Source organism: Protomyctophum bolini (genome assembly GCF_963924005.1).
Source record: "Protomyctophum bolini genome assembly, chromosome: 7".
NCBI classification, from domain to species: domain Eukaryota; kingdom Metazoa; phylum Chordata; class Actinopteri; order Myctophiformes; family Myctophidae; genus Protomyctophum; species Protomyctophum bolini.
Window position 1 is genome coordinate 14,824,208 of NC_137868.1, and position 72,089 is coordinate 14,896,296.

The window sequence follows — 72,089 nt, forward strand, 5'->3', positions numbered from 1 at the left end:
TTGCTTGGAATTTATACAATGACAGCCCAGTAAGAGTGTGAAGATTTAGATTTACCCGAGCATTCGTCCCGAGTTACCCAGGTATTTGTTGTTGCTCATTATCCAACCAAGGCCTGGCATATCAGTCCAAGTCTGATGCAGCTGTGCTCGAGGATGGATACTGAGGGCAACAAAACCATGAATAAGCAGTTTAATATTACCATCAACTTGGAACTGCTCCTGTGAATGAACCTTTTTTTTCCTCTGCGATGAGTTGACTGTGCAGCCATTCTTTGAACTGTCAAAGGTCACTGTTTTCTGTTTTGGTTCCTTCATCATAGAAGCATCCATATAAACAGCCAGTCTCCACAGCTGTGAATTTTAATAAACCACCTGCAGCAACCGTGCTTGGCAGCCAAGTGTCGTCAATGTTTATACAATTTAGGCATTTAGCGGTTGCTCTTAACCAGAGGTACCAAGTGCCAAGAAAACAATTAACTTCTACAAAGCAAATAGGATAACAGGTAAACCTCAAACTTACAGTATATTCAGGTTATAAGTAAGGTGGGGGGGTTGTCATTCCAGAGCTAATTGTATGATGCGTGTCGCACACTGTAAATAGCTGACCTACAAGCCCACAACACGTCACGGCATGATGTGTGGTAAGCTTGTAGGCCTGCTATTTTTATGTGAGACACCTGCATGCAGTTCACCCCCAGCAGCAGAACATAGGCTATGAGTGTTTCGGCCCACACTCCCACAGGCCTTCCTCGCCGTGAAAAACACCTGCATGCAAGCCTGACTGCGACACTTGAGCTTGTGCTGATTGCACGGATGCTACACTCACGCACACAAAAAGGTTTTTCCTTGCGGCATTGAAAAATACATATAGGAGCAAGGATGACCACATGGCCTGGTTTGGACCAGGTTTAAGCCTGCATGCGTATAATAAATATGTGGGGACGCTTTTTTATTTTGGTGGGTTCAGTGCGTTAGGAATAATACAGCCTTAGTTTACACTGATTGGTCACTTACTGTCTTATCCCTAGAGGGCTGATACGGCATCTGACCAATTATGATGCATGACCATAGTTATTAACCTCTCAATTCCTTTATCACATCCTCACCCAGGACAAATAATGGCTGAGATGTGATGAATAATATTACATTATTAATGTGAGATATTTTTTGGGAAAGATAGTTTATTTAAGTTTCAACCAGAGATTGCAAGATCTTGAACAACGAATGCAATGTTACTCTCCTCATAATTTCACAATATTCTGTATTTCTCAAATCCCACTACCCTTTCTGATCTGTTTGTTTATAGGCCTATACTGTGCAGAATAGAATAATTAAATCATGTCAGAATGTATAATATGCCCAAAATGATCATTATTGTTTTAAAACCTTCTTGTCAAAAATACATTTTGTGGTTAATGGTAAATAATAATAAATCTAAAATTCTGTCAATAATAAACTAATTCTCAGCTTTTGTATTCACATGCAATCAACTGCTCCAACCTACCTCCCTCCCTCCTATCCCCTCTCAGACACACACACACACACACACACACACACACACACACACACACACACACACACACACACACACACACACACACACACACTCTCTCTCTCTCTCTTGAGGGGTCCCCAACCCCCATGTTCTTCAGCCACCACTTTTCCATTCCAGTTGCAGTGACAGGTGGCTCTTGGGGTTTTTGCTAACAGGACTCAACAGCTGCACAAAAGAACCCAACTGGGGTCTTTTTGGGGGGACGGGATGTCCCTTCTCAAGCGTGCCGATTAGCCCCCACCCCCTCTCCTCCTAGCAGATGCTGTCGGAGATCCACAGGTGGTAGATGGTATATCACTTGCAGTTCAAATATTATGTAACTTTAAGTATAATAATACATTTTATTTGTGACACACTCAAATCTATACAAGTACAACCAATGCAGTGTTAATTTAACTCCCAGGTTTGTACAAATGGATTTACAAATGGTTAAATGAACAACTTTGCTGTGTGTATCTCTCCATTTCTTCTTCCTTCTTTTACATCGAATCCTTGTAAATCACTTCATGACATTTGGAATAATAACTTTATCCCAACTCTATAAACATTTATATAGTTAATTTAGTACAATCTGGTACATCAGTGAAACCAATGCTGAAACACAGGTGAAAACAGGCTGACATGAAACCACATATACAGTAGTTTTCTATATAGCTTGCAATTACATGCAGATCATTCAGATCATTATTTACCCAAGGCAATTGTTCAATTTAAGTGTGCCTCAACTTAATAAAAAAAACACAGAGGTGTCATAGGCCATAAGTAGTAGGTACCAGTACCAGTGTACCACCATCCTGCACACCTTTTAGTCCTATGAGCAGCCATGTGTGTTTAGACATTTTGATGATAATCCTATTCCTAATTAAAAGAGATGATGCTGGGCCCATGTCTTCCCCCCCATCTATATCCCCCTTTGCTGTCATAATACTGTAAAAATCTATAAAAAAAAAGCCAAAATCTAAAAATATCTAAAAGAGATGATGCATTGTCCAAGGTTAGGGTTTCTTTATTGCATCTGTCTGTCTGTCTGTCTGTCTGTCTGTCTGTGACTGTCTGTCTGTCTACTAGTGTCTAGTCAAAAACTTTAGACTACACTCGTGTGAACTGTGAAATGAGCATTGTATTTTTCAAGGCGAATGGACCAAATGGTGAATTATGTGGTTATTTTATTGGGTGGGTGAATATTAATACTTCATATTTTATACATTTTTCATGTAGCTGTGAGCTGCTGTCAAATATACAGCCTGACGGGATGTAACGGCTACACATGACACCGCCACATGAAACATAAATATTATGATCAGAGAGAGGATAGTCCACAATAACAGTAACAACACCCCCGTGCCCTGTAATGGTACAGTCCGATTCAGAGGCCGGCGAGGGACCATACGTGAGCGTTGCGCGCCGCCCGGTGCCGCGCTCCGGAAACAGCCGATCTACAAGCTCACACAGCACCGCAAGAGTGGCTCCGTGTGAGCTTGTAGATCGGCTATTTTCGGGCGCGCGACGACGATGCAGGCGTTCAGCATCAGCTGTTGTGTGTGCCGGAGTGTAAGTTCATCCACTCAGTCACTCACAGTCACTCCTCCCCCACGATTCCCCAAATTCCCTCTCACACCATTCTCCCGACTTCTTTGAGGAATTGACGCAACAACGGGCGGGTTCGTTCACTAGTAGTACTGGTTGTTTAAATTGTCTTTTTTTTTTGTCGTCGATTTTTGTAGAAGTCCACTCCACGGTGACTTTGCAGTGGGACGGGTGGTGCGTTTGGGGCAGGTCAGCGAGCGGAGGAACGAGAAGTTTTCCCCTCCTGCCTGAGGAATGAGAGGACTGTCGCCCAGCAGAACCGCATGATTGAATGAGCAACAATGGAAAGCAATAATAAGGATATCATCGGTACTGGCGTGGAAGACAAGGCTGGACCCGAAGCAACATGTAAGTCTTTTGATCAATTGATTTACAACCAGCATTACTTGAAGACCTGTCGTTTTTTACAAGTTATTGTTCGAGTCGCTGTCTTTAGTGTAAACTTATGACCTTTTTTCATGTAAGCGTTGCAAAATGCAACCATTTAACATAATTACTATCTCTAGTAATTCAAATTTAGTGGATGGGTTTCATAAGCAATGTTGCAATCCAAGTTTTTTTCCACATTGGGCAAAATATGACCATTTCGGGTTTAGAAGCTGATTTGAGTTTAGCCAAAACACGAATAGATAGATCATTGAAGAAGTGCGATATATTGTTCCATAGAAGCAGTCGTAGACGTTACCAGATGTTGTCCATAAGCTCTTTCATCATCCACTGGGTCAAATTTTAATCCACATGACAAAGACGACTTGTCAATATTTGCAGCCTTAGCATGACAATGCCATTGACAATTATTACGTTGATTAGTGCTTATTGTTGCCTACTACACGGTTCTCATTTGTCTCGGAGAATCATTTACTGAACCATTAGCATGGTGATAAAACACACATCGCTAGGTGAGGTAATCTGATTGATCCCATCCCCCTCGTCATGGTTAACCTATGATGACTAACGCTATGCATTCATTCACACCAGCGGTTTCCTGAACGACGGACTGTACATGCGTCAAACGACTGATGCATGATAATGATTCACCCCAAACCCGTTTCCCAAATGCAGACTGATTTTCCTATAGCCACAGGTGCCATTGGCTTCTTGAAACTGGTGCAGAGATGCACCAGTGGCAGTGAAACGAGACGCTCACAACTGGGCATGCATCAAGGGAAATTCACATGCATTTGCAAACTGCATGTGTGATTGATCATACTAGCATCTTCAATTCTTCATCTTGGAACCCAATGATGATTTTAAGCCTGCAGTGCTCATTGAAATGATGAAATCCATGATATTTTAGTAGGGATGGTCTCCATAGGACTATAGGAGACATTTTCTTATTTATGATAATTTTGAAGAGATGGTCCCCATAGAGAAAAAGGAATTTACGTATGATAATTTTAAAGAGATCGTCTCTGTGAGAATAATGTACGGTAAGCTGCTCTGCTAGACGGACATGTTTGAACATCTATGCCTCCCTACCATTGTTCATTGATACACTGTCCGGTACTGGAAATAGAAGGACGGCAACGCGACGGTCACACGCAATGTGATGTCCTCTCTTGGGGACAACAGAAAACTTCCTTCCTGCTGACAGGGGGTTTAGGGGTGGGCTGCTGGCTCCATGTCAAAGGGGAGGACAACAGAGCTCCTTCCAACCCTATAGTTATGGGAACATTGTTCACTGAGACTGACTTAAATCTGCTCTCTACTGTATGAAGCACACTGTGTGTGTGTGTGTGTGTGTGTGTGTGTACACACTGTCATGGTCATGGGTCTAGGAGCCAGGTGTCATCAATCTCATGGTCTATGACTAATGACAGAAGAACTATTCTAAGGAATCTGTTTGTCTTGTTTGAAGTATGTCTGTCACTTACAGCTGACTATGATGACATGGTGGTAACCAGTGCTAAAAATAATAATAAAAAAAAGATGTTGCAACCAGACCTCGACAAAGGATGCCACACTCAATCTCTGTTGCATAACATGAGCATGTTGAGTGACATTATTGTCTATGTTGATGTCACTGTGCCATTACATGCAGGTCTTTCTTTTCTTTACTGTATGTCTCTGAACAAAATTACAGAAAAGATGTCATGTGAAGTGAAGGCTTTATAGCTCTGCAGTTAACAACTGCAAAGGAACTTACTTTATGGCCCATTTCCTACTTTCCTATTGTGTCCCTCCTTGGCGTCCATGTCTGCTGAAGTGCTGAAATACGAGATTTGTAAGTGTGAGAGTTATAAGTTAGATGTGACTGTCAATATTAATTATATAATCTCCCAAATGCACACCTTATTTACCTTATCTGTTAGGCCACCAACCATCATAGCAGCAGCTAGCAGGTATACAGGTTAGTCTAGATAAGGCACACAAAGTAGCAGCACAACGGACATGAGAAGAAGGTAGTCCACATAAGGCAGAAACTTCACAGGTAAAAAGCAAGTTTTAATTCTCTTTGCTTTCTCATGCATATTATATTACAAATTAAAGTTATGAAACTGTTGTGCTATATCGTGAAATATTGGCACTAGGGCCTCAGAATTCTCTCTGTGGTAATATCTCACAGTTTACTGTAGCATGATGTTGAGTGTAGGCAGGCATGCAAACTTTTGAATCTAAAATCGGTCAAGGGACAGGACATACTGTTAGACCCCTGTCAGGCCTTGCTCCTGCTCTGGAATCCTTCTCTCCTTTTTTCTACTACCTAGTTTGCATGTTTAAATGTAAAACTACATTTCAAATTAATTTTTTTCTTTAAAAAAAAAAATATATTTTGGGGCTTTTGTCAGTTTTGTGCCTTTTTATTGATAGTACAGACTACAGAGTATAGAGAGGGGTGACACGCAGCAAAGGTAGTCGGGCTCGGAAATCAAACCCACAACACACTGTCAGGCTTTAGAGCCTACTATATGTGGTATGCGCCTTAACCGCTCGGCCAGCGGTCCCCCGATTTTAATAATTTCTTCCATTTCAAAACACATAAGCACCTACCTCACCATTGTACTTTTCTGTGGTTCTGGATCACATAGAGCTACTGTACACTACTACTGTAACAGTTTGGTTGGATCTGTCCTTGTCGAACCAGAGGCCCTTAGAGTGGAGCTGAAGAAAGTCTGGCTGGGCATTGTGGAATTCTGCCCCGTCAGGACTTTTGAAGACCATGTTCTAATCCTCCTTTTCTTTAAATTTGCATTCAGGCATTCTCCTCTCTGAGCTCTCCGTTCCGCTACTCATCCTGTGTGTGTCCTTGCTGTCGGGACTCTACTCTTTCATCTGCTCTGTTAACCTGATAATCTGAGGCCAGCCCTCTCGGATGAACAAAGTATAATTTTGCCTGTATGGATGGCCATTTGTCTGGCAAACTCTCAGTGAAATATAGTTGGTAAGGTAATCTGTCTAAAATGAAGGATGCACAGATGCAATGGAACATATTGGCTTAATGCTGATTGCTGATTGTACAAATTGTACAAAGTCCTTTCACTGTGTACCATATAGCCAATTTGGCTATATGTTACACAGTGAAAGGACTTTGTACAATTTGTACAATCAGCATTACATTTACAATCAGCATTAAATTAACACCATGGACCTAGCTGTATAGGCTATTCCCCTTCTCAAGATTTTTTCAGTGTGACCTGAACAGGATGAATACAAGTGAATATGACAGGTGACTGGTTAATGTGACAGTTGGTAAGGTACAGTGTTTACACATGCATGGGTTTGGTCTATACATATTGTCTTGAGTAAATGTCACTTGCATTGCTCCATCTTCAGTGTTTCATTAGCCTCTTGTCTTGTAGTGAAGCTATGCTTCAAAACACATCTTACTTTGTTGAATACCATAAGCTTTTTTGAAGCAACAGAATTCTTACCTGACTGTTTATTCTTCTTAATGGCAGTAAGCTATTAAAGTCATTATATTAATTGAAATCATCATTTTCTTCTTTATGCGGCCTAAGTGTCTTTAGTAAGCCAATGCAAGCTGCTTCACCCTGGCTTGTGCAGGCATAGACACATTGAGCATTTAAGAGCTTAAGCAGACTGACGGGTCGTCTTCTATTTAGTAACACAGGGAGAAACCACCAGCCCAGACTGCCAAGCATGCAGTGAATGGGATCAGCCAGCTACTCTTGAGCCCCTGGAGCTCTCGCATAATTGTTGGAGATGTGCACCGGTGTACCCCTTTTTTGGGGGACAAAGTTGCATGGTGTCTTTACAAATTGGTAGTGGGCAGAAACTCAGAGTCCTCCTCGATTAATTGGCTTATTACAGGCACAGTTGTCTACTCGGCTGTAGAAAACAATGTTTTGTGTAGCATGTATTATATTATCCATCTATGGTGTGATTCAAGGCTTATTGGGTTCGGCATGAAATATGTAGGCTGAATTTAAATACAGTATTCCCATGCCTGCTTTCAAGATCAAAGCAGCTGCCCCAGAAATGTACACTTGGGCTGAGCTTGCAGCAGTACAAAATAGGTACATTTACAAGTGCAAAATTAATTTCACTGCAAATGTACTGAAGAAAGAGTGAGGCAGGAAAGTGATTATTTAGAAATAAAATCAATCATTTCCCCTCAATGTTCAGGTTGATTTTCTTTTGGCACAGTGAATAGTATTATTTATATTCATTACATTACTACACATGATGCAGAGAGAATACCTCCTACATCTAGGCTACATGCCTTAAAGGCCCGCTGACACGCCCCTCGGGAGCTAAGAACTGCTATCAAACAATGCTATCATGATTCTGACGTCAGAGTGGCGAGGGGCTTTCCCCAACGACTTCTATGCGGGCTCGCCGGGCTTGGTGGCCGTGGTAGCATAGCAACTTATGCTACTATTTTGGTGTCACATTTAGCTTGAATACTGGGTGAAAGTCTCATTAAAAAAATTATTTTTTCGCAACATTGTTCAGGTGAACTGTGTGTTTATGCTTGTTCATTGTAATAATCAATATCGCTATGATTATTTTATTTATCGCCGCGTCGCTCCGCATGACAACATACAGTCTAGCCCGTCTCAGATGCAGGCTGCACACACACGGATGGACGGACGGACGGACGGACGTATAGTCTCTGGTCAGGTCCCCGCATTGAACTGGGCATGTGTGTACGCACACACACACACACACACACACACAACTTTTAGCCGTGCATGACAGCGGGGAAGAGAGCTAAAGACGACGAGGCAGATTCCGTGCCATTGCATGTGTGTGTGTGTGTGTGTGTGTGTGTGTGTGTGTGTGTGTGTACACACATGCCCAGTCCCCCGTAGAGGCTCATGATCTCGTCCGCAAGACTATGCCTCGGCATAGCGATATTTATTATTACAATGAATACAAACATAAACACACTATAGTTCACTTGAACAATGTTGTGGTAACTAACTACGGTATTACAGAGTGAGAGCGAGGGTGTACATGTCAGCCTGCGGCTGAGAGGGGAAAAGAACAGTAGTCGCGCTGCGGGGCTGCTCTCACAGCGGCCAGACAACAGCAGACCGTCCGTAGTCGCGACTGTCGCGCTGCGGGGCTGAGAGGTCTCAGAGCGGGCAGACAGGGGTGTTGGCGACCGGAGGAACATGGGACTAGAGTCCAAAATTTGCGCTTGTGCTGCAGTTCCCCTAAAAAAACCCACGCCAACCTCAATTGCATTCAAACTAAGCATTTCTGGCGAAAAAATATTTTTTTCAATTACATTTATAGCCAATATGACGCTAAATGTACCGTCAAAAACGCTAGCCTGACCTATAGCCACTTGTTGCTAGCGCCGTAGCCCCGTTTCAAACTGTTTCAAACTGTTTTCAGTCAGACCACGTGATGTGTTGTACCACCCATATTAATTTCGGGGCGTGTCAGCGGACCTTTAAGCATGTTAATCCTTTTAGAAGAATTTGGGAATTGCATGCTTGACCAAAGGGATTATTAGACAATTCCCAAATCCTCCAAAAAACATTAGAATAGGCCTAAATAGCAATACTGTAACTGGAGATATTAATACTTTGCCACCCCCTTTTTCAAAATGTAATTATAGTGTGCAGACTGCAGATGAAGCTACTATACTACAGATGCTTGTATTTTGTGACTGTTGTTTAATTATTAGCTCATGCTAATGAAATGGGATGATTCTCATTTGCCTCATGTTCAGAGATGTTCAGATGTTCAAAGCCCACATGCAGAACATTTATATCGTGGGAAGTGAGTTGGACAGGAAATAAAAGTGGGAAAGCTATAAGTCAATTCACACAAGTGACAGAAGTCATGCCAGCAACGCTGTGCTGTTTGAAGACTAGACTATGGTGTTGAGACTGCAGTGGTCTTGCGGTAGTAACAATGAGTGGGAATACTTTATTGTGGCATAGGGGGGCCTTGTGCTGTGCCTGTATACAGTATGTGTGTGGGTGTGTGTGGACAATGCTCATATGTATGGGCCAGGGAGAGTGTTTATTTTTGTACTCTTATCTTCCTCTCAGTGGAAGAGATTAAAGGACAGTACCGGTATCAATACAGACCATTGTCTATTCACAACTTTGGTAGCCTGGCGTCCACCTATGCTTTCTATGGCATTAATTAGAGCAACAGAGAGAAAGAGGAGTGTGTGTGTACACGTGTGTGCGTCAATTTAACAAAGGTGCAGACGATAAGAAATCAGCAGAGAGTGATCAACGTTTGCGCTACTCTATGCCGAATTGAAGTGGACTCGGTCCCAGACCTTTTTTTTCCTCCCTGGAAATAAAAACCGAGGCTACAACTTTGGCAATATATTGTGCATACTGCATACTGCATTAGATCTCATCCTGCATGCTGATACTGTTGACTTGTGTAGCTGTAGCCCAAATGCCATTAGTAATATGCTGTTGTGTGGACATGATAATCACGTCCTTAGTCGTGATTCAAGGTGACGGACTGACGGTCCACTCCACTGCGGTGGACACAAAAATCGTAATCATTCACACAACTCTGTCACAGAACAGAAGTGTTGCGTGGCACAGACTTGTTTGGCCTCAGAACTGTTGTGGGCTATTGGAAGCCGTGCTAGGAGTGAGGATGACGTCAACAGTACCCAGCTGCTGTAAATCACTTATCTCTCACTAGGGAAACAGAGGATGCTCTCCAGTCTCCGTCTCCAGTACTCTGGAAATACAAATAGTGGGAAAAGCCTGTCCCAACGAGCACTCAAAAGCAGTCTGTCTGCAGTAATTTCCCTGGTTCAATAGCTGCAGTTGAACACTATGTGAATGTGTTGCTATTTGTTTTTGAGGGTCGCTAGCCCCTCTATTATTCAGCTTAGTGTAAATTTCCATCTTACACAAACTTCCTATTGACAATGAATGGAGAATTTACGTCATATGTGTCTGAGCAAATCTGTATTTTTGTCCTTCGACAAAGGTTGGTGGAACATCTTGTCAGGGCTGCACAGGAGTTGAAATGCAATGGGGTGGTGAAAATCTGACTAAATACAGTATATAGCAAAGCCACAAGCTGTCTCACAAATCACCCTTCACTTTCAAAACATGGGAGTATGAGACCCCTTATAACATTCATTTAGAAAGCTTCAACTCTGCCTTGGCTTGACCTGTATGCCCTTGATTGTTTCCACCAGGCCGATGGCATGGGGAGAGAGTATGTTTTGTGTCCGTCCATCCGTCCGTCCGTCCGTCTGTGTACAGCTAATCTCCGGGACTGTTAACCCGGTCGATGCACACACACTCCCTAGATGCCAAGATGAACCTCTGCCCCAAAATTTCCAGAACGGCCTGTTATAGCGCCACCAGGTGGCTGACTTTTGAAAAACACTTTTTTATATTACTCCTCCAGATCCAAAAATCCCGCAAATCATTACACACTATCTCTATAGTCATGTGTTCAAGATGGATCTGTCTGATATTTCATATTCCATCCTAATTGGCTAACATTGGCTTTCAAAGTTTGCAGCCAGGATTGGCCCGTTTTAACCAAAAGCCTCAAATCATGAATGTAATTTATGTGAAATCTTTCACAGACTTTCCTACTAGGCTGAGGAATATATCCCCATTTTCACATTGGCCTGTTATATTGCCAACAACAGGTGGATTTTCGCAAAACACATTTTTGTAACAAAATGCCTCAAATCAATTGCCATCCAAGGCTTAAGAAGAAATGTCACCCTTTTCACATTGGCCTATTATAGCGCCATCAGGAGACCACAACCTGACCTGCCCTGGTGGAGACCTGTGCCCCGAGGGGCACTTTTTCTAGTTGTCTTTCTTTTAGCCCTCCTGGGCTGAGGGCTCATGCTGTAGTGGTGTGCCCTAATTTCATTACCAAACGACTGTGGTGCCCTTTCTGCCTGGGACGCCATGGCAGTAAGGACACAGGGAGGGAACAGGGAACTCTTGCTTACAACACCGTGACTGCTTCCTGCCACCTCCACTGAGTCTGTAAATATCCCCAGTCTGGTCCTCCTGCAAAACTCGGTCACGACTCATTTGCTAATATTAGACATAGACCCCGTTCAGCTAAGGGCACAGTTTCGTTCACACCTTGACCTGCCAGCCAGTGCTCTCCTTGCAAAAGAGTCCATCTATATCCAATAGCATTTTGACAACTCTTGTGGTTAAAGGGCCTGTCCACATAAATTCTCAGAACAATCTTCTCTGGTCAATAAATGTACAGGTTAATAATATTTATCCATGTTTCTCCGTTATCGCTAAATGAGCTTTACAGGACATTTCGTCCATATCCAATAAATTATGCATACATTTGAGTCTCCAGAATATACTGTAGATGTTCCAAGGGTATGCACGCAAAACACGCCACCACCAAAACAAGCCAGTGACTCCTTTGTTGGCGGGATGGGCAATGGTTTTGGCTTATGGCAGACTCGGTAGATCCAATCAACGTCCCTGCATATTTCATCATTTATTTAGTGAGGCTCTGATTGGCATTTTGTATGTGATGTCGTGTCGCACCTCTGAATGCTAGTCTGAAGGTGTAAAATGGAGATATGCAGACATATGGGTATTTAAGGATCAAGCCATTATTTCACATTTAATAGATGCTAGATTTCCTCCTGTTGTTTCTGTTGTTGTCAGGTGTTGCAAAGGAGTTTGAAATTAAACATTTGCCTAACCTTGTGGTTAGTTGTGTTCTTGTGGAACATACAATTGGATCTCAAGCCAGCAGAAAAGATTACACCTAAATGTGGGGTGAAGACATTCAGAACCTAAACACGTAGGGGTGTTTTATGCTTAGTATTGCACACAGAAAATAGCCAATCTACAAGCTCACATGTTGCAGTGCACAACCAAGTATAATGAGGGCTGTTGGACTTAATGGCATGGTGAATGTTCACAAGATTGGTACTGAGAGCTGATGTTTGCTCAAAGCAATGGTTCTGAAAATGACTACTGTACAGTGTACACTGGAATTAAGCAACCTCATGTAGCGTGCGCACACACACACACACACACACACACACACACACACACACACACACACACACACATACACATACACATACACATACACACACACACACACACACACACACACACACAAACGACAACGGTCTCCATGTATGTATCCTCGGAATGGAAAGGGGGAAATGATCACTGTTGCGCAGGAGATATACAGAGGTGTGTGGGGGGGCTTGCTGAGATTTTCAATGAAATGGATATCGAATCATATCTAATTTGTACATGAGACCTACATATATCAACCTCATCACAATTCTGTTTCCTTTTCCCTCATGTCACATTCTCTTCCCACTCGCAGAACTAGAGCTAAGTTCACGAGTCACAACGCGACGTAGTGTGAGCTTAGCTTATACATCGGGTATTTTTTAAAATATACTAGTTAAATGTTCTCAAGTGGAAACATCAATAAAATCTATGTTTTTCAAATTCATATAAGATGTGCATTGTTTAATACAATTGCATTAAAAACATCAGTAATCAGTGGTCCAGGACTCGGTTGGTATCGACCTCAGGAATCTGGCATCGGTTGGGCTCTTCACAGACCCGTCTGAGGATAGGGCTAGTCAATAGAATCCATTAGAGATGGAGATACATCTTGAAAACATTGCCTGTGTGAGAACTGAGAAGATCCATTAGATATTGATCTTTCAAGCCAGGGAGTTCCTGATATAATCAATGCCTCTCGAGTGGGTGACAGACAGTGTAGCAAAACTTTGGGCTGTCCAAAACCCATTATCAATAGTACATTCTCCTTTATAGCCACATTTTATTGGACCCTCCCATGCTGTGACAGTGGACCAGGCACACGAACCCTCCCCTACTGACCACCAGGGAGGATTATTAGACCACAGTCACTCCCAACCCCCAAGGGGGATGTGGAACAGGTTGCCAGGGGCAACAGCTCGGCATGCTGGTCATTGCTGCAGCTTGTCCAGCTATGATATCTGTACTGCTACATTATGTAGTGTGGGAGTGTGTACAGTGTGTGAAATTAATTTGTGGATTCAGCTAAAGAACAAAAAATGTGTGTGTGCGCGCAGCCTTTGGTGTATTTGCTAGTTTGTCAGTGGTACAAACACTACTCCCAGGGATCACTGCTGTTTCAGATAGGCAGGGCATTTCATCCCCATGATGTCTTTGAGAAGGATGCAGGGCATTTCATCCCCATGATGTCTTTGAGAAGGACGCCGGCACTTGGGAGGAAAGCGGCAGCTAAATGCCATGCATTGTCCCAAGGTCTGGGCCAGGTGACAGGAATGAGAGCTGTGGCAGTCACCAACAGAGACATTACTATTCACTGGCCAATTGGTATGCAACGTAGGAATGCTGTCTTCAGGCCCATGGTTGGTATGCAAAAATATTCTTTATTATGAGAATGAGATCAACTGTAGCCATGCAAATCAATGACCATTGTGTCACTTTCACTTGTTTTGTCAAAGACGAGGTGTCAGGCTACACATGCCACCACAGTTAAAAAGTAACCAGATATGTCTGTTTTTTTATGCAGGGGACTACACACAATTTAATAGTATTTCTCTCAATGGCCACTGTGAAAATCACACTGCTCTTTTGCCCGGACAGGAAACAGCTGTTCATGAAAAACTTTGCAAGCGCTCCAGTCACACACGTGCGTGCACATCCACATGGGCGGGCTTGGCGCAGAATCAGTGGTTGTTGTTTACACTGCGCTTCCCGTGTGTCTGGGCCCCCTCTGCCTCTTGCGTCACCCCATCCGGGGTGAGAGAGAAGCAGGGCAAATGGGTGAGGGGTTAGGGAGCTGCCGATGAGGTCATTCATTAGTTCCCTGTCCCGCTAGTGTCCCGGCCCGAATGAGAATGAGATGCAGATCCATTCTCTTTTCTGTTTCCCCAAGTCCCCCCTATTCTTTTTTTGGTGCCACCCTTTCCTTTTCCCACTCTTTTGATTTCATGGCCTGCACTCTGTGCTACATCCTAGCGTCTTGTTTGCCTCCTTTACATTTTACAAGAGAATGTGGACTGCATTTCCACCCTGCTTACCATAGTTACCATTTACCAAGTGATCTTTTTTTTTTTGCAAGTTAACAAAAGTCTTTTATATCTATAACAAACTGAATAGGTTTTATGACTAAAATTATAATTCCGATTATTTTTGCTGAATATTGTAGCACTTGATCCAGCCATGCAGAATGATCTATGCAACGGTTAAAATGTAATCTAGATAGACTTGTTATTTAGACTGATTAATCTATTCTTGGTTTACCTGTGATCGGATCCTAGTTTACTGAGGCACTATACTGTCTCTCTGCATTGCATTTTGATATATATATTTACCGTACTTATTGGAAGTCAGTCTATATAAAGAGCCAGTAAATGGCAATGGTATCTGACTGATTTTTATGCAATGATCTGGTTATTAACCATAACCACTTAAAGCTTAAGCCATACATATTTTATATTATGTAAGGCTAATTTAAAATAGACGATATAAGCTCACAGCGACACATTGTGAGCGACACATTGTGAGCTTGAAGATCTGCTATTTATGAACATTTTCGATAATTTGCTAAAATGTTAGCGATTTTTGTTTTAATGTTCACCTGGCATCCCATAATAGGGATGCCAGGTTGAACTTGGTTAACCCTTGTGTAATGTTGAGGAGACGAGGGCACAATGCAACAGCTGACCAAATCAGATTTTTGAATTAATTGCCAACTTAGTTTTCACAATTACATAATGGTGAAACCTAAAATCACGATTCCAATTACTTTTGATTCATTTGCAGCCCTGTAACAGAGACAATCCTTGATTGTTGCCGCTTCATTTGGCAGGGATGTGTTCGAATCGAGAGTGCAGTTTTTCTTAGCTTCATAAATAATCCATGCCTTGTCCTATATTTTCATCCCGTCTAGTACCTTCCTTGGCATTGCATTGGGTGTTGCAGTGATGAATCCATTGTGATTGGACGCTGTCATGTGACCAAGATCATTTTAAACCCAGTACTCATACATTTGCTTTGCACTCTGTGTTCGTGTAATGTGTTTGTGTCAGAGGGAGGGATGTATTGTTTTCCTAGTTTCACATTCCTATGGCATTTCTCGACCAAGACTAAACTGTCATTGTGTAAGTTCTGTAATATTTTGTCATGCTTCGACAGTTCCTTCATAGAGTGCTGTTGTAAACACAGGTGTGGTTCAATCATTGTCTGGAGTCTCTCACTCAGTGGATACAGAAAACCAGTAGAAAAGAAAGCGGCAAGGTTCAATGCTTTGTCTATGGAGAGGATTGAACGCCGCCATAAATGCTGCCTGCTTCAGGAGGCGGAACCAGCAAAAAAGTAGAGCGGCAAAGTTGAGAAAGTTCGACTTAAGACCTTCACACCATGAGATGAATGCAACGATTTTAAAGAAAACACCATAGATGAATGTAATGATAAACAGATGTTAGACATGAATGAAGTAGTACGAATATGTTTGTTTAATAGATTAATACAATTATGCATGGATCAGATCCGTCCAGATCGGATCCTGCCTGATGGAAGGCATGGACTCCGGAGCCCACCCCCCGTAGAGTAGATAAGGCCAACCTGGTGGTGCCTGCTGCTTGATCGGTGTCGGGGAGATGGTGGGTGACCTAAGTTCACCTAACCTTGCGTCCCCAGGCTTTCCACCTCGGAGGAAAGCCTGGTCTGTGTTACAAAATTGCTGTGTGAACCAGTCTGGAACGGATTATATCACTACGTCATGTTGTAGTATTGCTTTGTAGTCATCAGGCAGGATGAATCATCCGGAACTTTTCCCTCAAACCGGAAGAATAACAATAAAATCTCTCGTAGCCTGCAGCTTTTATTGAGAAAAATCGGTTTGAGGAGAAAGGAAGTTCGGGATGACTGACACCGACCGGATCATAAACCCGAAAAGGAATGCTGCCCAAGTGCCCAGGTTATGGGTGACCTGAACAGAGAGCACAAGTGAGACAAGGAAGGAGGAGGAGCCCTTATAAAGGGACTCTGCCGATCAGCACAACTGATCTGAGTTCCCAGGTCTCAGTAGAACTTTCGTATCATTTCATTAAACTAACATTTCTAGATTTATCGATGCGTCGGTGTGGTGAAACAGAGGCCAACCAGAAGCATGTTGTGGTCTGAAATAGGCATGGATTGGCCTAGGTGTATCCACAAAGTTGCATGTCATCTTCGTGGCTGTCTTTCATACATTTTTATTTACACTTCCATTTAGCAGAAAAACGAAATAGGCTCTATGCATAACATCCATATTGGAAATAAATCCTTCCTTTAAGTTAGTTGAGCATTGTGCATCAGCAAGTCTAATGAATCAGATGGTGAAAAACAGGTGTAAGGTAAACCCTACTGGAAACAATATCAGTATTGTTCGATTTGACCATGCAATTACTCAGTAGCTGGATATTGGCCTAAATTTCAATACTGTGCATCCCTAATGGTGTAATATTTCAAGTGTATTCAGTGTCTATTCAGTGTGTACTCATGCACAGCTCGGGCAGTAAGTATATCACAGACAAGCAGGCTTGCATTTCTTGCTAGCTCTGTGTGATCTACAAAAACAATCTTTTGAAAAATTTGATGTTTCATCACATTTTGCATTATTTACATTATTTAGTTATTTACCATTCTAAACGGCTTCTCTGTCCTGTTCACTCATGTTGTTGTCAGCTGAATTGTAACCAATTAACGCACATTTAGTGGAGTGTGCGGTTTGGAAGGAGAGGGCAGTTTGAATACACAAAGAGCTCTTGTGTTCTCTCCTAGCATTTTGAGTTATCGCAGCCCTCTTGATAGTTTCACAAATGGGCTAATACTTTGGACCAACATGACACACAGCCTTCTCCCTCTGACAGAGAAATGGTGCTGAGTCTGAGCTAATTACCTGTGGATTCCCAACCTGCCATTCTGTTGCCACACTGTGCTCGCGTATGGCTGAAATCGCTGCATGCATGCATTTTCATCGGCAGGGGTCCCTTCGCTAAGGTATTTCTGTTGAGTTCTGGACATATCTGTCATTTCAGTAGTCTTTGTTATACACGTGGGACCAATGGAGTGCTTCTGGCTTTGACACCTGCAGCTAGAGAAGGAATGTTGGCCCCATGGGGGGACGAGTGTGTCAATTCAGGGGCCGACCAGGTCAGGGAGTGCAGAGCAGCACTGACGGTGTGATGATGGTCAACATAGTGAACAAGCACAAAAATGCATGCCACAGATTCCTGAAACTCCTCTCTGACCCAATTTCCAGCCCCCTCCCTGCTCGCTCTTGTTTCTGTGGGGCTTTTCCTATAACAAAAACAAATAAGTTGCATAAGGCTGAGAAAGTGTTGGACAGAGAAAGGGACTAAATACTAAGAAATTATAACGGCTCGCATTCGGATTGTGGCGATTTATCTATTGTCTGATAGTTTCAATCTGAGCAACGTTTATTCATTAAGCAGTTGTACGATCAAGTGTGCAGTCTTCTAAAGTCTTAAAGTTACTTATTTTCTATCAATTACAATACACACCCCATAAAGCCTTGAATTCTTGGATTTGTTTTTGTTTTTGTTGCATTCCTAAGCCAATAATTTGATCACCGGGTCATTGGTCAATAGGAGACAGTCTTTAGTCTTTGACTCTTTGAGTCTCCACCGGTCATCAAAATATAATGTTTTGGGTGAACTGAACTACTCCTTTCAAAGAGAATCAATGTGTCATGTCAATGGTATGTGCTTAACATGTCAGAGGAATGGCCCACATAATGTCTGCAGTATCTGTAGACTGCATGTACCGTATTGCTACAGTATCCTTTTTCACTGTTCACTGCCCCTTAATGGACTGTGCCAAAGTAATTTTCCATGTTCAGGGTAGATGCCAGGAGACTTGACCCAGAGAGGTATCTGAGTAGACCGTGAGTGGTATCAGAGTGGATTTGTTGTGGATTGATTAATGTCCATGAATAATGCAAATGGTGAGTGTCATGTCTTGTGCAGGTGGGCTGTTTACTTTGTAGTCGCCCCCCTTAGGAACATGGATTGTAAAGATGGTGAGGGTATGTCCAAAAATCTCACTTCATCCAACTGAGAAGAGATGAGGCAAGACAAATACAAAATGTTCATCTAACCTTGATATAGCCTAGCGAGCCCTTCTGGCTAAATAATAATAATAATTATTATTTTTAATGGTTATTCTTTGGGCTTTTTCTGCCTTCATTGATAGTATACAGTAGAAGATACAGATAGACAGTAAATGGGGAGAGAGAGAAAGTGATACGCAGGAAAGGTCGTCAGGTTTGGGACTGGAACCCACGACACGCTGTCGGGCTGCAACAGGTGCCCGGACCGGTAGGCCATCGGCCCTGGCCGGCATGTTGGTTTTAATGCGAATCAAATTGTCTTCACAGCTCTGCTTTGATTTTGCCTGTAGCGTTGACTTGTTCCTGAACAGATGGCATTTAGAACATGTGCAAATAGCTCTAGGTTTTCGTATTTAAAGTGCTGTATGCTTATGTGTCCCTGTCTTGTTTGATTTGAGGGGTCACTGACCAGAGAGAACTACTGTATAACCAGTATCAGCCACGTCGGTGTACCAGAAAGTCCGGGAATGATCCTGAATTGGCCGCTGTGGCCAGTGTGTGTAGTCTCTAGAACCAGATGTACTCTCTCTGTCCCAATCCACAATTCAGGTTTCCTTTTTAATTCAGTGGTGGAAATAGGCTTCTGACCCGCCTGTGAGAATCTTGGCCCACCTGTGAGAAGGCCAAGTTCTATCTCATGATGGTTTCATTGGGGTTCAATCAATTCCATTTCCTGCTCATTTGTATTTTGTGCATTTTACTGTTCTGGTCCATCAACCTCAACCATTTGTCGATTCCGTCCTCTCCTTTTTTCCTTCAGTTCTGATTCATGTTCAAGAGCATCAGATATCATTGGTATTCAAAATGGTGCTGCCTCAAGGCCAGGGGATCTTACATTGTGCGTCATTGACAATATAGAGATCATGACTGATTGCTTGGGTGACCACCAGTCACCCACGGTCACTGCTAGCTCAGTCTCTGCTTTATGACTTCAATTCCCCACTTTGGGACCCTTACGTGTTCTAATCCCAGTGGGTCACTGCAGTTGTAGTAAAGACAAGAAGGATTGTTTGAGATTTCCCTTTTCTTTTCCTCCTTCCATTACGATATTGGTATATCTTGACTTTGTTCGGATTTTATAAATTGACAAACAGATCTAGGTATGATTAAGTGGAATCGTTTAAAATAAGATACCGTAGAGTACACTACACTATCCTGAGGGGACCAAACTGCTGGACAGACGTCCAGGAGGACATTGCCATACTTTTAACCCCATTAGGTTAAAAATAGCTGTGGCAAAATGTTATTATTCTCTAGGTCACTGTTTCTCAACTAGCGTCCCGCAGATCACTCGTGGAACATTACATAATTACATGTGGTCCTGTCCCATGTGAAAATGTTTTAAATGTTTCAAGACATACTATATTGTACCTTTTGTTAAATGTGTCAAAAACATGTTTCAATAATATTTCATAGAGCTAGAATATAAAATATGCACTGTAACTTGTCGAAATACATTTTCATAATACTTCATTGTCTGTGCAACTCTAGTATAGCTATATGATTAAACATGTATTGCCATTTTCTACATACATAATTGGTCAAGGATCCAAATTGTTAGTGAAATTACACAGCAATAGCAGATTGCAATATGTATTCCCCACTCTCTCGTCTCGCTGTCAACCCCTCCTTTGCCTCTCTGTCATCGCAGTGTTTTGGCTGCAGGCCCGTTGCCTTGTGGAGAGCACAACAATGGATTCTCTCTGTCTGAGAATATCCATGCCGGAGGAATGGTTATTTAACAGCGGCAGGCTTTGACAGAGGGACCACAGTGTCTTGTCTTTCAAGCATGCGCCTTCATAGACTCTGCTCAGCCCATGCAACCAGACCTTCTCCGTTTTTGTCTCTCTCTCACTCACTCTCAACAACTTTCTCCTCTCTGTCCATGATGCCTTGTCCAAGTAAGGGTCATCACAGTAACAGCCCAGCCTTCACTTCCCAGATTGATGACATAGCTTTTTCCATGCCTAGCTGAGGCTAACTTTTCCATGAGCTCTGGTATCTTGCTGTTTGCAGTGGACCAGTAACTACAATAACAGCGAGAAGTTGGCTCCGCTGAACTTTGTTGAACTGTTTGCTGTTCACTGCCACCTTTTGTCTGTTCTGTGTGCCAAAACAATACATGGCTTCTAAGATTTCTAGTCTAGCCAATACCATCCTGTAAGTTTCGCTCACGTGAGAGAAGCTGGCAGAATAAATAAACCACAAGTGCATTGTTTGGTGGAGACATTATAAAGAATGCTGTAACCAATTCTCCATCTCTAAAGTTGCATGGCATTGGCCCAATTCCCTGCCGGCATTCTGCATTGAATAGCACAGCACTTACACAGTAAATCTCATGTTCGGTCACTGTCTTCTGTTCGACGGCCCTCCCACTGTGTTGTTTTTTGCCTATGTCAATGTGTGAATAATTTATAGTGCGTTCGTTGCCCCAGTGTTTCCCCCTCAGACCGTGTGGAAGAAATTGTGCATCCAGAGGACTGCATAGGAACCATGGGTGGGGTATTGGGGACAGTGCTGAGTGGACAAAGCCCAATGCCCCATACCCCCCTCTGCTCCCTATAGAGGGTCTTTGTTAGGCTCCTGCTCTCCAGGCAAAGTTATGTTTGAGCAGGAGATTCAAGCTGTCCTGTGAGTCAGCCTCCTGACAAAGTAGAGAGCCCAACTTTATCAAAACACCCTGTAACATTTCTGGAAATCCAAAATGACTGATGAGAGTAGCTTAACAGTGTTCCTCAGAGACATTCCTCTTAGTGGAATCATCACGAAGCAGAAAAGCAATAATAGTGTTTTGTTCAGGCCATTCCCCTGGTATTTGTTGTCTGTAGTACATCATTCAGAAACACTGGAGAAGTGGTTTTAAGGGTTAGAGCTAGAGGAGGCGAGATATTATGCAGCAGTGCCACCGTCAAAATTGTGTAATCTCATTTTGCATAGTGGATGATATGGCTTCACAGCAGAGGAAAACCTTGTTGGCAGAACAAGACCTTAGTGTGATTCTGTAGCGGCATGTTGGTGATTTTTGTGTATTACTTCTATGAATAATGTAATTTTGTTGTGACTAACAGCGAAGGTCAGTCAGGGAGCCAGATCTCTCCTGCAAAGGAAATGTTTCATCTAACCAGATTAAATTAAATGGTTACAAATCTCTGATTTATCAAGCAGAACCGAGGCATTACTCACCAAAATAAGTACAGTATAGCTGTGTCCTGATAGCCACTAAGACACCACCCTTTACACATGACACATGAAACTCATGTTAACATTTACGTCACCCTGGCGGAGCTGCAAAGACCTTACAGTCAGAAGAGGAATGAAGACAAACGGGTTGAGTTCCGCCTGCATTGATTCTCACCGTGTCATTTTCTCACTTTGTTTTTCCTCTTTCTGTCTCTCCAACCAGGTCCCCTTCCAGCAATTGACACAAACCCCACACGGCCTGACCCGGAGGGGGAGAGTAGTCCCCCGAAGACGGAGCCAACCCAGAGAATGGAGTCCCCTGCAAAGACAGACACGGAGCGGAAAGTGTCAACACCCACAAAACCTGACATCATTTCCAAGTTGCCTGCTTCGTCGAGCCCCAGGTCAAAAAGGGGTAAGCACTCTAATGTTTGATATGAGGATGATACATTTTCATGCTCTGAGTCTGCTGTAAAGTGTTTGTATTTGTAATGTAACTAGTATAGATTTGAGTGGCTCAAAGGTGAACCAGTAATGGAACTTCAATTATAGGGCCTACTGTAGCTGGGCTTTGAAGATCTAAGGCATTGCTCCCTGATAATGGAGCAATTCCTGCACTCCAATGGACTCGGGTCAAATCTCTGGGGGAAAGGAAATGCTTCAATAGCACAATAATAGTGACCACATGCTTTCAGGACTGGCTTTAAATCCAATAGTATAATGTTAGTTAATGTTTGTTGGTTGGCATTAGCACAAGACACAATCTTCCAAGTGAGAACAATGAAGCAAAGCTCGAGCAAAATTGAATGTCTGAAGAAAATATATAATAATATGTGGACATAAAATTTGATCCAATTTGATAAGTGAGCGCTAGTGCTAATCGCTGTCTATCTCCCTTGTGTCTGGGCACTGCGGGGTTAGTAATCACCTCCGGTCCCCAGTGAACTGTGGGCCAACGGAACGGGAATCTGGATCCCATTTCAGTAAGTGATGCCAGGAGGGTGTTTAACCTGACCTGGGATCTTTGCCATGGGTGTTTCCATAATACCACTGCTTGTGTATTGGCAAGGAGTGCAATGCAAATGCTAAGGAACGTGTTTGGGTTTTTTGTGACTGTAAACTGGTCCCTGCAGCGTTTCTCTATCAGTTTTCCGAAAAACGCGTCCAGTGTGCAACCACCTTAAGCCTCTGTTCTTTCTCCCCTTTGTCCATTAATCCACAGCCCTGTTCTTTATGCCCATAGCGTGAGGTGATGGGTGATATCCCAAATAGCTTCTGAAATCATAATGGAACTGTCAGTATAGAAACCTTGTCAGCTTGTTTGTGTCCTGACAGTAGTGGTCATGTCTGGCCTATTTTTTTTAAATAAATGACACACTTTTCCCTTTTGTCCTCTTGAGTTCCTTTTCCACTTAATGTTTATTATCAGTGGAGTTTTGCCCAGAGCTGTAAGAAGAAGGGATTGAGTGGTCAGAGTGGCACTCAACCTTTTTAGTCAAATGAAATGGTGAGGACTGTGGCTCGACGGAGACTAGAGAGAAACTTATTTTGCCCTTGTATTATAGATTAATTGAGGCACATCTCAGCCACCTTTTCCTGTAACAGTGGAGATGGCACATGGCTACTGTCCCTCAAGCCTCCCCTCTGAACATAGTGTCACTGTCGAAAAGGGTCTCATTTCCTCAGTTTAGCTTTTGTTTATATTCAGATGCCTGAAGATGGCTGTAAAAGCACAGGTTATTTGGTCAGATTTTGTGTGCGACAATAGTGAATAGATATTATTTATATATTATATAATATATTTGTCTTTTTTTGTTGTTTTGTCTTTTGCCTACACTACCTGCTATATAACACACAAAGCTGCTGCTTTTACTCTGATTTAACGCATCGCTGTTATTTGGACTAGGTGCCAAAGAGTGCTCAGAATGTGGACCTCTCACTGGGTCATTTTGTTTTTGCCTTGTGTGTTCAACAACAGCAACACATACATAGTTGATCCTACTACACACTATGAGATTTAAAATGCTTAATGGGAGCTTGGGTTCAGCCATTAATGTGTCGATATTGATATGATTATCTATTCTACTTTCCTCTTGGGGAAATTTGTATTTGCATTTGACTCGTTCTTAACTATTTAGGAGCAGTGAACAGTCACAGTGATGCCAGTAACTTGGTCAAAAGTGATGGCACATTGGCAAGAGTATGTGCCTAACACGATGCATGTCTTTTGGTGCAACCACTTCATTACGGAGCTTTGTTTGTCTCTGGCTGCCTGGCTGGGTCTGTCCCTGGCTGCCTTGTCTGTCTGAGCATGAAAATTACATTTGGTTGATTTCAGGTGTGACAGTACAGTACAGTACAGTACAGTACAGTAGAGGGACCCCCACGTGGTAACTCTTGTCATTTCTCAACCGTTTCGAACGTGGGGCGGCTCGCCGGAACCGGCCTGGCCCCCTGGGCGCGTGTTCCTGCGGGTCTGGAAGTTCCAGGGACCCCCCCGGGGACCCCCACACGGAGTTGCACCACATAAGGGTGTGATTTTTATACTGAAATGGCCTACATTTCAGCTCAACTGATAACTGGAGCACAATATATTTCCATTATGCCTAGTTCAGGTACGCTAGCAGTGTGCTGATGATGCTATCCATCGGGTGAAGCCAGATGTTGTCAAGCGACTCACACAACATCTCAATGTTCCAGTGGAAGGCCAAAAGCCGCTGATACTGTACCACCATGTCCAAAGTAGGCCTGGAATAGGTGCATGTTCAGTGGAAAGTTGGAAACACCATAAAAGTAGGTTAGAGATTGCCATTACAGGAGGCTGCATGGCAGATTGGCAGCCCTCCGGTGCAGATTGTTTTCACGTGTGGAATGATTAGCACCTCACTATATTAGAGAACAAGATGCTTTGCCTTTGATGTAGAACATATGTTCTGTTTGGATTGAGGGGGTGATGTTGTGGCAAGAAGGCAAGTTGCTCAGAAATTATCATGAACCTGACCCACATAGAGTCCCCCTGTTAGCTGTTCTAAAAATAGAACATTGCATACGTAATAGAATATGTTTCAAGTATTATGAATGATACAGAGGTTCTGTATTGGCCAGAGCAGTGCATCATGTATGTGACTACATGTGTTATTATGCAGCTATTGAAATAATTGATTTCAATGTAATATACTATTTTCTGGAAATTACACAAAAGCAATTTATGCATTATTGCCTAGTGCCTACTTGCCAAGTCTATGTGGATCAAGGTTTTTTGTGAGGAAGTAGGCCCAGTGTTAATGAAAGATGAGCTTAATTTCCCCTCTGGGATGAATTAAGTTACCAACCTAGAGAATATCCGTTATATCTGCCATAATGGGGATAAACACATTTTTGTGTATTGTGATTTCAAAAGTCTTCCTATCAAACAAATGTCATGCTTGATTACATCAGCACGCACTAACCCAAGGGTTCACAGACTTTTCAGGCCACGACCGCCCAAAATAGGCCTAATCATATTTGAACAGGGGACCCACCTTGACAAGCTCTGTGTACAATACATTTAGTTCGACTCGGTTCCACAGATTAATATTGTGAAAGATGTTTGCCTCTTTCTTTATTTTAATTTTTTCCCCCCACAGTCACAATGACAAAAATCAAAGACGTTTGCCTCTTTCATATGGTATATTTGGCCAATTTGGTAACAAGGTTAACCCATTCTGGACAGGAACCCCTTTTGGTGTTTTAACTAAGCATTATGTTATACTTTAGCTATTGAAAAATAGCAGATCTAAAGCTCATAGCGCACCACCGAGTGGCGCGCTACAAGCTTGTAGGTCTGCTATTTTTGAAAAATTGTGAAAATGCTGCACAAATCTTTTAATATATATTCTTTATATATATATATATATATACTTTATTCAGCGCTACCTTGTTCTTTTACTTCGTGGTTTGACTTTGACGTGATATCCAGGTGGGTTAAGGTACTTGTTAAAGCCCCAAATAAGCACTTAGCCAGTTAAAAGATGCTTCTGTTCCAAGCTTCGGTGTGTGATTGTGATTGATTGTGTCCCGCACAGCTAGGAAATGCGTCACGATATGTAAATTAATAAATACTCATTAAATACTATTTAAAGCTTGCAGTTGGAAATCTTTCATCCTTGGACCATCCTCCTAATAATGACTGAGTCACTGAATAGTTCTGAAAGGCACCGCAACACCGCAAGATGTCACAGAAGGAAGAGATGTGAACACTCACACACACACGTTCATGTGGCAGCTTGAGATGTAGTTGGCCTGCAATATTTATTGCAAGACAAGAGTTTGCATTGCCATTTGTATAGCAGTAGTGTTGAAATATTGACATTGCCATTCCTGTTGGAAGTATTTCTGTGTGGACCTGTAAGATTAAAAAAAAGAACACATGATTAAGAAAAGGATGGTACACTAAATTGTGCATTCTAATTCCAAAATAAGGCCCTTTAACAGACTTACTAGACAGGTGTTTCTGTGTTTTGGTACCTAGTCTTCAATATTTAAGTTGTCCTCATTACTCATTACATCCCAAGGGAAGAACCCAGCCAAGGTGCGACAAACCAATACCAGCTATAGTCTTGGCCACCTTTCCTGTTCATCTGCAGGGTAATGGGCTGTGAATACCACCATGGACTCAATGTGCTCCATGAACAAATATTCCTAATGGGCTTGAGTCAATTAGGCTACATTTAAGAAATAATTTATAGATTTTGTTTTAACCCGGTTGTATTATCAGATGGCTAGAGTGTATTGCATCAGGGAAATTCATAGAAGGTCAGTTATCTAGGTATAGCAATTTGAATTAGTTTGAATACTTTATTTGCATACTTTTTTATGGTTGCGTTGCAATATGTTGTGAGCCTGTAGCTTGCACCCCCACTGTGCGATGAAATGAAGACTATGAATTTAAGGTTAAGAATTATTTCCAAATTATATTTGACCCACCCGCCTGCCAGTTTTCAGAGGGTGTATCTCTACCTGCAGATTTGACTGACATTTTGTCTCTTTTTTTTCTTGTTCTCATCCTAGACATGGTCAAGTCAGAGGACAGGCAGAAGCTTGCCAAGGAGCGAAGGGAAGAGAAGGCCAAATATCTGGGTAAGTTGAGGCAATGATGGTTGGAAGACAAGTCCTTTCCAAAGGGAAAGAGCTCCCCCTAGTGTTAGGGGTGGAAAGGGTTGTTATTTTGGTTCTAAGTTACATATGGCATGCACATTTAGCAGAAACTTTGGGAAAGGATAAAGGAATAATTTTGGCTTAGATATAATTGTGATAAACTGTGATTAATGAAAACCAAGGCCATATTTTGTGGCCAGTGACTGTCAAAAAAAACATTAATCTTTCTGCATGCATGCTCAGCAACTCATTTGCAGTTTCTAAACAATAGCTTCTTGTGTTTTTCTTGACTCACATTTGCTTTACTTGCCTTGGCTTTAAAATGTTACCTTAACCAATATCAAAATGCCTTGATCAGTCGATGCAACATTTCACTAAACCTTTGCACAAAATGTTTGAAATGAAAACAGCAACGGTCTTATTGTGTTGACTTAATTGTTGACTTGTTGTCACTGCACGAGTGTTCATTTATGAAGTCTAAATTACACGTCATTGTGTAACGTGTCGCTTGTCAACAACTGCTTCTCAAGCAGGAAGAAAATAATTTGTCAGTAAGCGACGCGTCATACGATGAATTTTCACTTAGGATTAAGACATGGCTGTCTCACACACTACCCGGCGAAAGTGACAAACCGCTGGCGCACTGCTTTGCATGATTGACAGTTGCCTTTGTCTTCTCTTTCACTCCCCCCCCCATTGCAGAAGAGCTCAGCCAGTTACAAGGTAAGCCTCACCTATGTGTCGTGGTGATGGTGATGGTGGTTATCGTGGTGGTGGTGGTAGACGACTCTTTAACGTTCTTGTTTTCATTTGATGCGTCTAATTCCGAGTGCTTTTTACTTACAAAACATATTTTATTATTTATATACACAGTATACAGTGTAGTATATACTACAAATGTATATGTAATATATTCATGACTATTCAGAAATATCTCTCGGAATTACTTTAAGCCTAAATGTTCCATGTAATTTATGTAGCACCAGGCTGATAAACTTATTTTCTCACGAAATAAATCGTTCCATTTGTTTTCAAGCAGTAGGCTGCAGCAAACACTCGGTTTCAGAATAAGCAAATGTTCATTAAGCTCTAGTTTGAACTTTTCTACTATGCCACTACTATGTATACAGCCACAGAGACCACTGGTCCTCACAGTTCATTACATTTCTTTTTGAAGATAACATATACACCACAAAACCCACTCTGATTACAATCTTCCTGTGGAAATTAGAGGGTTTTGCAAACTTTGGCAGACTGATTTAGCTTGGCTGTGAATTTGCACTTCAACAACTAAAAGAAAAATATGACTGCTACCAACAGTAAAAGGGCTATATTGAGAATGTGAAATGAGTGTGAATTCACTTCCATGGCAAGTGGAATGAGCGTCTCTTTTCAGAGGTCCTTTTCTCGTTTGTATCCGATATGTTGCATATCACACGTTAATGGCAGATCCTCAGACTTCATCATTAATCATTCCTTATTAAACATAAAGCCTTAGCAGCACTAGTGTATCTGTAGATGTCTAGAAATGTGCTTATATAATTTATGTAGAAAAATATAGTATATTTGTAATTATAGCATAATTTGTAGCAGTCTGTCACATTTGACAGACTGCTTATACATAAGCCTATAATTGCAAATGCCGATGGTTGTATTATGCACAACTGAAAACATTTCCAGATGGTACGTATATGGTCCTGATCTAATACCCGCATTCAAATCAGGATAAAACATGAAATATAAGATTCTGCCAAAGCTTGTGTTTACAATCTCAGCTTGAAAGCGATCTCTGTTAGTACAGCCTGGCTTCTGAATGATCAATAGTAGTAGTGGAAGTATTGGCTCATACATTTAACTACAGGAACCTTATTCTGTGGTTAACATTTGACGAGATCTGAAAGCTCATTGAGAACGCATTGAGTTGCAACACCTTGTGAGTTTGTAGATCGGCTGTCGGTAAAGAGATTTGGTTTAGAGGGTTAAAAGGAGGAAAGGAGTATAGACCCCAGGGGGACCCCAATCACAATCAAGTATACTATTTATTGGAACTGACTATTCCTTCTGCAGTATCAGTAGTGAACATGACTAAGGCAAATATGTTGTTGGATATTCCCAGCTGTGTTCAAGACAAGTCACGCTGACTAACGTGTGTCATTCTTCACAAGTTTTGCGAGAGCTGAATCAGAGTTTGGACTGAGGCACCATTCTGGTTGTGGCTGTCTGTGGTGGAGCGGACACAAGACACATGTATACTTAATGAGACCAGGGAGGGAGCAGCCCTGAATTAATGACTATTTAATGGCCTTTACTATAGAAAGCCCAGATGTCAAAACGTTGATAACTGAGGGGAGACTTATTTATAGAACAACCAGGAGGAGGAAGTAGATAATTCTGAACTCTAATGGAAGATCATGCACATTTAAATACTTAAGTTCTCACTGGCTAGACGACTTCTTATGCATTTTCTTTTTAATCTTCTAAGCTTATTATATATCCATTTTACACACACACACACACACACACACACACACACACACACACACACACACACACACACACACACTCACACTTTGCCATGTTTCCCATGCTTTTTCCCATAGGGTTTCCTTTTATGTATTAAATAAGGTATATAGTTGCCAAGCCATGAACCCATGGCGGAGGTATCTTCTGGGTTAGCCAACAAAGATATGTCATCCCTGTACACATACTGTACATGTACAGTAGATTAATATAGGCTATAGAAAGTATAAAGGTTTATGATACAGTGATGTATCTTCAGAGCATATTTGCATCCAAACTCAAGCCAGCCAGTCTTTGCCTAATTCTATTAGCCTGGGCAGCACTTTGTTCAAAAATACAAATATGTACTTATTTACCGGTAAAACTTATCAGTGCTGCACACGGCCACCACATACTAGTGGGAGTCATGGAGGAGAAAGGGGAGGAGCTTTTATGACAGAAACCTGTAGAATTTCTCATATAGAGCCTTGAATGTCGTCACTGTGAGACTGTTTCGTCCTCCCTCTGCCCGTGTTGCAGCCTGTGTAAAGCTGTGAAGTGAACATGATAAATCCAAGGCGTCGTCGTCATCCCCCGCACTCCCCATGCTGACCTCCTTCCAACCCCTTAAAGCTTTGCTCCGCCAGAAGTTAATTGTGTAGCTTTTGTTGAGTCAAACTGCTTTGTCCAAGAACTAACAACCTGAGCTGACATCTGCAGTGCAGCCGATAAGATGGAGTAGGAAAATACTGTGCTTGTCCCCCCTAGCTCGCTGCACCACGGTGGAGCATCACATGAAAAGCCCAGCTGTGTGCCTGTGATAAATCTTAGCATTGCTCCATGATCCAACAGTACCACAACCGCCCCACGCAGAATACTACATAAGCATCTGATAAGCACTAAACAAACCAGTTGCTTCTGTAGCGTCAACTGCAAGAACTAAGCCACGGCTCTTTACAAAAGCTGATTCTTCATGGAGGTTTTAAATCTGTGGCTGCAAAGAAATATGGAGGGCTGTGCATACAGTGAAGCTGCCGCTGAATACTGCATAATACCGTCTTTACACCCACTTTGGATAGCTCTGGGGATGGCGAGATATTACCATATCAAAGCACATGGAAAAGACCTGTACCCGGATTATTGGAGCTTGATACGATTAGCCGGATAACATGTCAGTTTAAGAGTAATGTATCATAGCACAATTCTGTGGAACAGAGCATTCTGTGGAAAAAAGTAATTTAATTTATTTTCTCTCATAAAGAATACTTTATTTATTTAACATTTGAGAAGCAATTTTTGGATAAATTGTGTGTGCATGTGGCAAGAAAGTATTTTTCTTGATCTATAAGTTACTTTTCTCGTGTCCGCACAGCATTACAAAATCATCTAATTGAAAGTGCAAGAGGTGCACTGGACCATGCAGTGGTAATTGTGACACACCATTTAATGGATCGAACCATTAAAAGCACAGAGAGAAAGAGGGAGAGATAGAGAGAGGGAATGAATGAATGTGGGCCCCTCGTTCTGGTACCCCACTACCCGTTACCTGCCCCGTCTGTCCCTCATGCCTCCCTCTACTGTCCCCCTCACCCCCCTAGCCTCTAAGAAGAACCAGTGGTTGGAGAAGGAGGAGAGGGCACGACAGCTCAGAGAGCAGCAGCTGGAGGGACGTCGCAGGAAGCTTGAAGAGCAGCGGATCAAGGCAGAGAAGCGCCGCGCCACCCTGGAAGAGAGGCAGAAACAGAAACTAGAGAAGAACAAGGTATGTAATCATTCAGAATGACCTTTTCTGCTTTTGAGTCCTGTCAGTGTCTTCGTCATGTTTTCTTTTTTAATGGTAGGCTTAACTTGCATACTACCAGGAGTCCCAAGGTGGGGAATTGTGTCTCAATACCCTGTCAACAATACCATAGTCCGGCAGCCGAGGTGGACGGGTGGGAAATTTGGTATATAGTCTTTTTTATTGGCCTAAAATATTGTCTATATACATACATTCGTGAATCCACTTGCTGACGGGCTGATTTCTTTTTTTATAGGGGTTTATTGTGACCCTACCATTGACATCCTATGGCAGGCAAAAATGTCAAACTTTCCATTTGCTTTAAGTAGCATGTGACATGTCAAACTAGGGGTTTTTCATGATTCTGAATCCATTCCAAGCATTAGTTAAAATACACTCCTTGTGCTAAAAACAGCCATAGACATCATGACAAATGTGATGAGGTCAGCCCATTTTGGGCACATGGCTATGGCTGCTTTTAGCCCAAGAAGTGTATTTTGTGCAAAACTAATGCTTGGAATGGATTCAGAATCATAAAAAACCCCTAGTTTGACATTTTGACATTTTTGCCAGCCATAGGATGTCAATGGTAGGGTCACAAGAAACTCCTATAAAAAAGATTGCCCAATACTAACAGCCGGTCAGAAAGTGGATTCATGAATGTATGTATATAGACAATATTTTAGGCCAATAAAAAATACTATATACTAAATTTCCCACTTTAAACAAAAGAAGCCTGTCGGCTGCTGGACTACCAATCCCACCCAGTGCTTTAGACAAAGACTGACATGCACACTCATCGTAACATTGAGTTGGATTATTTATATGAGGTAAAGTTCCAACAATTGTAAAACTGAAGGCCGTTTCAGACGGTGAGCAAGTGAGGCAGGCGTTCTCGCCTGGACCATCTGCTCATGAGGGGCAGGGGACACATGGCGTGAAGAAAAACGTTAAGAAACGTTAACCCTTGTTCAAGTTTGATTTGTCGAAGCGTACCTTGAACTTTTGTTGTTGCACACAGCACATGTCACACATCGATGTACCATTGCCCAGTATACTGTACATGCTGTGCTCTGTAATTGACCGATATTCCTCTTCCTGTCGCCCCTGTCCAGGAGCGCTACGAGGCAGCCATCCAAAGGTCCACCAAGAAGACCTGGGCAGAGATCCGACAGCAGAGGTGGTCCTGGGCCGGGGCCCTCAGCCAAAACTCCAACCAGAGTGAGTATCCTGTTCCAACAATAACCTACTGAATACACATCCTCTTATTGGAGGGGCGTGGGTGCTTTCCTGTCAAGGGATACAAGTTGAGCTCCTGACATTAATGGTAACGCATTTAAGCTCTATAGCTGTCTACTGTATGTACTGCAGTAGATCAATCAACCAGTCAGACAGTCGTGTTTTTTCAGAACCTTGGGGACTCCTTTACCTTTTACCACTGTGCTGGCCTCAATCATCTCCGTACAGCTCACTAAATCCTCATTACCTCATGACATGATACATTAATTAATATTGTTTGATTAAATCACTCATGTTGAATCACATGCATTAATCTCAGTCTCAGCCGTGTTCTACTACAGTAGTCTAATTTCCCTGCAGAGGAAATTTGGTCTTGATTGTAAGATAAAGTGGAAGGTTAGCTCATGAGACTTCATATTACTGAAGAGCTTGGCACAAGCAAGCAGGCAATGTAACAAATGACCTTGTAGAGTACGAACTAGGTATCTATTTTTCTTCTTAACTGGGCTAGTAGGTCATTTTTTAAGTTAAAAGAAAATGACCTACACATGGACAAATCATCAATTGGTAAGATTTGGTTGGTTAATTGCTCTCTATCTCCTAAGGCAACTTAGGCCAAAATGGCCTACATTGGTGCAATGTTTTGGATATGATGATAGTCTTGTTGCTGTCTAAATAAAGATAATTTAAAACTAGTTTTTTCTTGGTCTGCATCATTGTCCTCATCTTAGTTGACCACTTCCTTTGATATTAGCTAGTTCTTTGCCAGCAGATTTGTTTGCTTCTTAAATATCTCTCCACGCTCATTAGCCCCTGGAATGTCCAGACTTATCGATTGCACATTGCGAATATGTATTCTGCTTTATTGCAGCAGTAAGCCGGGTTTGACCGGCGACAGAGAATGCTGTATGCGGTTGCTTAATGTTTATCTGGCATTGATTGATGTCCTGACTTAGCCCTGTCAACAGAGCCCTCAGATCAGAGTCCTTAGTGTCTGGGTAGTGGGTACAGACAGTTGCTGAAAATGTAGAGGAGGTATGTAGCATGATGGATGTCAAACAATGTGTGCCAGCCTCCACACATGCAGCTCTACTGTAAATCTAAAGGGACTTGTTACGTCTTTATGCCATCTAATGAACTCAGCCACCCATGGGAATTTTGGACAGTCAAATGTTTGAATCTCACACTCGCTCTTCCTGCCTGTCTGTCAGATGGTGATGATGACAGTAAAAGGGTGTAAACGGGCTGCAGTGGACTGCTGAGGACCCAGGGAGTTATCTAGGAAATACTCCAGAGAGACAGTCGCCTTGGCTTGCAAACAAAAAGAGCATTGTGCTTCCTCTTTACCAGCGGAGCCCCATGTATTGGAATAAAGCCATTGAGGCCATGCCAGACTTAATACTTCCATTACGGTCTCTGAATAATGTCTGGTGGTGTTTTAGGGAGATTAACTAATCATTTGATTGGAGTGCTTAAGAGAGATATGGAACTGGAAAACGATGAATGGCTGGAAAAGGAGGAAGACGAGGAAGAAAGGATTTCAATCTGCAGTGCTGGCTTTTTCTGTATTAAGTTTGTCATATAAAGTTTTAGATACAGACAGTATATGCAAATATTTGGCATTCGGCATTAGGTTTATTTGACTTGAGTCAAATAAACCAGTGGAGCTGAGTTTTCATACCAGTGTTGCTGACTCAATTCTTTCCTCTTGTGCTGCCTTTTGTCCAGCACCTGGGCTAGAGTGGAGGTGCATGCTCTATTTCCTTTATTATTCTGAATTGAGCCTGTTATTCGCCCCTCCAAAAGTGTCAGCAAACCCCTTCAACCGTGAAATGAATGCTGCATTGCCCAGCAGGCCCAACAGTCGTTTGCATCTTGTTCTACGCTTAGGGTTGCAAATGGTCAGGAACGTTATACTAAATTTACTGTGTAACTTTTTCTATTAAACAAAAGTAATTTTCTTTCACGGTTGTACTTTTCCCAATAACCATTACACATAATGTGTTTGTGATGACTTCGGCACTATTAAATAGTGTCTGGCCCTGATGGATGTACCGGAAATGTATTTATTTATATTAAAAATATATTGTTTCTGATGACGTTTTGGTGCATTCCAAAATATCATCGGACACTACAGCACAAAACTACTAAACTGAATGTCATGCAGTATGACTTTTCAGTAATCATGTTTTTTATATAATTAATTTATTTTGGCTGAAAATACACATAATAAGGCAGTACTAGGTATTGTGGCATGTTTTGGCTAAAATATACTCCCATTAACACAACCATGCACTGTGCATTCAGTGCCATGTTTGAATTATTTGCCACAGCATCCCCCATGAAAAGTGCATTCTCCCATTACGTTTGCAGAGTATCTTCTTCCATCACATTTACAGATGGCATTCTACCTAAATGCAGTGCTAATGAGCTCACACCACGCTATGAGCTACGACTACTAGTCATAGGACTACATGCTTTCAGGTTTATACAAAAGTGTGATATTGACAATGTCTTGTTCAAGTAATGAATACAATGAAAAGAGTTTACTCATTTGAACAAAGCTCAACTCGACAACCTTTCCCCCTTTCGAAAGGTTGACATTATAATCTTATGATATGGTAAAAGGTTTACAGCCTGTGAAAGTAAATTTTATATTTCCATATTCCAATTCATTCAGATGGAACGTTTCCAACATCTCGCAATCTACCTGGCTTGCTCTGAGATTTTCACAGCATCTCTCTATTTTACTTTTTCACATTTATTATTATTTATTTCACATTTTCTTTCTCAAATATTTTTCTCCAGGAGGTTCATTCTGAATACATTTTATTTTGACACACTGTCTGAACTCTGAACTAATATTTGAATGTCCATTTTCACAAATGTATGCCGGTGGGATAAAAACAAAAGAGAATACTCGGGAGTGTCATATTATTTACTTGTTACCAACGGTAGCTATATGTTAACCACATGAACCCTAGCGTCCATATTCTGGGAATTTTCGGTGAAAATAGATGATCTACAAGTTTGTAAGCTTGTAGATCGGCTAGAGGGACCCAAATATAAACCCCTGAGGGGGTTCTGTTCAATGAAGTATATAGGGTTTGAGTGGTTAATATTGCACGTGGCGGTGCAGCATATTTTAAACAGAAGCACCATTCCACAGGAAGGTTCCTTTCAGTGACCCATCATGTGATGTGACCCCATGTGAACATCTGTGTTGGCTGCTCTCTTGGCTTCTCAGGCAGGTGCTTCGTGTCTGCGGTCAACCTGCCCAAACACGTGGACTCGGTTATAAACAAACGTCTCTCCAAGTCCTCTGCCACCCTCTGGAACTCGCCCAGTAGAAGTAAGGCAACGTCCGGGGGACGTCCACCCGCCCTCCTCTCCTCCCGCCTCACTGTCGTCTGTCCCTCCCCGCCGTCAGCCATCTCAGCACCCCTTCCATTGTCTGTTAGGATTTTCAGTTGTTTCCGTTTCCCCTTCCTGAGTTCGGTCGTTCTCCTGTGCTTGATGGTTGACCACCGAATCATTTCCACCTTCCAAATCCACTATGAGTTGACTTTTGGTGTTTGACGTTTGGCCTTGGTTGGTGTTATATATTTTTTTGTTATTTTTTTTGGTGTGGGCACCTTTCCTCTGCATTCTCTCATGTTCAAATTTTGTATGAATATGTTTTAATATGCACAATGTCATATTTGAATTTGATTCTTCCTTAGGTGGTTCATTTTGTGTGGTGAAGGTCATGTTCATTCCTGGTGTGTTTATGTGTGTAAATTGGGTCTTCTGTATATTTGTATCATATTTTGCATCATGCCCGGCTGGCTAACCATTTATCCATTTGAAGGTGTGGAGGTGAGTGGATTATGTATGGGCAACCATGCAAATCAACAATAGATTATTTATTATATTCATTACAGACTAAGATTTCAGATCGGTCCACAGGTCATCCTTGTGTGTTAGCAGTGTTAGCAGAGTGCAGGTGCAGACTAGAGTCCCTTGTTTTAGAAAGTGAACTAGGTTACTGTGTACCCTCGCAAAAATGAGAAACGTGTTTGAGAAAGTGAAGTCAGATGCCTGTGGTGAGTCGACATTTTTTAATAATGTGCTCTTCCCTGGAGCACCAAACTACACTGCTAGAAAACGGACAAAAGGTGAATGGACAGCCTTCATCTGTCCCTCCCAGCCAGACTCGTTATCACCTTTTCACCTTTTGTTTCTTCCTTTGTCTCCAGCATGCTTTTGGCCTCTTTTTTTCCATCTTGTTTATTATGCTCTCGCCTCTTCTTTTGTCCTTTCCGGTCAAAAATGTTTTCCCCTCGACTCTTTCTCTCTATTCTCTCTCAATGCTCTGCCACACAAACCTTAGTATTCAGTACAGGATGTCAGTGCAGTTCCTCAGTAGTCCAAGAAGCATCTCTCTCACTACCCCAAAAAACTGCTGACGAGTCTCGGCACAAAGCCCCGGTTCTCTGATTCTCTGTTTGATGCTGGAGTTATAAATAACTGATTCATTGTCTAGACAAGTATTTCAAATCTTCATGTCTTTCATGGGTGATAACAGACCAGCTCAGGGCTATATAGGAAGACATTTAGTGACCTTGTGTCCTACCCCTTTCGTGTGTGGAAATCTCTTTCTGTGTCATTAAACTCTTATGGGTAGTGGTTGTTCTACAGAAGAATGGTGGTTCTTTACGGTTGGGCTTCATTGCAACTTGTAGACACATGCGTATTCCTTGAATTTGATTATTGGGTTTCTATTTTCTTTTTGCTTATATCAGGGTATCACTTTAATATGTCTACTCCTGTGTCTCCACTGTTTTGATCATCTTAATAAGCTCCTTTTAAATTACAAAGACTAATGCGACTGCAGATAATACTGATTTTGAGCTGAGCTGTGATTTGAACCCTGGCATTGGATCAGTGACATCTTCCTGGCTGAATGTGAAATGACACCTTGATGTTTGTCCCCTCCCTCAGACCGTAGCCTGGCATTGAGCCCATGGGAGAGCAGTATCGTGGATCGACTGATGACGCCCACCCTGTCCTTCCTGGCTCGAAGCCGCAGTGCGGCCAGTGTCCTCAGTAACGGCAAGGATGGACGTAAGTAGACACGCAGTACTGTGCACCGCTGGTTCTCAAAGTGATGTCTGGGGCTCCAGGGGTCTTGAAGGGTGTTCTAGTGGCTCCCCAGAAAAATGAGGAACAGGTTAACCATACTAATAATCACTGATCTACAAAGCACACTTCACGTATTATTTAGGCAGTGTCATTACTGTCATAGACAGTCAGTCAGGGTGGCATGGATGCAGACGTCAGAGCCAGAAGGCAAGAGCCACATTTATCCAACTCAAGAACATTTGGAGCTGTAAAGAAATCAACCAGTAAGTCAGTACAGTCATTTGAGCTTGTAAATTGGCTGTTTTTGAAAACATTTGGAAAAATCTTAAAACATAAACATTAACCTCTTCTCTTATGATCTTCTCTCTGATAAAATATTTTCCGCAGCCAAATACAAATCAATATGGGGGTCCAATGACATGAAAATGTTTGAGAATCACTTTGTACGGAATTGTGCGTTTTTTGCATTGGCATTGCGACCATTCAGTGCATGGATAATGGATGTTGTGACATTACTTGTGACCCCAGAATCCCCCCTGTGCCCCCGCTCCGCCTCAGCCAGCCCCCTGACCCTGTGTGCCCACCGGCCCCATCACCGCTGCTCCGACCGCTGGAGGGTGACTTCCAGCACGCCAGACATCACGCAGCGCCAGCACAGACGTAGCTCTGCACCTGTACGTCGTCCACATTGGCTTGTTTTATGGTCACTTAACCCATTTTGACCTGAGATCAGATTTCTGAAAAAGCTATGTTTCTATGTCAGTGGTTCTTCGATTTTTGGAAAAAAATGTCAATAGCTAAAGCATAACACAATGCTAACACCAAAAGGCGTTCCCGCCCAAAATGGGTTAATTGTTGCATTGGTACCATGTTGAGAAAACAGAGCCAGACAGAGCATAAACTGAAGCCTCATAAACAAAACAAAAATTTGTATGGAATGTAATATGAAATACAGCATGAAATGTAATACAGGAACCCGCAACACAAATAGTATCCACCCACACTGAAGACATTCGCTGCCAAGAGGCTGATCATTTACTTGGCCTTGAATTTCTGTTCTGTTTTTTTGTGATATTTGGATTTGACACACTGAGAAAAAATATCCCAAAATGAAACCATGCCCTGCTCTGCTTAATCTCTCCCTTGTATTCTGCTGTTTTTGCACAGCTCATAATTAACTGTTGTATTTAGTTTCCTTCATAATTGCACCATGGTTACAACAATGCTACTGTATGTGGGAGCTCTTCTCAGCACATTTTTATTTTATTTTACAACACCGGAAACATGAAAACAAATAAACAATAAGCTGATGGCACACACATTATGGTAATCTTCTCTGCATATTTTGATTAGATATATTTTTTTTTCATTTGTTTTCATAGCTGGATAAAAATAAGAAAGAGAAGAAAGACAAGGAGCGAGAGAATGAGAAGGAGAAAATCGCTCTCACTAAAGAGAAGGTGTTAAAGAAGAGACAGTCTCTACCAAGTATGAGACACAGACCTGATCCAAGGTAAGACTTTCTCCATTACACACTCATCAGAGTCGGGGTCAGTTCACTTTGTCTTCGTTGTCAGTATTGTCAAATGTATTTTCTTCCAATTTCAACAGCTATTCTTCAACTTCAAAACACCTTACAGTAGCTTTCATGAGAATGAAGACACTGTATCATTATGAATATGAAACTAGGGATTTAATGAAGGGAATAAACTTTAAATCTGATCATTGCAATATTAACTTGCACCAACATTCACATTATTTCCCTAACTCTGCTAATCAGAATTATTTGTCTTTGCTTGTTATCTGCAACAAAGATTAGGATACATAAACTGTTATTGATCCTGAGAGAAATTGAGTTGTCAAAGCAGCACCACAGTACTAAGGATGAAACACAGCTACACTTAATAAGGGTACACATTTAGTATTAGCACTAATTAAAATAAGATGACGATAATAAAAGTCTTAACGTCCAACCTGGCCATCTTGCGCCTGCACTGGTTAGATTTGCATAATGTATGAACCATTCTAGGTAAAAATTGCGGCGTAAGATGTATTGGTATTCACAAGCTTGTGCAGTTATTGATTAAATTATTAATTGCCTTTCCCCCTCTTTGGTCTTCCAATACATTATTCTTCCAATAATTGTCTCACTATCAAAGAGAATACCAGCACTCACAGAAAAGAGCTTACAGCACTTTTATTTAGTTGTCACGGGCAGCTTACAGGTAATGCTGCCTGTGACAGCATAGGTAATGCTGCCTGTGGCAGCATAGGTAATGCTGCCTGTGACAGCATAGGTAATGCTGCCTGTGACAGCATAAGTAATGCTGCCTGTGACTACTAAATATAATCACCTTCAGGACATTTCCGTGAGTGCTGGTATTCTCTTTGATTGTGCATCCGGTAAAAAAGTTCTATTCTATTGCAAATAACTTCTGTACTGCCATGAAAAACTGTCCTTTGGCTCTCGGTTAAATTCTCCACATAAGCAATTTAAGGCAGAGCAGCATAAAGCCTGGAAGAGATCGGTACAACCATTAACAACCTTTACTACTTGTGAAAACTGTATTCCGCAGCCTTGCATTCTGAAGATGGCATTTGAAGAAAATGTTATATACTGTATTGTGCTCTCCACAGTCCACACAGAGCACAATATTGCGTACACTATTGTAGTCCACACAGAGAGCACAATATTGCGTACACTATTGTAGATATTGGCTATTTTCTGCGTGTCACACTAATGTAGGACGGAGTATAAATTCAGCGTTAGACTCCCATGACCTCCCAATGATGACCTCATCTAAGGCCAACAAGAACTAGGTCAGTGAAGGAGTGACGGTGTTTATGGTTATTTCATTTAATTAATTGAGCCTAGGCAAGGAACTAAAAGCATGGCATGCCAGTCTGAGGGGGACAGATCGCTCATAGTCAACCCCTATAGGCCGCAGGAATTAATTGGCTATGTGACATAGTGGAGGGAGAATGGAGTGCCTCTGACTCAACAGAATTGTGTCTAGCAGGAGCTAGCGGTGGCAAAGGCGTGGCGGGAAACCGTGTTCTCTGCAGTAATGGATGTTTCCCTGCTGCTGAATGCTGCTCTGCCCACTTACTGCTAGGAGTCAGACCCATAATGCACTTAGAGGAATAGTGCTAGGAGGAGACGGACGCATAATGCACTTAGACTAGAGGAATAGTGCTAGGAGGAGACGGACGCATAATACCCTTAGAGGAATGATGCAATGTTTCAAGTGCTTTGGATTTGTTGGGTTGAGGTCATGATTTCTTAAGGACAATAGTACATTGTATCAGCTAATATAATGAAAACAATACTTAAGCTATTATGTTTGCATATATTTGAATGCACTATAGCACTGGTCTGCATGTTTGTATGTGGTAGACATCAAGAGCGTGTTCTATTGAGGTTTTCCTTTTTTTCCCCCCAGTCCCAGTCCTTTATCAAGACGGCCCTCCTCTCCAGGGATTCCCAAGGGCAGAACCACGTCTCCCAGCCCCGCTGCCTCCCCGAGCCACAAGCCCCTGGCCGCCCGTGGCAGCCCCTCCACCCCCAAGGCCAGGCCCAAGAGAGCTAGGACTCCTGCCAGGATAGTCCACAAACGCACATCCTCTCCCATTCCCTTGGAGAGAGCCAGGGAGCCCCGCAGGCCTTCCACCCCAGAGAGCAGGGGTGAGTACAAGACAGAGCTGGTGATAAGTGGTTGCAGACAGTATGATGACTTTTCACTTCATAGTACCAGCTCCATATGTTTCAGCTGTGTTTTTAAACCCAGTATTGTGTAGAAACAGATGGCTTATTCATTATTATTATGTGTTGTTGCGCTCACACTCACACAGTCACTGGTTACTTTGAATCCGTGGTGGGACTGGGAAATAAATAATGCGTGGAAGAACTTGGCATCCCGTTTTGTGGCCATGAGAGGTGGTGTGTGTGTGTGTGGCTGGCTGGCCATCGTAGACACACGCGCACACCCTGGGTAAATAGTATATGTACTGCGCTCACTCACTCACTCACTCGCGCACTTGTCAATTCAAGTCCCCCGCGATGCGATACAAAAATCGATGTGTTTTTCAGGTTGTTGCCGGCGTGTTGTTGCTAATGCTGGCGGTGGCCGTCATGGGTCCTTATTAGTGTAGTTTGTCAATGGTGAGGTGGAGTGTTCGCCTGTCCGGCACAGCAGCCAGAGGTGGAGGGGGCTGAGTTAGGATGAGCTGGTGTGGAGCAGAGGCAGCGAGGTTGGACATTGAGGGGTCGGAAATCATCCCGGTCACGTGGTTGATGTAACGTGTGTGTCACTGTGAAGGCCGTAGACTACAATGCGCCATTGGACTGGCCCCATGAAGTGAACGGAGTTGGCGTAACTTGGCAAAGTGGTGACGATTTTGATGTAGGCTGGTGGTCTTGCGCAATAATGTGTTATTTCATAGAAATGGGTATTCTACTGTAAATATGACAGTTGCATGGATGCAACCTTGCAAAGTAGTGGCTGATGTCTGGACAGGCATGCTGTTGGTGTTGTGCATGGTGAGATGTGTGCAAACGGTGTGGTTTGGTAGGAGAAGGCGGACAAAGGATGGGGCTATTAGAGTGCCAGGATATTGACAGCCATTCAAAATCCATCAGATGAACACCTGGGATGCAATCGGTGTCACTCACCCTTGGAAAGATTTGTTTGTAATGGAGATTTATAGCTAACTCTAGCTGGTAGGCTAGCGGTCATTACCTCCGGTAGGCTACAACTATCTGCTTCTTTTAATGAATAATTATAGTCAGATTATCCATATATCTTGTTGCATGTGTCTTGCAGCACCACTGAGATGGAGATCTCTTTCTCTCCCTCTGACTCAGACACAGGCTCACACAGCTGTTTGGAGCCATTGTTTACAGAACAAATCGTGCGGACGCTCACATAATTATCGTTGCAGTGCTTGGTGTGACTGATCCTTTGGTCTACACTTGGAACCAAAGTTTCATTCGGCACCTCTTGAGAGACTATATACTTTGTCTCATAAGAGACATTAGTCTTTGTGGCTGAGTCATACTGTAATATTTTAATACTGGTTGTTATACTGGCCTTGGCTTTACTTCCCATGACTGGGAAAGAATGTATTTGAGGTTGGATCTCTCCGCTATTGGAAAAAATGAATCAGCAACTGGAAACTCAAGTATATCTGTCAGAGAGCTGCAACGGAGCCAAGCAAAGATTACCATCAGACTCAATTATGCATGGCACCGCACACAGCTCTTTAGTCAGAGCCTGTCCCACAAGCACCAATAGGCTGTGCTAATCAGCCTTAATTATATCATTATAAGCTACTCAAACACAAGCAATGGCTTGCCCAAATACATGGTGTATCTGATAAAATTATGAAGTGACTTTAAAGGTTGTTGAGAGATGGATCTGCACAGATGTGTCGATAAAGTAATAATAATAGTCACTGCTGTTGTATATATATACAATATGTATTGTACTCGTATGGAATCAGTATCTGAACCGTCTCACTTGAAGGTCTGATTAGTGATACAAATGGGTCGCTCAATCATCTGAAATCTTTTTGTTTCTCTCTAGGACATGTCATGGGAGTCTAGGTGATGATTATTTTAAACTGTATTTCCTGTATTTTGGGGCTGCAATGGTTTTAGTTACGATTTGTTGGTAATATGTTTTAACATTGGAGTAAAACAAATCAAACTCTTTGAAAATATACAGTATCTGAATATCACCCTACATTTGTAGGTTGAAAACCTTTAATATCCACTCCTCTCCACGCCTTGTTTTCCTGATTTAGGCTCTCCTACAGTTCCCGCCAATGCTGTATCCTCGGCCTCGGTCACACCTTCACCAATCACAACCCCCGCCACGCCTTCATCGCCTGACCAGGTCCAATCAGCCGCCCGTGTTCCTGCGCCATCACCCGCCCCCTCCCCAGCATCCAAATCCATGGCCGGCACCAACGATCAAGAGGAGGCCGTGCGCATGCTGGCAGAGAAACGACGGCAGGCCCGTGAACAGAGGGAGAGGGAGGAGCAGGAGCGCCGCGAGCAGGAAGAGAAGGAGAGGTCAGAGCAGCTGCTTAATGCCTTCCAACACACATGTCCAAATGGGTGCAGTGCATGCTTTGTGCCAATCACACAACTATCAAACTCCCAACTACGCGGAAGACTGGGTAGATGAAAGGAGTTTCAGAGGCCGCAGTGCAAACTGCCAAATCACCCTCCAGTATGTTCTCATGCTTGCTTTAGCCAAGATGTCTTTCCATCAGTCCTCAGTCTCACTACTCGGAAATGTGACAGGCTGTCTTTAATAGCATATAAAAATAGGCCATGTGATAATGAATCATTTAAAATTCATTATGTCACCTTCACTCCATATGAAATGAGTTTCCTGGGCCAAGCATTCTAATTAGTTATAGACACATTGCAGTCGTACTGTTAATTCCATCTAGTTGTGCTTCACTGCGTATTGTGGTAGTCAGGGAACTAGTTAAGTATCTTTTATTTCATTCTTTATGCTCATGACTTCAATATATTTATTGATGGCTATTCTTTAAAAAGATGCCCAATTTGATTGCAATTTTGCAGCCCATTACTTTAACTTAAACGTAAATAAAATACTTTTCAGTCAGATAACTCACAAATTGATTGAACTAATATTTTTTATTGAATGAGAAGAAGTGTGCAAATATTTTATTTTGGCGTTCATCTCTGCTACATTTTTCTCCCTGCGCGGCACAATTATACAACCCTCATTAACCATTAAAAGCAGGGAGATAGATATACAATAACAACTTAGGTGAGCTTAAATACCCCGCCCAATTGGTCAGTTGATTGCCACGTCATCGCATGACATGTGGTTCTTGCATCGCATACCACTGAATGAGCCCATTGAGTATATCTGACTGAACTAACTCCACAACCTACGCATCATTTATGTACTATTAGTTTAGTCCAAATTCTTCTGTTGCGCAATGTGTGGTGGAATAAACATTGACTGCTTTTTTATACAGTACAGAAAATGTCCCCAAAGATTTCATGTCGAATGACGATCAGTATATGACTTATCACATAATCTTGATGCCATGTTCTATTATTTGTGCTCCTCAATGAGACCTCACAAAGCGGAGTGTGTGTGTGTGCACATTTATATCCCCCTGGAGAGTGTAGGGGGTTGACAACTATATGACGGCTCTCTCCAATAAGGTCGGTAAGCTTTAAAGGATTGGCCATGGCGTGCGCCAGTCCTCTTGTTACGTGTACAAGCAAGCGTGGACTCCTGTTGTCACTCACTATTATCAATGTCACATATCCGCGTTTCCGTTTTCCCTAAACACTCTAATTTCCTTGGCCTGTGCTGCACTATAAAATATCATTACAATGGACACTGTGTGCTTTTGTTTGTACTGTATCTCGGCTACAAGAGATTGATATATAGATCGTCTGTTTTCCACAGCGGCTTATGCTTGAGAAACACCCCTTGGCATTATAGGTCAAACTTGCCTAATGCACCTCATACTTTATTCCCCCAGGGTCCTGAGAGAGGAGCGAATAGCGAGGGAGGCAGAGGAGAGCAGTCTCAGGGAGGAGGAGGCCCGTGTCATGGCCGAAGAACAGCGAAAGAGGGACGAGCTCCAACACCTGCAGGAGGAGGAGGAGGCGCTAGAGAGAGTCAAGGCCGAGCAGGAGGAGAATGAACGGCAACAGAAACAGGTAAACGGACGTTCACATTTCCAGGAGCTCCCTGAACTATCTTGACACAAGCTTGAATAATGGTCCTACATTTTTACACTCTCTGAGTTGCATTAACGTTTATAAGATTAATGCAGTACACGTATCAGTAGAACATCCTTTTTGTGTGTGTGGACAGTAGAGCGAGAGACACAGGAAACAGGGCTGAGAGTCGCGGTGTGACACGCAGCAAATTCACCACCGGGACACACTGTTAGCCTACAGTATGTGTGGTGTGTGCCTTAACCATTTGGCCATCTTGACCCCGGTTAACTGGCCTCGGTTAACTGGGTTTAAGCTGGACAGAGTTCATAAACATGACAACCTTTCAGATCTGTGTCATTCCTTAAATGTCACACAACTCAAAACATTTGGCAGACGTCATATTAGATGTTGCACTGTGAGGTTTTTTGGGAAGATTAAATTACCGGTACATTCATATAAGCGGCTAATTCATTAGATGTGTCCAGGAGCGCAGATGATGGTGGAATTGAAGGCACTTTTGCTTGAGGAGACATCATAGATTTCAGGCACTTCCTTGACAGCTGTTACTGCTTGTCAAGCGGGATCAAGACACCTTTGGTCACACAATACATCTTCCCCAGGCGGGGGATGGTCACACCACTGGATGGTCTGGTGGTAAAGAGGCCGGCCAGTAACCCAAAGGTCTTCGGTACGTTCCCTAGCACCAACAGGAGGGTGTATTCCTGTTGTGAGCTGGTGACTGAAGGTCGGCTGGTATTCTGCAGTGTCCATAATCTCTGCAAGGCCAAGTGCCCTTGAACAAGACACTGGGCACCTGTGCTAGCCTCTGACCTCTCTGATGATATATATGGGGGAGTGTGTGTGTATTCCAGTTGCCTTGACATTGACAATACTGTTAATATGTGCCCTATTATCTTTAGCAGTAGCACACAGCCTGCCTCAACAGTCCTCTCCAAAACACCATACAATCTACTGTCCTCATCAATGTGATTGTTTGTTGTCTGGGACAGTAGATATACCGTAATTCCAAACAGTTGAGCTAATGGTCAACATTGAATGGATTGCTTTAATTTTAGTAGGCGTCGATAAAACCAAATTATGAGCAATATTGAGTTGACTCGCAGCTGTTGACTGGATGTGCAGTGGAAGGGAATTACACTGAAGTACACAATCCCACTGAACCTAAAAAAAGGTAGTTTGTTTATCCTGCAAACCTATCTCTGTAATGGTTTCTCATTATTCACAAACCACCCTTTGCCACCCCCTTGTGGACTGTTCAGGAATTGCCATTTGTGGTTGAACGTTGTTCAATTACACCATGTCAAGTTTTGCATTGCATTTTTAAATGCCCCACGTGAGACCCATAAATGTTGAAAATGGATACCTTCACCTTGGCTCGAAGGTACAGGAAAATAACTTCTGTGGGCAAACGATAACTGCAGAGGACAACCACACCCTTGACATGTTTATTTTGGTTTAGTCGCCCACCCCTCCCCACCCTTTTCTTTTTTTGCGAGACATAAAAAAAAGTTAAATTACTGCCTGTGTGTGTGTGTGTGTGTGTGTGTGTGTGTGGCAGAAAGAGGAGGCTGAGGCTAAAGCCCGGGAGGAAGCAGAGAAGCAACGTCTTGAGAGAGAGAAACACTTTCAGAAGGAGGAGCAGGAAAGACTGGAGAGGAAGAAGGTAGGACTCTTCATCTGTCCCTCATCCACTGTTCTTCCAGCTCCATTCATCCTTAACATAACATTAGTCGAGCGCCCATTCTCACTTAATTCTCAGGTGTTTATATACCAGTATACGTATGTCTCTCACATATACAAAAGAGAGTGGGCGGACCCACTCCCCTCTTTGTATATTTTCATTCTGTTTAGACGGTTTATTAAACATGGTGAAGTGAAACGTGCCCACAGGAAGAAGGCACAGCAAATTGGTTCCTTGGCCACCTACATTGTACGGTTTCATGGGAGTCTGGTGGAAAAAGTTCTTAACTCAACTATGGACAATCACTTAATCATTTCTTAGATGATTATTGAAGTTTTAGGAAACTGCTTCCTGAATTAATTGAACTGCCTCCAACTCAGCGTCTAATGATCCAGAGACACACACATCTCTGAGTAACGAATGCATTCAATGTAATCAATCTAGCAGTGAGTCTCTCGCTTTCACTCACGTCAATCATAATAATCAGAAACATTCACTTTATTAGCTGCCTTTCAACTTGCCACTGTTATGAAAGCAAGTTGCAGCCAAGATGAATGATGTTTTTGGCTTAGCCTGTCCCAAATACGCCGTCTGTGTGTTATGATTAAATAGGGTTTACAGCCTGTGTGTGTGGGAGGGGGGGGGAGGGTCAGACTATATATAAACTATAATGATGGGGCCCTAGCTGAGGGTGTGTGTGTGTGTGTGTGTGTGTGTGCGCGCCTGTGTGCAAGCTATTATGTGACTGGTGACTTGCTATCTGCAGTAAGCGTACCCCACACAGTAAAACCATTCCTAGATTGAAGCCTTTCTTTCTCATCCCTCATCTTCTCTCCGTGTGTGAAAGGCTCTTATCTAGGCTTGCCAGGCCTGGCTCCGCCGGCCAAAGCCTGGCTCTGCGCTGGAATTAGCCTGCTAGAACAGTGTGTACTCTACCCCAAAGCTTAGGCCTGGTGCACCACTTCTCTCTGTGTACCTGCATTGGTTCCATTTATTCCATTGGTTGAAGAACTTTACCAAGTAGTAATCTAATTACACAAAAATATGTGCTGAACAATGCATAAATAGATCTGCATAAAAAAATCTGAGGGCCTGCTGGCCTGTGGACAGACCAATTTGATATAAAACTTCTCAGTCGCAATATACGATGGAAAATGTTCAGCCAAGCTAAATACCAAAGTGAGTTCTTCATTTTACTGGCTCTCATAAACACTTCACATTTATGATGGACAGCTGCTATTGACGCAAGTTTCTCTATCTTGTGCTAGCTTTGTGTCCGTAGAATGAGGTTGCCTTGAATGTTGCTAAACTGTGCATCCAAAAAGTCATTCTGAGAATTGTCTTTAAAAGAAAGCAACCACGTTCGCCAAAATAATGCAGTGCATGCACTTCTTTCAGTTTTGACAATGTGAGCTACAAAGTCAAGCTATAGTTAACCTTTTGACCATCCTAAATCCATTGTTCCAGCAGCAAGCACAAGTGCTGCTTAACAATTACTGACAGTGCTCTCTGCCTTCCTCTGCATCCACTTGAAGCTTTAAAGCTGGTCTCAAACTACTACTAGAGAACATATACAACTCTCCATTTGTTCAGGGATGACAAGAATTGATGAACAATATGCCTTGAGGCCTCCATTTATAACAGTCTAGTGAAACCAGCACAGAAGGTGTAAGCATCTCTATGTGTGAGCTTGTCTTGACTTGTCTTTAACAATATCTCTAATAGCAATCATTGTGTAGTCTGTATTAATGTGTGTGTTGTTAATATGTACTGTATGTATGATCCAATTTCAACATTTTGTATTTCCAGGATGTGTGTTCCCAGCTCCCTTCCACATTCTGGTCTCTGTTGCCTACTTGAGACTAGTTGATGAGGGCTAGGTTTTACTGATAGATGGCATGTTTAAAGTGTGAAAACCAGGCATTTTGGTTCTCTGACTTTTCCCTATGTTCCCCAGCGCCTTGATGAGATCATGAAGAGGACACGCAAAACAGAAGGAGACAAGGTACATTTACTGTTCTGTTTTTACCGAAACATTAGACTGTGACTATGTTATGTTAAGAATAAACTCTTATTTATCTTTACAGAAAGAGACCAAATCCTCCACACCCACCCAGGTCAATGGCAAAGAGGCAGAGAGCAGCAAAGGTAAGCAGAGAATCAGTCTGGATTGCATCTGTCATCGCCTGATGTGAAATTGCTGCTCCTTCAGTCCAGTTCATCTCAGTGGATCCTTTTTGGTAATTAGAGGCTTAACCACTTTAAACCTGGCATCCCTATTTTGTGCATGTCATTATCAAGAAAGAACGTGGCATCACACTGTTGTAGTAATGGCACCATTATGGCAGCGAACCTCACAAGCTCACACCATCTCGTACCGACAGGTTTTTCAGAAAAAAGTTGCAAAAATAGCTGATCTACATGCTCTACCATCTTGTAGAAATAGTTAAGTATTGATCCCTTGCTATTGTAATATTTGGGCAGGACCCTAAAATAATTGCTGTTCTTTGTTACTAGTTAGTGTGGTTGCCTGTAGGCAAGCAGACTATTGTTATTGCACTTAAAATTGTTAAAACGTTTAAGTCGTGCAATAACTCTCTATTCTCCTCTCCGATTGGCCAGCGATTCAGAACCTTTCCCAAGGCTTTTGTGCACTTTGCCAAAGTTTGCCCTCATCTGATTGGTCACTATGCCGTGACATACCCAAATCAGTGAAACTCTTGTCACACTTTTGCCTATAATAGTGTGTTTTCCTATAAATATAACCACACTCGCAATTCCACAGGATTGCGTCTTTAGTGACCTTAAACTTATCAGATTGCATTTCACACAGGCCGTTTCAATTAGCTGTTTTTATTTCTTTAGTTTATTTGTTTAGCATTAGTTAAATGTGCTTTCCACAAAACATTAAGGCTAAGTGCAAGAGAAATTATTTATAAAATGACATTTGAATACAAAAAAATAAATAAAACAAAAAGTATATATATATAGTAAAATGTTAAGAGAATAGAATGAAAAATAAATCAGATTGAAATCCCCCCCATGTGGTCCCTGTCACTGCTGACCCAACTAGACGGTCTTGGGTGGGGAGGGTGTAGAAAGCCATCGTCTGCCATTTCTTTTCACTTGACAGCAAGAGTTTAACCGAGAGGAACACAATGTCCCTCTCAGTTGTGCCCTCTGCTGAACAGTGGCTAATGCAGCAACAGAGATCACCCTCCACACCGTGAATACGGCAAGGATTCTTAACCCAGACTCCACAGTGGCGGGCAGAAACTTTACCCCTGTGCCAGCCGAACACTTAAACAATAAAATTAAAACATTGCCTATAACGACATCCCCAAAATAGGGATACCAGGAATGATGTGGTTGAAAAACAAACAAAACAACGTGTTTGGTGTGCTTTTGTTGTTTGAGCCAGCCATCTGAGTCGGATTCACATCAGAATGTTTTCAATAAAGCTCGCTATTGGATTATATCTCTGCCTCATATCACTTACAGCTGTAGTTTGAGGGGTTCCACTCAAAACAATAGGAGCATTGTTTTGTTATTCAAGCCCTGAGACTGCAGAGGAAGACTCTGCTTGTGCCAAATCACAGCGGGAGAGCCTCCGCTGCACGAGCCATTGTGAAATAGAAATGTGCATGACTCCAGATACAGAAATGAGACTGCCTGCCCAATATCACTCACTTCCCACATATTATCCATTTCTAGACCCCCACGCTCATCACCTCCAAGCATGGAATAAATATAGTCCACTCCGAAAGAAGGAGATATCATATAAACTTTCCTTCTGAGCTTCCACCTCATGTTGAGACGAAGCAGAACCACATGGATCTGTGTGGGCAGAGAGATATGTGGGTGTTTGTGGCGTTCTCCCCAAGCATGGTGGAAGCCATTAGCCCCGCCACTGATGTGGTCGCAGAGACCAGAGGCAATTGGCAGGCGTGCCTCCTTTCCAATCAGAGGAAGAGGAGAGCAGCCTCATCCACAGCCACGTCCCCAGCCCTTGTTGGGTTGAGGTGGGGCAGGGGGGGGGAGTTTTAACCACAGGGGAAGTATGCCCCATATAGGATAACTGAGTTCAGCATCCCCTCCTCTGCATATTGCACTTCATCCTGACTCAGCTCGGGGGTGGACATTGTTTTAAATCCCACGCTGCTTGGCGGTGGTGTGTGTGTGAGTCATCCTTTGTGGTTGATGGTGCAGCAATGAGAGGAACGGGTAGACGGAAGAGTGCTTATTCCTGTTTTCATTAGCTTAATGTAGTTTATAATCAGCATTTTGCATAATTAAAAGAAAAACAAATAGTGAACATCAGAGTTACAAACAAGCAACATATAGAATGGATTGACAGCAAGTTGGATGGCATGCTCTAAATCAGTGTTTTTTTCCCACCGTTTTCACATCGTTTTTCATTGACCACAAAGCAAGGGTTCTGTCAGTCAAACACAAATCCCTCATGACACACAGGTTGAAAAGCAATGAGCATTGCTCAAAATGACATCAGTGGATATTGTGGTAGGGAACAGTAGAGTTTCATACAGTACCTGATTAACATCTGTTTCACCTTGTTCTTCAAGCATCTGCTGACTATCAGCCACAGACGGAGGTCAGCGTGCCCGACAACAAGATGGAAAATGGACAGAGTGGTGAGAGAGAAAGGTACTATAAAGCCTTTTCCGTTTGAGTTTGTACGCTATGAATGTGCTGATGCAAGACCACCATGAACAGTAAAAATCCTGTATGCTATAAAAAAAGAACGGGTTGGGACTTACTTGGGAGTCACCTTCTAATCAAGGAGAACTGCGTGCTTTCAAACCTCATAGTCAAACACGGGAGCCAGAAGGCTCAGGCCAGTTATAAACAATTGTTACTTAACCACTAGACTTTGTTTGTTGCAAGGTGTTTACCCAGATGGTTAAGCTTCTGAGGGTGGATTTAGAAAAGAGTATATTAAATGGGATCTTAGCGGTATGACTCACTGTATCACGATGACTAATTTTCATCCTACTGTACCCTGCCTGTACCTCCCCTCCACAGACCCTCTTCTGTACCTCTGGTCAATGGCATCCAGCCTGCCAGACATGAGAACGGCCTTTCCACCAAGGGAGATGGCGGTCACTTCGAAGAGATCATCCAGCTAACTAATCACGGCAACAGCACCAACGGAGGGCGGGACAAGTCAGAGAGTGATATGCCCGCCGAGCCAATTCTCGCTTTTGAAAATGAGGAGCCTTTCATGAAAAAAGCAGGTCCGATGAAGCCTCAGCACGTTGCAGGTACATATACTGTAGGAGTAAAGGGCCTTTCAAACGTGAAGCTGTTTGAAAGGCCCTTAAACCCACTTTACTGAAAAATAGGAGAGATGCGAGCATCAAATACATTATTTTTTGAGGAGACCTAGCCCCTCCTATATACAGCTTTTGTCCCCACTCAATATTTGCCATTGACAATGAAAGGAGGAATTAGGTCAAATGTCCGCCAAATATGACATACATTTCTGGCAACACAAACATTAAATGCCATTGACAATGAAGGGAAAATGTATGTCATGTAGACGAGCAAATCGGCTAACCAATCACATAAATTCAGTGTTCATGAGATGATGTATAATGATAAGAGCGCCCCTCACTTCACACAGGTGTGATTTTCATATTTCCTTCCACAGAATACAACCGATAAATATAATTTCTCCACATGAGGCATCCATGGACATACAATTTACAACTAAAGCACTCGGCCAGAGGGTGCCCAAAAGGTAGATCGTGATCTACCCTTAGATCACAAAGGCTGTGCAGGTAGACCACATGACATGCCCCTAAAAATATATATAATTTAAATATTAAAAAAGCTATTTTTGGCATCTGCCACTTGAATTAAGGTGACTTGATTGATTGACATAAAAAAGGGCCTGTCAGCTCAACCCACAATGCAATACTTTGTTCTCAAGAGTGTTGCGCACAATGTCACAATTGGAAATCCTTCCAATTCCATTTTCCCCCCTCTCTGTCCCATTCCAAGTGCGTTTCTTCTCTTATGTTACGCCAGTGCTGCTATTCCAAAGGCCCCTCTGGTACATTTATAAACAATTTTCAGCAGTGGGATAATAATTATTTTTGTAGGTAGATCTTGTTGAGCTTGAGTAATTTTGAAAGTAGCTTTCCCGAGTCTCAAGAGATCTGCCAACATAACGTCTGTTGCATGTCAAGTCCTAGTGAGTTGGACATCTGTGTTCATACATACAGTCCCATCCTATAAAGTCTGGGAAACTTCCATATTTCAGTGCATGTGTGAAAACGGCTTGACAAACTAAGTTACTGCTGTGTGCCATCTGATTCCCACCTCAACTCCGGCTACACTATAATATGGCTTGTGACTGTAGTGTATACTATTGCAGTGGTTCCCAAACAGTGTATCATGAGACAAGTCTAGGTGTACCGTGGGATTTGGAGACACACATTGTTGTCATTTATTATGTATATTTTGAATAATTTTACTATTACTGTAGTACTTTGTTTCCCATCATAAATTATACATCTTTGAACCACTTTTCAACCTGCCTGGTTCCCCTACTTTGGGCATGTCATTATTGAGGGAAGATTTGGATTAAAATTCTTACTTTATGTCTTATTATTATTATCAGTACTTTGTTTCCCATCATAAATTATTCAATACAGCCACTGCTGTATTGAACCAATTGGTCTTCCAGCACAAGAAAACCAGTTGTTTATTGACTCTCCTTTTCAAAGCAAAGCCGTGATTAATTTACAACGAGAATAATGAGCCCATCTGGTTTAGCATTTGACTTTTCGTATTAGCAGCACGGTTTGCGTACAGTCACTATCTAAAAATTGCATCGCGAGGCGCCATTGGTTAATAATGCAGTTGGGTTAGAAATCCTGCCAAGCTCTACTGTGGTGTGTAATTCCCGTCTTGGGTGCTGGTTATCACTTGTGTACGCAAGTACCCACCCTGGGGAGAGAGACATGCGAGGCTGGGGATTGAAGTGAGAGAACTGATCCGTCACTCCCAGAGGGACTATTGAGCAAAGAGAGCAGGAAACATGGCAGAAAAAAACGTGCCAGGAAGTAATGGAGAGGAGTGAAGGGGTAGTCGGTATCTTTTGACACCGATGACAGCTTTTACTCAGCGGCCCACTGACGTGGGCCCCGCGCCCAGTGTCAAAATTCCTCGAATGGTGGAAGGTGGTGAGGAGGAGGCCCAGGTGTTGGTCTGCCAGTGGATAGAAACAGGACTCCATCACAGTTATGCAGCCCACGCTCCTCCCCCGCACTTCCCTTGCCACCCTTGCATGACACCAGCAGTGCTATCCGTCTCTTATTGCCATGGTTCAGCCCTCACCTGCCATCCTTCAGACAGGTCACTGGTCATAAATAATATCTAAAGCAAACTGGGGATGGCCCTGCATGCCGTGTCAAAACCTCTGCTGTCACGAAAAGGAAAAATGCTATAAACTTTCACTCCTGTCCACCTTGCCTCAGTCACTCCAAACATGAACATTCCAGTGGATCATATGCCATCTTAGTACTATGTCTGGAAACTTCCCACTCTTGGCAGTGTGGCACATGATCATGTTGTTAATCTTGAAACCGACTTGAATGGTCTGATTTCCTGACGATATGGAGAGAAGGTGAAGCATACCGTCAGGGCTAATATGAACGTTGATACGTATAATGACTGAACTCCCCCTGCCCTCTCCCTGTAGACTGGCCATTGGCCAACATGTGTTGCTGTCAGTCAAAATCGCAAGTTGCATCAATCACCCGCCGATTCACCATGTTGGATTATTTCTCATTGTAGTTTAGCAATCCTGGTAGGAATCCTCGTAGAGATTTTTTCCTACGGGTGTCTGTCGTCTGATAAGGCAGCCTTTTGTAGTCCTTACACAAACAAGTGAAGGTTTATGGGTTCCTATCCGTGGCAACGTGCCAAAGACCTTTGGAGCTCAGCATTGTCACTGGGTCAGAGGTTTACGAGGCTATGACATTACTCGGGTCAACGAGGGTGGCCTCCAATATGATTCTATTCAATGGCCAGACGGCATTTCGTCTGTATTTTTGTTTTACGTGGTGGCTGATGTTGAGTGTCGACAAGAAATGCCTGATCCCCTAACCCCTACCGTGCTACGTGTGTTCTTCCTTAGAGGTCCTGTGAGACGTTCCAGGACATTCCAGAGAGGACGATGAGCATCATCCCCCCCCCCCCCATCTCCACGACCATCCCAGGTACAGCCAATGCTCGCATTGGGGGAGACCAACACCCACAGCCCCTGTGTGACCTGTGCCAAACTATCACTGACTGCTTTCTAGAACTTTCACCACCCCCCAAAAGGGGCGGAAAAAAATAGCTGCAAAAGAAGAAGTAACTGCAATCAGCAACAATAGGCAAGCAAAACATGAAACGGGACGGAAGACATTGACACCTGCCATGTGCACGGCATACCAGTGATAACATACTGTGCGTGAAGATTATCATGGCGGCAGTTCCATGCACCTTAAGAGGCCCTCTACCATCCAGTGTACAACCACAGTACAGCTGAATGGAGGGCACGAATACTCTATTGGACAGTTACTGTAACTGTTGCTGAGAAAAAAAGAATTGAGTGAGTTCTTTAACTCGAGGAGAAAACGACTGGGTACAGTGTTCTATGTGAATAATGTAAATGAAACTTGTGTGTTTGACAAAGGAGGGAGGGGGTCTGTGGAATAGAGCTGATATGAAAGGGAGTAGACATTGAGGCAACGGGGTGCGCACGCTTTTCCGACACACCGAAGATCCGAAGCGGGGGGACATGCGATGCGATGCGAAAAAGCGATGGTCCGACATGCGCTGCTCCCGTGCTTGCGGTTAGGGTTAGGTTAGGATTGAGGTTTCGGATCAATAGTATGTCGGAACTAAAGCCTGCACCCGAGGCAACTCTGCTCTGAGAAGGCTTTTTTAAGTCCAGTTGATACATATCTGTTGCAACCTGGTCTGTGTAAAGCTACCTGTTCTTTTGTTTTTTTGTACCATTTAAAATCTCATTGATGAAATTGAAGTTCCAGTGGATTGCTACTGTGTGTGTTCGCTTCATGTGTTGAAACTCTCATCCCTTCTTCAATCGTGATTGATTGTGGATGTCATGATAAATGAGGGGGGAAAAACTGCAGGAGAATCCCATAACCGGGATTAGTAAAACCACAATCAAGTGGCAGATAATGGTCTCTGTTTATATTGCGCCTTTTTCCAAAGCGCTTTACAATATGCATTGACCTGTTCACACACCGACGGTGGAGGCAGCCATACCAGGCACCAACCTTCTCATTGGGAGCAGTTAGGGGTTCAGTGTCTCGCCCCAGGGACCCTTGGAGATGACGCAAGGAGGAGTGGTAAATAGAACTGAGAATCTTCTGATCCCCAGACACCTGCTCTTATCTCCTGAGCCACTGCCCAGCAAACGGATCCAGTCATGTGTTAATGTTGGAAATAGAATGTAAACTAGAGGGGTTCATTTCTCCCCCACTACGTTATGCAGTTGTTTTTTTCCTATACCTGTGCAAGCATGATTCAGTTTGCCGTCACTTGCATCGAAATTCCACAGACTCATCATGTATTTGAAAATGCTGGCGCGTGTATATGCTATAAATATTTTGATGTGTGTTTAAAGGTCAACGGGAATATCTTGAGTCTGATTAAAGACAACGCTGTCCAATGAATCTGTGGTCTCATCTGTTTGTCTTCAATAGATTTGAGGGTGGTGGTCTGCTGGAATAGAGGGAGAGTCACAGGTGTTTTGTTGAACTCACTGATTCTCAGTCTCCGGTCATCCATCAAACAGAGATATTGAACTTGGAGCGTGACTTTGACAAAGTAGGACAGTTGGGAAATGCTCTGTACTTGGGATTGAACATTGACTCTGACGTGTTTACCCATGAGGCTTTCGTCTATGCCATCGGCTGCTGCATGAGAGACGGAGGGCAACCTAACCACCAGAAAACCCATTTAGCAATGGTTCCAGAGGGGCCCAACATTCTGAAGATGGCAAATGACCTGCCTCAGCTGAGGCTCAGCTGTCCTTTCCTGTTTCTGGCTCCTTTTCCAAAAACCCAGCAGGGGCTCCACACTGAACTATCTAAACTGTCGCCACATTCTGGTGGCCAGGCCAATTGGTGGGAGGGGGAGGGGGAAGGGGGGTGGGGTTCTGGCACTTGCATGGAGCAGTTCGCTGTCAGTTCTTCAAGCCAGCTGCAGTCCATTACAAGCAATTTATGTCCGCCTTCTCCCTAAAGCAATAACATGCTTTAGTGATAGTGTGTAACTCATTTGATTAAGTTGTCATGCAGTGTGATTTATATGATTTATGACGGAACCTACTGGACACTTATGGAACCATATGAATGAAAATACCTGTAAATCCTCATTTATTACTTTGCTGTATGATGGTGTCCCACACTAAAACATAACAGACCAGCAAGCTCACAACGTGTCGCAGATGCGTTGTACGACAGGGCATAAATGAGACTTAATGCACCTGTGACATTTTCCTCCTTATACGCTGCATTGTATTTGATTACTGTGACATTTTGTTACCTCAAACCTTGCACAACCAACCTTTTGTAGACTGATAGAACGTTACCATTTATAGTGTCAAATGGAAAGATTTGCCTCTTATTAATGTGCTCATAAGACAATGATAAACCTGATCTCACTGGTTTAACATGTGGGCGTCTCAGCTGCCCTTATTAGAATGGCCCCTATAAAATGTTTTTGGAGCTGTACTCATCCACTCCAGCAGGGGTCACTACTGTAGCATTGAGGTGTATCAAGTTTCCTTGGACCATATCCCCACCACTCAAGTCCTACATCCATTCCATCCTCAAGCCTGACAAAGAGATTTCTCAGATGGAAGTCCCAAGTGCCCTCATAAAATCTGACTGCATTTTTGCAGTTCTTTATTTCCTTTTTTTAAATTCATGTTCTTTCCTCGCATGTGCTTGACCCAGTTGATCTGCTAGAAAAGGCCTCCTTGTGTGTAATTCCCAGATGGGACTTGTAGGGTTTAGTGTGCACTATTTTTAGGAAGGTGTTGGCGTGGCAGTGAGCAGCAGGCAGGCTGGCTATATGGCCAATTCACTGAATTAATTCACAAAGAATGAAATGAAAGAGTGAAATGAAGAATGGGGGGCCGGAAGGTCTGTAAATGATGGGTCTCTAATGACAATAATGGTGCTGTCAGTCATTCGGAGTTAGAGGCTGTCAATCAGACAGCTCTGAAATTGTTGGCATGGTAGCGCCCCGCGTTCACGTCACACTGATTGATGGGTGTATTATCTTCGCTGTCGGATCCTGGAAGCGTGCTGATAGGTGCGTTGGAGCAGTTGCCAGCTTAACCCTATTCTTGGGTTACTTGCTGTCTGGGTGAGGACGGATAACTTTGTGCTATTGGTTCATGGTATAAAGTTAATTTATCTCAGAGTTCAGTGTACATAATTATGTAACCTTTTGTAACCAAATATTTGTACACTTCCAGAGTTAAATAACCCGAAGGATTTGACAGTTTTCACAGTTTTGCTGCGGTTGTAAAACCCTGGTCTTCCTGGCCTAATGGAATAATGTATGTTATGGAAAGTGTGCCGCCTGCCCCACCGTTTTTAACAAGGCGTTTGGGTCAACAGTGCAGTGGTCAGGGTCACACCATAAATTGACACTCCGCAGAGAAACCACCGTGGCAAAAGATACAGCATGTGCACATCACAGCCACCAAAGCCTGCGAGGCCAGCCTCTGTTAAATGTTTATACTCCCACACGCATGCAGCCCCCAGCGGGCACTCTCACGTTGAACTACTGTTTATCTGCTCAGCAACAGGACTTCTACTCGAGTTGCTATCTGATGGCAACACATTAGTAGGGGGCCCAGAGCATGGCAGGCACTCAGAGCGCGCCGTTTCCTGATCCCTCTGTCGGAGCTGTCCCAGCAGCCAAGCAGAGCTCTTGACTATTCTGGTGAGAGACGTGAGATCTAATAGCTGCTACACAGGACCCATGTGTGTGTTTGTGTGTGAGTTAGTAGTGGACATGGAGCTGCCCTGCGAAGTGACCCAACACGTCTCAAGCCAGAGGTTTGACAAAGTCACTGTTATGCAAGTCATATAAGTATAACTCCCAAGTCTTACATTTCAAGTCGTAAGTAAAGTGCCATGTCACCATGTTCAGGTCAAGTCATAAGTCCCAAATTTCAGGTGTCAGGTCTCAATGCTAGCATGTTTTAACGTTTACATTTTATACCCACATAAAATCTATTTCTTATACAATGGTACATAAATGTAACATTTCAGCGTACCTATACCGTGTGCCCTGAAATGAGGGATTGAACATGAGAGACATGATATCTCCAAATTAAAGCAGAGCATTTTGTGTTTTCCAAATACCTAAATGTATGTAGGGGCGGCAGTGGCTTAGGGGTAGACGCTGAACCCCTAATTGCTCCCGATGAGCAGGTTGGTGCCTTGCATGGTTTCCTCTGCCATCAGTGTATGAATGTGTGTGTGAATGGGTGAATGTAATACACAATCTAGCGCCTTGGATAAAGGTGCTATATACCGTTAAATGCACCATTTACCATTTATATATGGGCCATTGGCCATTATTATAGTTGTCCTTGTCATAGACATGCAAGTCTCACGACATGTTTGTCGTCTGAAGTCTTACCAAAGCGACTCAAGTCCAGGTTATGCGACATGTGAGTCAGCTTCAGGAAGCACATCCTGCGGTGGTGGTAGTGATACTGAGGGTTGCCCAGGGACAAAGAGCAGCTGGGTGTAATGGTCAGCAGCTGGCCCTGGGTCACAGCATTTTGGATGCGCATGTGGACAATGGTGTGCAGTGCTCTTTGATGAAGATCCCTTCTGAGGCGTATCGTGTTGCATGAACCCTACCCTTTAGTATCAAAGCGGTCTGAGATCAAGCAACATTTAGCCCTTTGGGTTAAACAATGTTGTGAGCTGTGTGTCTCTCTTTGGGTGCATGTGGATAAGGGCATGCTGGAGTAAAGTGGGAACAGATTTATTAGGGAAGACGGCATTTTTTTTTGTGCATCTGTTATTTGACTGTTTTCTGGCATTGTAATTGATATGTTAATGACTATTGTCAAACTGGCATCCACAGATGTTGGCTTTGTCCTGCTAATAATCTTTTTTTTTTACACCGTGGTTTCTCAGAGGAGAGCCATCTGTATACAGTATGTGAGGGTCTGTGCATGTGGTGTCTGTATGGACCTACTGTAATTGTGACCGTAGGTCGCAGTTAAGTATGAAAATCCTGCATCTCATCAAGAACTAGTAGCCACGCCAATCTAAAGGCTTATTCATAGTCTGGATTTTCGGTGGTGAGGTGACCACCGCTCCGGTGGTGAGCTGACCACGGAGCTGAAATAACGTTGAGCGGTGGTGAGTGGGTGGTGAGCGGTTTGCTCTTCACAGCGGCTCGTGACGTCATGTTGTAGTTTGGTGGTCACCTAACCACCGAAAATCCAGACTATGTATGAGCCTTTAGACGCCATCTTTTTTTTCCTATTTCACCAGTCAAAGATATTTGATATCATGATCCTAACTTCTATTTGGGTAATTCACCAGACAAGCAGACATCCTTCCCTGTTGTCCAGCCTAGAGTGAACAGGGTTGAGAAGAGACTCAATGAACAAAAAATGTTATGGTGAAAAGAAAAAGGAAGTGGTCGTGTTGGAAACATTTAGTCTCCATGGGCTTGAGTAAACACAGGAGGGTTGTGCGCTGACCCGGTGCCAAATAATGTTCCTTGGATTCCATAGCATGGTATTCAAAGGTCTCACATTCATACAAAATGTCACAACCGCCATTTGCCTGCATGATCCTCTGGTTTCCATCTCTTCATCTCTGGGCTGACAGTGGGATGTGTTTTATGGCCTCTGCCTCTCCGACCATCAGTGCAGCACACAGAGGCTTCAATTTTGCCAGCTTGCAAGCCTGGTTATTTTCAGTTCAAGAGTTAATCCCTGCTGCACGACACCAGCTGTACCCTCTTGGATCTCGCTTATTACTTGCGCAAGCAGAGCATGCGCAGGTACTGTTTTCGGCTGCGTACATCGGTAACACCCTTGGCTAATCAGGTTGCTGCGTGCGTACGTCGGTGTGTCACTCGGCCAATCAGAGCGCGAGTTGGCAGCTTGCTGCATATGTCGGTGGTCCCTTTGACCCTTTCGATCGCCTCCTTGTGTTGCTCTGGCTGATGACAATGTTTAAAAGACGTATGTGGATGACGTAACCAATTTAAATTGATAGTATACAGTATATTAACTATATATGTCGGATATTTCAATAACGTGACTAGGGTCTGCTTATAGCGCAGTAGTTGACGGTGGAGAGCCGGGGCGCCAAACAGAATGTAAGTTGACAAGAGTCAGAGAAGTTGCGTGCTCTGCTCACGCACAAGTAGGCCATCCATGGCCAACTTGTATGCAAAACACAAGTTGGGAGCTTGACAGAGTGCATTTCTAGTTCTCTCTTTTTTTTTTTAAGAAAAGGGGGATCCTAAGGGGGATTATGAGAAATTACGGCAGCAGCCAAATGCAACGTAAAGTAGAAAGGAGATCCTCCATGGCATGGGTCTGTGTTATTATTGGATAGATGATGTCCTACTCCACAGTAGGAGCTCTATTTCATGAGCTAGAAGAGATCTTCTGTTTTATAGTTTGCACCTGTAGACTAACTTCAGTTTCAGTGACGCCATGGAACATTTCAACAACCACGGTGCTAATCGCTAAAGGACACGCTGAATCATTCCGATCTTTTTCTACTTGGAACAATTGTTGTGCATGTTGCCTTTGTTTGAAAATAGAATGTGGCCTCTCATCTCAGCGCGCATCACAGCAAAATGTGACCTTGTTAGGAGAGTAATGATCATTTGTTTGTCCCAGCACACACTTCGCTTAGCTGATGTTGCCATCAATCTTAGTATGAGCCACAAAATAGATTGACTGCCATTTTAAAGTTGCATTCATTTATTATAAAAGGGTGTATGTGCATGTTTCCTTTTGAGTGTAACCTCTATATCTATACCTTTTGGGATATACTGTATGCCCGTGTGTATTTTTAAACGTGCTGCTTGTGTAAAATAGTCAGTGTTGTATGCATTAGTTTCTGTGTGTGTGTGTGTGTGTGTGTGTGTGGATGTGCGTGCATGCATGCATGTGTGTATGTGCAGTTTAATTGGGTATCATACTGCACCACTGTGGTACCCAGGGTGGACGTGAGAATAGAAGGTGGGTGGTCGAAACCAACAGCCGTTTGGCCACAGTGGCCCTGAGCCGTCAACTACTATGCATTCAGAGAAAGCTCCTGTGATACTGAAAGAACTAATGGAATGCACAAGAAAATCACGAATGTTAATGTACTCTGTGAGTGTAAAAATCGACCCGCAACACTCTGGATTTTACTGTGATACTTATTGTTTCACGCCAGGTCAGGGACTGCACAAGAGCATGCATATATTGATCTCAATTCAATTCTCACATTGCATACTGCACAATGACACAATGACACAGTGCCACAATGCAATAGAGATAGCTTTTTACACACCTCTTTACAGGATATGTATACGATGTGCAATCAGGGAGCAAAGCAAGCGTTAACCATTCTGAAGGTTATGAACACAGGTGAATGTCTGACACTGTTTGGGGAAAGAGGTGAGAAAGGGAAAAGAGAATGAAAGTTAAAGAACATTTGCTCGAGTTGCCATAAAACTCAAGGTCAATGTTTACCTAAGTGGATCACAAGATCACAAAAAGCTCCCAGCTAAAGCATGGGTGTCTGGTATGGACGGCCTGTGAACTAATATGTGCTTTTTGTTTATTATGTTTTTTGTGTGCCTTTATTTAATAGGGACAGACAGTAGGCTGACAGGAAATGTGGAGAGACATGGGGCACACTGCTAGACTGGATTAGCCAAGGTGCCTGGACCGCTGAGCCACAGCCCAGGCCACTAATATGTGCTTTGTAAACTGTTATACTTGGTCAACTCAGTTCTCATGGAGAAACGAGGGTGGTTTATCTCTGTGGCTGGTATTACCATAATTATTTGCTTCACTCTTCACTGATTATGATAAGCAGGAAGTTGTTGCAGTTGTGGTGCTGCAGGGCTAATAGGAAAGATTTGATCTGGGTTTGTGTGTGTGTGCGTGCATGCTTTTGTGTGCACATTTATACTATATGTGGCGTGCATGACATACTGTAGCGTGACAAGTCTGAGACAAACAACCATTTTGGAAGAATGTTAGAATGCATGAGTTTCCTCTCAGAAAAGTCCAAATCATAAATGAACACCAGATTCCCTTGAACATTGAGAATCTATATAACACTAGTAAACTAGCTATTATAAATCACTTCCAAATCATTAAATATCATAATATAGTATGTTGAATCACATTTTTATTAATTTGTTTATTTTCAAATCTGGGTATTATGTATTATTATTATTCAAATTCACATTCACATTCGAGTTTTGTCTAGTGCATGAACTCAGTATACTACTGACCACAGATCAGATTCAGATCAGATCAGATAGTATAGCCTATGGAAAGATACATTAAGGATGCCTATAGGTGTTGGTAACAGAGTGTAGACTGTAGAGTGTCTATTATAAACAAAAAGCTTTGATTGATATTGAGAAGAATCCCAGAATTCCAAATTAATTGCATTTCTATAGTGCTTAAGTAATCAAAGTGCTTTACAATGGTTCATTCTTTCATACATTGGGAGGTGACCAAAGAGAAATCTCTATGTAATGTATAGTAAATGTAATGGACTATTATCTAATCAAAGCACATTGATGGATTCTCCTGAATCACAGTTACTTATCTGTCTTTATTGTCGTGAACGCTGTTTTTGATTTAGTTATGAATATTCCAGCTTGTGAAATGTACAAGAAGCTTTTGACTTTTGTACTCTAGCAACAGTACATTTATCTCATCAGGTTAAACCTTGTCATGTTCCTCCACCGATCAATGAAGCCTCAGTCTCAGTCTCTGTCCTCCCTGATTTACATTTTCTGTTTTCTTCCCTATGGGACAGTTACGAGACACAGATGGCTTTCACTCTTGAGATGGAAAGTCCCTCTTGCACCTCTGCATTCATCCTTTTCTGGGTTTCTTGCTCCTCTCTCTTTCTGACATGTGAGAGGAAACGGCTCACTGGAGAGCAGACCGTCTGGCTGGCCCATCGGTGTCGTGCTGCTGTGACACTTTGACCCCTTTTGGAGCTTGAGCTCCAAAATTGGAACGTTAATTCTGAATTGAGTGGGCAAAACCATACCTATATTAGATTGTTATCACTGTGAAACTTCCGCAGTTGATTACTTACACAAGACGATGATTTATTGTATTACACATTTTACAAATGTAACTATGCAAATGAGGCATTATATAGGAAAATATGCAAAAAATATGAAAAAGCTACTACTGTGGAAGGGTTATCATATATTAATTGACTTATATTGATCCTATAAACTATTTAAAATAGGTATAGTTTTGCCAACTCAATTCATAATTAACGTTACAATTTTGGAGCTCTGTCTCATGGACTAATAACCAAAAAGAACTGAACCAGTTCCCATTGGGAACCAACCAGTGGAAATAAAAGGGGTCTTTGTCATACGGCCCTTTCTAGATGACTGAAGAGGATTTATAGAGGTATCTGCCGCTGACTTGCTGCTATCCGTCTATAAATTCCAGGAATCTCTTCTGTGTGGGTGTGTGTGTGTGTGTGTGTGTGTGTGTGTCTACATGTGACATTTAAGCCTCTGTCATAGTACTGTTGACGTTACTGGCATCCAAGTACTGATAACGTGGGTACTGCACTAAGTACTCTGACAACGGATGCTGCACTAGTCCTGCAGTAATCTTGATGCTAGTAAAAACACAGTTAGCGCTACACTTCCTCTGCAAACCTGGGGAGAGCAACTGACTGACCTCATGCTTCTACGTATGAGGAGTCCAAGCCGCTCCTTTTCACCTGACTGGAAGGAGTTTCCCCGGTTGGACATAGTGTGTGGAAGGAACACGTTATTCCAACCAGTTCCTTTCCCCTCCATCAGGCGCCTTCAGAGTTTTCTTGAAACATTTCTCAACAAGAGTTGAGAAATAATAAGTGGTGGCAAGTGGCATTAACAGCTTCTCTTAATAAACCCCACAAGTATAATGTACAAGAATAAATACATTGAATTTTCACGCCAAAGAAAAAGGACAACAGAAAACAAAACAAACGAACCTTAAATACAGGATCAATAATTCTTGAAACATTTTTGAGTGGTGCAACCACTCCCTTGCGTAGCTATGTGTGTGGCTGGGTGGGTGGCTGGGTGGGTCTGAGCACGAAAACAGCATGGTTGTTTTTCACTACCTGTGCGCAACGTAACGCACACACAAACACACACGCACTTATTAACTGTACAGTATATGATACTTTCGGGTGTGCCAGTACAGTAGCACGCCGGCACCGGCCCAGCCCCCTGGGTGCGTTACTGTGGGTCTGGGGCTTTCATTTGGTATATAGATCGTGTGTGTTGGCCGTCTCTACGGAACGGTATGCAGCGAAAAGGAAAGTTCGGTCTAGATTAAACCCCATTTGCTGCTATGGGGTGATGAACTGAACGAGCAAATGGAATCGCACGCTGCACAATGCCTCATGGCACAAATAACTTCTTTGACTATATAATTATATAAACACAAGGAAGTGGCAGGCACTCACTTCCGCTGATTATATGAAAATTACAAAGAGATGCATCATGCATGCATAGGAGAATAAGAAGAGATGACGCAGCCTGCACTACGCGGACATCTCCATTGAGGCGCGGTGCGCACCGCTCTTTAACAAACTAATTTGGCATACGGTTTACGGGTGCTTTTAAAATCGCTTTCCCAAATGTGTTTGACCAAAATAGAACTTTAGGGGAAAGCCCATGACCACAAGCCCATGACCACACCTCTAGGCGCAAATACCGGTGTCGCCAAAAAATATAGCGGGTGATGCTGGACGAAAATACCATTAAGGGACAGAGAAAGCTCCTATATTCGTAATTTTCGGGCAGCGGCTGAATTGCGGGCCGCGTTGTGGGTAAAAGTGGCGATTTTGGAGCCCTAAAGGTGGTTGCACACCGGCCGGCTATACGTATATTGACTGCTCATTGAAAAGCCCTGTCCACACCATACGGCATACGCCATCTGAGCAGCACTGTAAGGCATTTTATCCCTCATACTGGCAGGCTGAACCTAATTAAAAATAAACAGCAGCTGCTCTCAGGAGACTCCTGTGGCCACTAGTCACAAAATTCCTGCAGCCGGATTTGGCAAAAATGGCTGCCTTCTTATTTTACATTCCAAGGGGTATTGGTCGATACCAAAAACTCCATAGAGATGCCTCAAGAGCCTCCACTCCAGGGGTTCGACCCAGAGCCATCTATTTTGTTTTCAATTCTGTCAGCAGCCCATAATTCCCCACCCCAACACACACACAAACAAATGTTCTCAAATTCTCATTTTAGCATTGTTTGTTCAGCAAATTGACAGTTGACCCTGAGTCAACAGTATTACATAACAAAGTTTGAGGGTTCAAACTTGCAGGTCTCCATTTCGAGTGCTACACCAGAATGGCATCCCATCTTGCAGCTACTCCAGACTCCTACAGTTACTACCTTCAGTTTAAACATTAGACCTGCATACTTATGTTCTATGGCTGGTACTGCCAGGCTAAGAAACAGATTATTTTGATTGCCACCAGTAAGATGCATGTGGTTGGCATTGGCTACAGTAGGCCTAATCCTACAATAAACTGGCTCTTCTTATTTTAAATCACTCTGGACTTAATTTACTCCTTGAACTGGCATGGCTCACAACCAAAAGCAGTGGCAGCCGCCAACAGAAGTCACAGCAAGCCAGTCTACTCTAGGGCACTGAACAATGGTGTCTCACACATGCACACATGTCACACGCACACACAGTGTGGCTCACCCCATGTTGCTAGAAGGGCATTTGTTAATAAAAATCGGGTGCTTGAACTGAGTTCAGCACGGCATTACAGTAGATCACACAAAGCAGCACAGTGTGTTCCCAATTCCCATGTGTGTCTGACTGTCCTAACACAGCAAACACCAAATGACATGCAGGAGGCTGATTATGGGTTAAGGGAGGTTTGTAGAGCTTTTATTTGATGGCTTGCATTGTTGGAAGTTGGCCCTAAAGCTAACTACCGCATATACAACTGGTAATGAATTCTAGTGAGACCTGTAGCAGTAGACTAAGTTGCCCATAAAGGTTTACAATGTCGCCAGCCATGTCTTGGAAAGTACATTATTCTTTGGAAAGGATCTGTCTGGACTGACCAAAGCTACAGTAAGTGAACCCCTCAGATCAAACCCAGTAGTGGATAGTCCAGTTCTAGTTTATGAGACAGGACATTTTATGTGTATGTTTTTGCGGAAGCAATTATAACAGCCTAAATCAACGTTTATTTACTCTGAGTTGAGAAACGGCCATCAAGTTAGCGTGCCCCTGTGCACAAGAGAGAATTGTTCTGTTCTCTGTTTGTCTTTTCTTTAAAAAAAAAAGGAGTAGTGGAAAGTGTAAATCCGGAATCGAAAGTCCTCGACATGTGTTCCTCATCTGGTGTGAAAGAGCCACTAAATCAGCATTCTGTACTGAGGAGGATTTCAATAACCTTTGAGACTTGCACTAAACCATAGAGGAATAAAACATTGATGCAAGTAGTTTGATGACGATGGGAACTGAAGGCTCGGTGCCAGCTGGGGTGCTTTCGACATTATAGCACTCCCACCACCCCACCACAAAGCCAAGTATCTGCACACAATGACCATTAAACTGCCCTATTGCGTAAAAGGGCATGTTTGTTTGGCCAGAGAGATGTCCAACTTACAGTATCCAACATTTTGTCTTTCATTAATAGGACCAAGGGATAAGAGTGCAAAATGTTAGGGGGAACAGATTGTTGCACATTGCATAATGTGTTATTATGTTAGCTGTAAGTGTTGGAGATCATACCTTTGACTACACACACGCACACACGCACGCACACACACACACACACACACACACACACACACACACACACACACACACACACACACACACACACACACACACACACACAATTGAACGCTGACAGTTTTGAGTTCTACAGAACTTCATCTGACCATGTTTATGTATTACTTTAAGGATATAGAAAAAAATAATTGTTGAAGTAGTGCTAGGAGGGAGAAAATATAGGATGAGGCAAAGAATCTGCCCTTCTGCTGAACCCCACATGATTCCGTCATTCAGAGCTTTAGAATGTTTATGAGAGGAGAGACTTCAAAAGGTGAATTTAAGACCGTGTTTGCATGTCGCCACCACTAGTCCTAAAATTCCAAAAGGCTTTCTGAGGCCCATGCACAGACTTGGATGGGATGTTGACATTGCCCACAGGCCCAGAGAAGCTCTGTCTCCCGATGCTCCCACCTCTCAGCAAAGGGCTGGAGGAAACTCTGAATGTATGTTGGCTTTAAATGTGTCAAACACACACGAGCACGAGCAGAGGGTATGTGCGTGTGAGCATGCATGGAAGAGTGAGAAATAGCCTGTGAAATAGGCACATGTGCACTTTACATTATGTGTGTGTAAAGAGACTGCATGTGCAGACATGCGTCTGCAACTCACTGAGCTTTGGCCTCTGCCCAACAGCCACAAGAAGTAGCTCTGGATCCACAGTCTTGTTGCGATGTGGAGCAGGACAGAGCAGAGCAGAACAGAACAGTGGTTCTATTCAAACCAAACCATTTTCCCTGGCATGGCTTTGAATGGGTATATAAAATGAGATCACTGCTTTTTCTTTTCACTGAGAGAAACGTCAAAAGGAAAATGGAAAAGTATTTTTCCGCCTTCCAAAACAGCAGCTGTAGGCTAGCTATTGTGTCTTCTTGACGCTAGTAAAAACCATACAGTTAAAAAGAGAAAGAGAAACAAGAGCCGGTTTCATTTTCTCGTACAGTAAATCCACTTGTGACCCTGACAGGGCCTCCTAATTTCTGGTTGTTTCTTTTTGGAAGTGGAGGAGACACGAAGTGTTTTCTTCACCGGAGCAGGGAGTGACAGGATAAATCCTTTCTATATGACTTCCTTTCGACCCTCTCTTATTATTATTATTTTTATTATAATTTGTGCCAAGAAGCAAGGTCTTGTGAATCACCGGTCCCTACACCGGGGCAGAATGTTTATGTATGTTGTTTTGTCTGTCTGTCTGTCTGTCTGTCCTGTTGTTGACACGCAACAACAACACAGCGCTGCAAAATGACAATAATAATAATAATTATTATAATAATACAGAACAAATAAGCAAGAACAGTGTTGGACGTAACTAGATACTCGTTGAGAAATATATTTTATTTACCCAGATTAACTGAAAAGAGTCAACCAGAGTTGCGGAGTAAACAATTTAAATGTCTTTCCTGGTTTTGGTGTGGTGTGGGTGGGATGGCAGGTGGGAAAGAATGCTTTCTCTCTGGTGGGTGGTGGAATAGAGAAGAGGGGGGTTATGTTTCCACAGATAGATGTTTTTATTATAAATGGGGGGCAGGACACAAATATTCAATAAAAATGCAATAAAACATATTTCATTGGACCCCAAATTACAGTAAGTGTGCAAGATGTGTCTTCAAATCTTTCCGCCCCTTTTCCACTGTTCCTCAGACCAGGAAGAACGGAGACGCTCAAAACGTGACCATGGTGGTAATTAAATAACATTTCTATTTTAAATGTGTTCTTTGTCCCAACACCTGGGATTTGACCTTTTGGATGTGCATGGTTCTGTGTAACATTGCACAGGTGTGCATGTACTGTGCTAGTCTACTACGTCAAGGGTTCCCAAAACATCTCAGGCCGTGACCCCCCCAAAATAAACATATTTGAACTGGGGACCCCCCACACTGACAAGCACTTGGAATTGTTAGTATTACATTTAGTTTGACTCGTTTACACAGATAAATATTGTGAAAAAGCAGATCTACAAGCTCACAACGCCTCGCTTCAACTTGCTTAAAACGTCATTACATATTACTTCGTCATTACATAAATCTGCATGTATGGCCTGGGCTGCTGCTGAGCGGTCCAGGCACCTTGGCCGGTAATCCAGCCTGACGGTGTGCCGCGGGTTCGAGTCTTGAGCCCGTCGGCCTTTGCCGCATGTCTTTCCCCCCATCTCTCTCCCCCTTCCCTGTCACATTACTGTACCCTATCAAATAAAGGCCAAAAAAAGCCATAAAAATATAAAAAAAAAGAAATGTGCATGTATACACTGCTGTATGTTGGATTATTTACTGTTGAGTGAGAAACAGCACATTAAATTAAACTACTTGAACCACTGTACTACGTGACAATCCTTCCCCTAGCCTAGGAACAACTCACCTCAGAAGGCTGGGCCTTACAACCATGTGGTTGTTTTCTTGTCAACCTGCCTGCTGCAATACCCATGAGAAAACAATGGCTTGTGGACCAAAGACTTGATCATCACAAACCACACTGAGTCACAGATCCCAAAAGACAACCCCTAAACATTCTCACTGCTGTCTTTGAACTCAGCCCACTCCATCATAGAGGCCCCATCCACCTAATGAGGTGTTTGACAAACATCCATCGCTACCTTATTAGGACATGTAGAACACAGTCAAATCTGGAGTGTAATTTGACTATGAGAGGACATACACAGTAAAATCTGGAATGCAAATTAATTTTGACTGTGTACTCTTGTGTTGCTAGAACTATGCGTCTATGGGAAATGGCCATTTTCAACTAAGTAGCCTAACACAATGTGGACAGGAATCAAACCCAGATGGGACTGCCTGGCTCCCCTCTCGGGGTCGGAGCACTTCCAGCCAGGAAAAGAACTGAAGTGAATATTTTAGGTTCCTTTTCTGCATATCTTAAATGTCTTGCCTGGTTTTAATTAAATAAGACTTCAACCAGTGAATGGTATTAAGTTAATAATCTTGTCTCATTATCACAACCACTCTAGGTGTGATTGTGATATTATGAGTAGGAATTACTGGAGATGCAGTGAACTTACAAACTATTTGGGCACTGATAAAGAATATATTTATGCCTTCTAACATTCTAGTTAAATCTGTTCTATCTTATTGTGTGCCATGATACCCAGAGCATTATATATAGGTCTCTACTTCATAAGATACTTTATTTAGTATGACCACATTGACCATGACCATTTTCAGTATTATATAGGCCTATCCTGTGTTTTTTTACAACACTCTAGCTACAGTATACATGCATATGTGTAATATCTCCTGGTCATCTTTTTAGACTTATAGTATTTAGTAAATAACCACCAAGTACCCTACTTTTGGTGAAAAACATTCTATATGGATAGCCTTGCCTCCAAGCTGGAAAATCATCTTTGTGTACACATTCCTGTTCCCCCTTAGGTTAAAACGGTTGTGGAGGCAGTGGTCTTATCATATTTGGATTATAGTGACGTCTATAGGAATGCTGCAGTCTCAACCCTAAAGCCTCTGGTTTCGGTCTGTCACATTGCTATTAGATTTATTACGGGTGCTAAATATGACACTCATCACTGTGTACTTTATATTTGGTTGATCTTATCTTGCAGAGAAATGCAACAGACCTTTGTGTGTGTGTGTGTGTGTGTGTGTGTGTGTGTGTGTGTGTGTGTGTGTGTGTGTGTGTTCCTGTTGTCCTCTAACAACAGGAACTGACGTGACGTCATAGTATATATACAGTATATAGTATACAGTATGTCGTACCAACTGACAAGTGTTACTGCACAGTAGTACTTGTACACTGCAGTATATGCCTATAAGTATCTGACTTAAATTTACTTTGAAAAAATATCAACTATCACATTGTAGTTGATGATCTATGCATCTAAAAAATATTAAT

General features: G+C 42.7%; 1 protein-coding gene across 7 annotated transcripts; it reads left to right on the forward strand.

Annotated features, from left to right (window-relative positions):
• The first annotated feature begins 3,124 nt into the window (after nt 1–3,124).
• map7d1a (MAP7 domain containing 1a) lies at nt 3,125–56,820 on the forward strand. Of its 7 annotated transcripts, XR_013964381.1 has the most exons (20): nt 3,126–3,490; nt 22,119–22,310; nt 26,945–27,013; nt 27,734–27,754; nt 31,129–31,292; nt 32,426–32,531; nt 35,797–35,901; nt 37,533–37,655; nt 38,202–38,347; nt 39,056–39,186; nt 41,117–41,358; nt 43,479–43,749; nt 45,216–45,396; nt 46,979–47,083; nt 49,059–49,106; nt 49,189–49,249; nt 51,685–51,766; nt 52,145–52,383; nt 55,269–55,863; nt 56,038–56,820. XR_013964381.1 is itself a non-coding variant. In XM_080768551.1 (19 exons), the coding sequence occupies exons 1-19, from the start codon at nt 3,424–3,426 to the stop codon at nt 55,277–55,279; spliced, it is 2,334 nt and encodes a 777-aa protein (XP_080624677.1). In that variant the 5' UTR covers nt 3,125–3,423; the 3' UTR covers nt 55,280–56,820. The 7 variants fall into 7 exon arrangements, 6 of the variants coding, with proteins under 6 accessions (XP_080624677.1, XP_080624675.1, XP_080624680.1 ...); XM_080768551.1 differs by having other exon boundaries at nt 3,125–3,490; nt 38,232–38,347; nt 55,269–56,820; XM_080768549.1 differs by having other exon boundaries at nt 55,269–56,820.
• The last annotated feature ends 15,269 nt before the right edge of the window (nt 56,821–72,089 follow it).

Bases quoted from the DNA above. Each gene is read 5' to 3' on its own strand.
- map7d1a (XM_080768549.1), top strand. From the start codon at position 3,424: ATGGAAAGCAATAATAAGGATATCATCGGTACTGGCGTGGAAGACAAG. The intron at 22,311-26,944 runs GTAAGCACTCTA...TTCTCATCCTAG, and splicing joins GAGCCCCAGGTCAAAAAGGG to ACATGGTCAAGTCAGAGGAC. The intron at 41,359-43,478 runs GTGAGTACAAGA...TTCCTGATTTAG, and splicing joins TTCCACCCCAGAGAGCAGGG to GCTCTCCTACAGTTCCCGCC.